A 70,496-nucleotide genomic window follows, 5' to 3' on the forward strand; every position below is an offset into this window, starting at 1 on the left:
GAGTTCAAAGTCATGATCATAAAGATGGTCAAAGAACTCAGGAGAAGAATGGATAAACAGAGTGAGAAGCTAGAAGTTTATAACAAAGAATTAGAAAATATAAAGAAGAACCAAATAGAAATGAAGAATATAATAGCTAAAATGAAAAATACACTAGTAGGAATCAACAGTAGATTAAATGATACAGAAGAATAGATCAGTTAGCTGGAAGACAGAGTGGTGGAAATCGCTGACGCTGAACAGAAAAAAGAATAAAAATAAATGAGGACAGTTTAAGAGACCTCTGGGACAACATAAAGCATGCTAACACTCTCATTACGGAGTCCCGAAAGAGAAGAGAGAGAGAAAGGCGCAGGGAACATATTTGAAGACATAATAGCTGGAAATTTCCCTAATGTAGGAAAGGAAACAGACGTCCAAGTCCAGGAAGCACAGCATCCCAAACAGGGCCAACCCAAAGAAGACCACAACAAGACACATTGTAATTAAAATGGCAAAAAAAATTTTAAAAAGAGAGAATATTAAAAGCAGCAAGGGAAAAGCAACAAGTTACATACAAGGGGCCTCCCATGAGGCTATCAGCTGACTTTTCAGCAGAAACTTTGAAGGCCAGAAGGGAGTGGCATTGATATATTTAAAGTGATGAAAAGGGAAAAACCTACAACCAAGAATACTCTACCCAGCACAGCTTTCATTCAGATATGAGGGAGAGATCAAAAGTTTTACCTACAAGCAAAAGCTAAAAGAGTTCAGCACCACCAAACCAGCTTTACAAGAAATGTTAAAGGGACTTCTCTAAGCAAAAAAGAAAAGGCCACAGCCAGAAACATGGAAATTATAAAAGGAAAAAGCTCAGTGGTAAAGGCAAATATACAGTAAAGGTAGTAAATCAACCATATGCACAAAGCTAGTAGGAAGGTTAAAAGACAAAAGCAGTAAAATCACCTTTATCCACAATAATCAGCTGAAGGAAACACAAGACAAAAGGATGGAAAATATGTCAAAAACAGTGATCATGAGGGGAGGGCAGTAAAGCTTCAGGGTTGTTAAAATGTGTTTGAAATTAAGAGATCAGCCACTTAAAATAATCATAGATAGATAGACAGATAGATAGACAGCCTGACCTCACAGTAACCACAAACCAAAAGTCTATAATAGATACATACACAAAAAAGAGAAAGGAATCCAAACATAACACTACAGGTAGGCGTCAAATCACAAGGAAAGAGAACAAAAGAAGAAAAAAGGAACAAAAAAGAACTATAAAAACAAGCCCAAAACAGTGAACAAAATGGCAATAAGAATATACTCATCAATAATTACTTTAAATGTATATGGGCTAAATGCTCTAATCAAAAGACACAGGTTGGGTGGACGGATACAAAAACAAGACCCATATATATGCTGCTTATAAGAGACTCACTTCAGATCTAAAGATACACACAGACAAAGTGAGAGAATGAAAAAAGGTATTCCGTGCAAATGTAAATCAAAAGAAAGCCAGGGTAGCAATATTTATATCAGACAAAATATACTTTAAAACAAAGACTGTAACAAGGGACAAAGAAGGACATTACATAATGATCCAAGGATCACTCCAAGAAGAAGATATAACAATTGTAAATATATATGCATCTAACATAGGAGCACATAAAAAAGAATAAAATAGCTAGGAATAAATATAACTAAAAAGGTAAAACACATGTACTCAGAAACTATAAGACACTGAGGAAAGAAATTGAAAACTACACAAACGGATGGAAGATATACCATATTCATGGATTGGAAGAATCAATATTGTTAAAATGACCATATTACCCAAGGCAATTTACAGATTCAATGCAATCTCTATCAAAATACCAATGGCCTTTTTCACAGAAGTAGAACAAATAATCCTAAAATTTATATATAAATAAATTTTATATATAGAACCACAAAAGACCCCAAATAGCCAAAACAATCTTGAGAAAGAAGAAGAGAGCTGGAAGTATCACACTCCCTGGCTTCAGACTATACTACAGTAATCAAAACAGTATGGTAGGACACAAGAAACAGACACATAGATTAATGGAGCAGAATAGAGAGCCCAGAAATAAACCCACGCACTTATGGTCAATTAATCTATGACAAAGGAGGCAAAAGTATACAACGGGGAAAAGAAATGAAATTCTGCCTTTTGCAACAGCATGGACAGACCTGGAGGATATTGTGTTTAGTAAAATAAGTCAGACAGAGAAAGAAAAATACTGTGTGTTATCATTTATTTGTGGAATCTTAAAATTTAAAAAAAAACAAATAAAAGAATATAACAAAACACAGGCTCACAGATAATTGAGAACAAACTAGTGGTTACTAGTGGGGAGAGGGAAGCGGGGAGGGGCAAGACAGGGGTAGGGGATTAATAGGTACAAACTACTATGTATAAAATAAATAAGATACAAGGATATATTGTACAGCACAGGTAATACAGCCAATTTTTATAACTGTAAATGGAGTATAACCTATGAAAAATTTGAATCACTATGTTGTACACCTGTAAATCAACTATACCTCAATAAACAAAAACTACCCCCTGCTTATGCATACATTCAATGGATGCCACATCGTGCTATATGCCCTCCACCCCCAACCTCGTCACAGTTGATTGGATCAAACGTGAACACCGAATGCAACTCAGCCGATTTTCTCTTGGGAATCTGGACTTAGGTCTGAAAGACAGTCAGGTCTGCTTTTGGTTAAAATGAGCTACTGTGAACGCACTCCTAAGCTGCAGGGTGGACTTTTTTGGAGTAATGGAGAGAGAGGGTCTGCAGGGTGAGAAAATTAGGAGACTGAACAGAGAGATGCAGAGACAAGAGGCAAAGTCCTGCCTGGGTTCCCATCTACTTCTCTGTTCCCCACTCCAGGACCTCAAAAAGCCCAGACTTAGGTTCTAGTAAATTTTCCTTTTTGCTTAAAATGGTTCAAGTTGACGCCCATTAGTTGCTACCCAAAAAAACCTAAACTAAGGTAGGTAAATATTATTATTCCCTTTCTACATATGAAGGAATTGACGCTCAGAGGAAGTGAAGTGACTTCCCTAAGGGCAAAATTCAGTGAGTGGTAGAGCAAACACACGAACCCAAGTCCACCTAACTCTGCAGCCTGAGCTGTTTCCTATTCCACATGCTGGGGTTTCTCAGTCCAGATCAATGGGGCCCCAGATCAATCTTTCACCCCTTTTGCAAGCTTTTTGAGGGCTGGAGCCATGTCTAACTCCCTGTAGCAGCTCCACCTGGGATAAACACTGTCAGGTGTCACTAGCAAGCCTGGTGGGATGGGGATTTCACGGGGCCAGGGGAAACATCACAGGGTGACTGATGGGAAGTTAATGGGTTTTGTGGATGCAAAGTGTAGACGCAGAAGAGTGGGGCATGGAACTGAGATCCTTCCCAGTTTGACAGACAAACCAGTGAGCAGTTCACAAAAGTCCACAGCAGTTCTAAAGCTGGAGATGGACCACAGCAAGACTGAAGACTTTGGTGAGGGGTACTGCATGCCACCCTGGAAAATGGAGAACCCCTAAATCTTCCTCGTACCACAACCCTCAGCCAGGCTGCCTTAACTTCAGCCTTGGCAGGGTAAGCGGAATGAGAACTGGGTTTGGGCCCAGGGTAAACCTGGGGGTTAGGCCAACCCCAGGGCCTAGATCAAGAGCACATCATTGGCAAAGTCCTCATTCTACAGAGACTGGACCACTTGATCCCCTCTGCACACACACAGCCAACCCCATCTTCCACAAGATAGCCAACCCCATCTTCCACAAGATAGCCAGAGAGACCTTTTTAAAACACATACCTGACCATATCACTCCCTCCTTAAAGCTCTTACGTGGCCCCCAAGGCCCTCAGCCTGTTATTCAAGGCATTAGTCTGTCAATTCAAGGCCTTTATGACCTGCTGCAATACAATTAGAAATATATTTTGTCTCTGTCCTAGGTTCCTCACACAGAGCAACTAAAACCCACATAATTTCCTAAGTGTGAAGAGTGATAGGGGCGTCTTTTGTCACAATATTTGGTTTTTGTATAGAGCTTCTAAGACTCTTGAAATTTCCTAAATGACAGGAGTGTCTTTTGTTAATCATACCAAGCCCTTTGATCACACCTGAGTTTATGCTAATGGCGTGGCTTAGGGTGGGGCCCACACACAGCCTCAGGATGGCAAGGGTCACCAGAAATACCCAGTGATTACAGGGTTGGAACTTTCAGCCCTACCCACTGACCTACAGAAAGGGGATGGAGCCGATGGGGGCTGGAGATGAAGCTGTCTAAGAACTCCTGAACAATGAGACTTGATGAGCTTCCTGGTGGGCAAACACATCGAGGTGCAGGGAGGGTGGTACCCCCAGAGAGGTCACAGAGGCTTCACACACCACTCCACACCCTCACACTTTGCCCTGTACATCTCTCCCCTCTGGCTGTTCCTGGGTTGTATTTTTTGTAAGAAACTGGTAAACATAAGTAAAGTGTTTCCCTGAGTTCTGCAAGCCATTCTAGCACACTGTTGAACCCAAGGAGGGGATCAAGGGAACTTTCTCCTTATAATCAAAGGGTAGTTCTGCAGCTGATCCCTAAAGTGGGGGGCAGTCGTGGTGCTGCGCCCTTAAGCTGTGGCATGTGTGCTAACTGGGGAGCTGCAGAATTGAATCGAGTTGTTGGACACCCACTTGATGTCTGGAGAGCTGGAGAATCAATTGCTGCTGTGGAAAACACTCCAGACCTTCATTCCAATCTTCTCTCATAACACACCACTCATTCACACTCAACTCCCAATATTCCAAATTACCTGGGTCCCTGGAATCACCTTGGTCTCTCGACAGCTACACAGCCATCGTACACACAAGCTATTCTCTCTCCTGGAACATCACCCAGTCCTGTCCATCTGGTGAAATTTTAATTAAACTTTAAGCTCAATTCAAGGAGCACAACCTCAAAGCAGGTTTTTCTAACCTCCTCAGATTGGGTTAAGTGTCCTTTCTCTGTGCACGTTTAGCAAAGAAAATAAATTGTTCTGTGACCATTGGTTTATACATCTGCCTTTCCTGACAGACTGTGGGCTCCTTAAGAGCAGAGACCTGGTTTTCTACATCATTTTTTTCACCAGTACACAGCAGAGTGCTGGGCCTGTAGTAGGTATCAGTAAGTATGTTTGGGATGTGTGAATGGATGCATGCAAATGGGGTAAATAGATAAGTAGATGGGTGAATAAATGGGAGTTTGTATGGATAAATGGATGGGTAAATGGATAGGAGGAAGAATAAGTGGATGTGTGGGAGGATATGGAGGTAGATGGATGAAAAGAAGGTTAGACAGATGGATGGATGGATGGATGGATGGATGGATGGATGGATGGATGGAGGAATGGCTAGATGGATGGATGGATGGATGTCAACGATTTTATTTAACTCATTAACTAATGAGGGAGCCAATAGAATGTTATACACAATCCAAAGTAGAAGCCAAAATGTAGCCACAAGTACAGCGTTTAGCCCATTCACCTCCAACAAGATATCAATCGACCTCATCTGATAAAATGCATTTGCATCTCAATGGATAAGAACAGTTTCCATCACAATCAGTTTTCCACAACTTCCAAAATAATAAAACAGCTTAGAGACCATGTAAGTTACAAACTCCTAAAGAAACAGACATCCATGTGCCAAGTAACACCTAATAGATAATCAGAAGGACACCTGATAATCTTTTCTGCCTGTTTTAAAGTGTCTCATCATCTTCCCTGGCATGGCTTAACCAGGTGTGCATCTCTGAAAGGCCACTTAAATTCAGAAGGCCTCAATCTCCTCACCTGCAAAGTGGGATGAGAGCACAAAACCCTTCAAGCTCTCAGCAGACAGCAGCTCCGGAAGGTGCTGCTTCAGGTTTTACAGATGCTTCCCCACCTGCTGAGCTTCTTCCCTCTACTTCAGCACCACCTCTGAGCTTGTTGGTCTTAGGAGGGCCCTGCCACTGTCCCCACACCCCACCAAGCATGAACGTCTTTCTTCATCCCCCCTTTAACACTACCGAGACATGTTCAAGGGGATGGATGGATGAATGGATGGATGGATGGACGGATGGCGGACTGGAAGACAGGAGTTGGGATAGGTGACTTAGTGGGAGGACAGATGGGTGAATGAGTGGATAAATAGACAGATGACAGGAGGATGGGAGAAAGGTATGTGAATTCATGGGAGGATGGATGAGTGGACAGATAGATGGATAAATGGATGGATCAGTCAATTCCGATGCCTGCATGTCTAAGCCTAGGGTTCAGTCCTTAGGTTGTCTTTGCAGCCTGGACTCCTCTCACAGTTCCGCTGCCTGCCAGTGACTCCCGAAATTTAACATGTATAAGATCACACTCACAATCTTCTTCCCCAAACTTGATTCCCTCCCAGTGTTCTGCTCCTCAGTGAACAGCAACACTGTCCATCCCGCTGCACCAACCAGAAATCTAGGCATCATCCCTGATTCCATCCACTCCTGCCACGCCCATACCCAAGACATCACCACGTCTTATTGATTTTACCTTCAACATCTACCTCTAACCTGTTCATCTCTCTCCAGCTCCAGGGCCACCATCACTTCCCTCCCGGGCTAGTGTGCTCACCACCTCTCAGCCTCCCTGCCTCCATTCTGTCTTGCCCCCAACTAACTCCCCACTACCAATAAAGCAATCTTCTCAAGACGCAGGTCTGGGGACTTCACTGGTGGTCCAGTGATTAGGATTCCGCGCTTCCAACGCAGGGGGCGCGGGTTCGATCTCCGGCGGGCAAACTAAGATCCCACATGTCACGCAGCCAAAAAAACCCAAAAAACAAACGTAGGTCTGATTATGCCACCACCACTCCTCCAATATTGTTTAAAACATTCTTATGCCTTCCACTGCTCTCAAGATCGAAAGCAGTCCTGTCCCCTGCCCACTTCTCCCGCCTCGTCCCACACCCTGACGAGGTCAGACCTCCCGAAACATTCACTCACATGCTTCCCAAACTTGCGGCACGTCTCATCATGGCAACTTGACATTTATCTCTGTCACTCCGTGGTTAACGTGTGTCACCCCTTCTAAGCAGTAAGCCCCACAAAGGAGAGACCGTGACTATGTTGGCTTTGTTTTGGGGTCAAGCAGGCTTGGGTGCAAATCTGGGTTCTGCCCCTAATTAGCCATGTGAACTTGAACAAGTTACTCGGCCTCCATAAACCTCCTTCCTGCACAATTAAAAAAAAAAATGGAGAAAATATCGTCCGCCTCCACAGGATACCGTAAGGACGGAATTGAATAATGCACGTAGAGTGGCTGACAGAGGGTATGGTCACTGGGAGGACGTGTCATGACTGGCTGGGAACAGCAGCAGAAAGGTGTGCGTGCAGACCCTGCTCACCCCGCAGCCAGCTGACCCTGAAATGAGCTCTACCCTGAGTACAAATCTTCAAGCAGGCCCAGAAATAGGCTCCCCGAGATGGGCCTCGGCGGATAAGAGAGGAGGGGCTGACTTTCACACTCATTACCCGGGGACCTTCTCTCAGGGCCCTGGAAGGGTGGCTTCCCTCCTAACAGGAGACAGCGAGGGGCAGCCTGCCCCAGCCCTCCACCCGGGAGAAAGGGTGTTCAGGGCCTATTCAGTGCCCAGAAGGGTTTAGGAACCCAGAGACCAGCCTTCTTAACAGGTCCAGTTCTTTAAGTCCCCTCCTCCCTCAAGAGCCTATGGGGGCTCCCCGCTGCCTACAGCATCAGGTACAGTCTCCTCTACCTGGAATCCCACCTCCATCCTCCGTCTGGCACCTGGCACCCCAGAGCCCACCCTTCATCCAGACAGGCCTCTTCACCAGCCTCCATACTCCTTCTCCACCCCAGGCCCCGCCCTCCAACCTGGAAAGCCTTCTGTCTTCAGGTGTCCCTCTCTAAATCCTTCCCCACCCCTCAAACCCCACCCTCTCCGTCTTCCAGAAAGCCCTCTAGGACTGACCCAGCCCGCACTCATTTCCATCTCTTCTGAGGGCCTTGGGCCTGATGCCTCCAATGAAAGGCTAAGGTCTTACGTAAAACAGACCCATGTGGATGCAGTCCCCAGCTTACTACTGTTAAAAGACACATTTTTTAAAGGATCATGAATGTTTAAATGTTTAAATGTTTAAATGTTTAAAATCATGAATGTTATACAAATATAAAATAAACAACACATGTCAAAGATTTCATTTAACGGATTAATTACTTAGGGAAAAACAAGACGTTATACACAATTTAAAGGAGAATCCGAAGCACAGCCACAGTATAGCTTTTAGCGCCCTCGCTACAAGATCTCAACTGACTTCACCTGATGAAGTGTATTTGCATCTTAATGGACAAGAACAACTTCCCATCGCAGTTTTCTACAACTTCCAAAATAATAAAACAGCTTAGAGACCACGAAAGCCACAAACTCCTGTAGAAACAGACAACCATGTGCCAGGTAACACCGAATCGTCAATTCGAAGGACACCTGGTAATCTTTTCTGCCTGTTTTAAAAGTGTTTCATCATCTCACCTGGAGTGGCTTAACCAGGTGTGAATCTTTGGAAAGTCACTTAAATTCGGTGGGTCTCAGTCTCCTCATCCGTAAAGTGGGATGAGAGCACAAAACCCTCCGTGCTCTCAGCAGAGGGCAACTCCAGAAGGGGCTGCCTCAAGTTCTACAGGTGCTTCCCTGCCCCCGGCTTCCTCTCGCTACTTCAGCACCACCTCAGGGCTTGTTGGCCTTGGGAGGGCTCTGGTCCCTGACCCCACCTGCCACCAAGCAAGAACCAAGCCCTCTTCTCCTCCTTCATCCCCCTTAACATGTTCAGGGGGACCATTAGCAAAAATCACAGGGGAAGAGGAAAAATCTTTTTAAAGCTGGTGGGTTAGGTTTTCCTCCCTCACCTCGTTCTCTTTTTAGAGCATGGTGTACTCCCCACCCCCAAAGCCAAGGCAATCTGGAGAGCCGGGCCCTCTGTAACGTAATTCAAGGCTGGGAAGATGCTTTTGACATAATTCTGTATAAGGGATATACTAGTACAAGGTAACCTTCCTGAAGGGTGTGATGGGATTGTCTGATTGCCGCGCGGCTTGCGGGATCTTAGTTCCCCAACCAGGGACTGAACCTGCACCCTTGGTAGTGAAAGCGCAGAGTCCTAATCACTGGACCGCCAGGGAATTCCCTGTGATGGGTTTTTTGGACAGATATCCCACCCAGAGGCCAGACCATGCTGACGGCCCTTCCTCCTTCCCTCCTCCACCCTTAGTATCAGAAGATTCCCCCCAACAATAGGCTTGATAAGTTGACCACACCTATGAGTGACAGGGGTATTACAGAGCACACTCTAGGGCAGGTCCCCACAGCCTGGCATCTCACTGTCCTCAGATGGCACTGCGTAACCTCTCCCAGGCTCCTCCCTCCAGCCTCCCTAACCCGCCCTTTGGTGTAGCAGACACTAAATATCACTGTGCTTCCCTGGAAATGTCCCTCCTGCAAGTCTGACCCCATACAGAAGAAAGCTTCAAAACTATATGGACGTACCCAGCGAAATCAAGAATAATCACAGGCATGCACAAACTTACCCACGAGGATGTTCACTGTGGTGCTGTCTAGAAGTGAGAAAAACTCAAAACTGAATGCCCAGCAGTAGAGAACTGGTTAAATAAAACACAGTACAGCCATCTCATGCAAGCCATGAGAAGTGTGACACAGAAGAGGAGAGAGTTAGCAAGCTCACTCCATTAGGGACACTCGTAGAGATGTGAGATTGAAAAGAAAGAAAAAGAAACCTCAACATTAACAGTGACCAGCTTTGCTGTTCTTTTTCCACCTTTTTATGTTTCTCCAGTGCCCTGTTTATGGAGGTACAGACAGGCAAATCAATATAAGCCAACTCCCCAAACCTAGACCCCAACACCACCATGCCCAGCGGAAACCAGTTCCCATTCCGGGCTCCAGTGTGAAGAACAAGCCAGATTTGCCAGCCCTGCGATGCTCAAACAGAGGGTAGAGGGGGATGAGCTCTTCATCAGCTAGAGCCTTCCACAGGCCGCACCACAAAATACACGTACACACAGTCTTGCCAAAGGGGACAGACTACAGGTAAAACCACTCAACAACCAGTATATCCATCCTGCACAGATCAGCAGGGGTCTGCTTAGGAAGGTCAAGGTCACTTTTAGGAGGGTTGCACAGCGGGGCACGGCCCTGGCCTGGGAGTCCTAGAGCCTCCGATCCTAGCTGCCTAGCCCTGGCCTGCCCCTGCTTTCTCCAGTCCTTTATTTTTTCATCCATAAAATAAATGCATGGGGTTGGACAAAGGGCCCCTCAGGTTCCATTTCTTAGGACTCAGAAATGTTTCCCTTTATTCTGGCCCCATGCCCCACATAGCACACACGCCTCCCGATGGCCCCAGATGGAGCTGGAATCCCTCAGCCTGGGTCCCTCCACCCCCCTCAGTCTGGGGGATGGGGTAGGCAGTGCAGGAGGCAGAGCCCAGAATGAACAGTTGCCAAAGGGGGCGGGGAAGTGTCCTTACCCACCAAGGCTCTAGACCATGCAGGTCTCTCTGCCTCCACCCAGGGAAGCCCAAGACATGGTGACTGTCAGAGGTGGGCTGGAGTGAGGTTTGTTTTCTCCACCAGAGCCTGCTCTGCTCCCACCCTCCCTGCAGTGCCACTGTCTGCCTGGCTTCTCTTCCACGCCATCCCTATGGCTCCTCCCCTTCCCCAAGTTTTATCGTCAGTATGTGCAGCTCCTTATCCTCATGTTTTATTTCTGACAACCACTTATTAGCTGCCATCGACAAAATGGGGGTTAGGAGAACTATCAACAAAGTATTTCATCAATTCATTCATCAAATTTAGAGTGCATGCTCTGTGCAGGCCCCCAAGGGTCTCCCTCCTGGGACTCCCAGTTAAGTAGGGGAGATTAAGTAAATGATTCCACAAATAACTGGAAAGGACCAGGACTAGCGAGAGCGCAATAAACCGGAGCTCTAGTGTAATAAAGAAAGGGAGGTCTGGCGGATGGGGCTGGGCTTGTCCAAGGCCCCAAAGTAGAGTGGGGACAGGGCAGGTCCGTAAGCCAGGAGCTCAGGTGCCTCCCTGAGCCAGGCACCCCTTGAGGCAGGCATGCATCTGCCAGGGTCAAGCTCTATGCCCAAGGTTTGGGGATAGGGGGATACAGAGGGCATAGGATCAGGCCAGGAGTAAAGGAAATAGGCAAGCTGGTCCCTCAGGAGAGGAAGGCTTCAGCCGGGCCTAGCTGACATCCCTGAACACCCTAGAACTCACCGCGCGGCAACTGGGAGCAGGAGGCTCTGCCAGGCTCGTCTGCCCCTCCCAGTGGCCGTGACAGGGGTCCCCTACCCGGATGCCCAGGCTTGCCTCTGAACAACCTGTCTGGCTGTCCCGCCCTGCACGTATCGTTTGTCTGCCCTTCTCCGCACATGTCTGAGTCTGCGCCTCTGCTCCCGCCTATCTGTATGTCACTCTCTACACACGCCTGTCCGTCTGTCCTCACACGTCTGGCTGGCACGCCGGCCTCCCTGCATCTCTCGGCCTCCTCGCCGCGCCGCCCCGCCTGCCACTGTGTGGGTGTCGGGCTGGCAGTGCGCAGAGGGGCGCGGCTCGGCCCTCCCCCTCCGCCGCGTCCCCCCAGCTCAGGAATGACCCGGGCGGCGGCCCAGCGCTGCTGAGGCCCCGGAGCCGCGGCGCAGGGCGGCGGGAGCGGGCGGCCGTGGCGTGGGCGGCGGTGCCGGGCCGGCGGGCGGCCGGGCGGGGCTGAGGCAGGGCCGGGAAGCCGGGAAGCCGGGAAGCCGGGAAGCCGGGAAGCCGGGAAGCCGGGAAGCCGCCGCCACCGCCTCGGCCGGGGATCTCGGGCCCCGGGTGGGCTCGGCAGGGCCCCGCCCCGCCACGCCCCTGCGCGCCGAGCAGGCCGAGGCGGAGCGGCGCGCCCCCCGCGACGCCGGAGCCCGAGCCCGAACGCAGCGGCATCCAAGCGGGAACCGGAGCGGGAGCGGAGCCAGAGCGGGAACCTGAGCTGGAGCCGAAGCTGGAGCCGGCAGTGCGGCGCACGGAGCGGAGCGAGGCAGTCAAGCCGAGTAAGGGGCGTGGGGCCGGGGGCGGCGCTGGGGAGGGGCGGGGAGGGGGTCCCGGCCCCCTCCCCCGCGCTCTGCTGCGGCCCCGGCGCAAGCACACACCCGGGGTCGCTCAGCGCGGTCCGCGGCGGATCCGCAGCGCGCTCCGAACAGGAACCCCGCTCTCCCGCGGACCCCGGCCCCGACCCCCGCGCCCCCGGGCGGGCCACCGGGACTCGCGCGGGCCGTGGCTGCCCCTGAGCATGCCATCGGGCCGCAGGGACGGAGAGGTCTCCCGGTTCTTGCCCGACTTGAGTCCCAAACAAACATCCACCCCACGGAGGGAGCATAAGACAGTCTTCACGACCCCGCGCCCTCGGTTTCGCGGACCCCTGAACAACCCACCCAAGAAGGGTAAACTAGGACGCACTTTTCGTCGGGGTAGGAGAGGAAAGGGGCTCTGGGCTTTGTGGAGTTTGAAGCTAGAACCCACCCCCGCCCCTCGTGCCGGGAAGTTTGACCCTCCGGCGGGCGGGCCACCAGGGCCATGCCCCCGCTTCGATGCCTACCACGCTGGCCTGTCTCAGCACCATCGGTGGGAGAGGTGGTGTCCCCGCCGCACCTTCTCCAGCTCCGGGGCCGACTTTCCCTGGCGCGGTAAGCGGGACTCGAGGCTGAGTCCGAGGCGGCTGCTCTGGCTGGCTGCGCAGCGCCAAGCGGTACAGCCGCCTCTCCCTAATCGCTCTCGGAAGTTGGGTAGTGCCCACCAGACCCACGGCAGACTCGCACGACCCTCCCCCTCTCCCCATCGGCCCGGCGGTCCTGAGGCTGGCGCGCGGAGGACCCAGGGCTGCCCTCCTGATCCCACGCGCCGTGCCAGAGGAGATGGCCAGGCCCAGGCTGGGAAGCGGAGGGCACCAGTGACAGGTGTGAGCGGCGGGGGCTCCAGGAGCTTGGTCCTTGGTCTTGATTCACACAGTCCATGGGCACCTGCCTTGCGCAAGCCCCCCCTGACTCTCCTCAAACATCCTGACTGCTCTACTGGAACAAGTGGCTTCACCTCCCTGTGCCTCAATTGCCTCTGCTGACAAGTAGGTAGGATTCTGTGGTGAACAGAGTGTTTAAGGGCTTTGGAACCAGAGGGTGGGCTTGGAAGACTTCGTAGCCGTGTGATGTTAGGCAAGATACTTAACCTCTCTGAGCCTCAGTTTCCCCATCTGAAACATGGGGAAGATGGGTTGGGAGGTGAGGCGATGCTTGTAGGGGGCCTAGCATGGTGCTTGGCACTCAGCCCTCACTCAATTCAGGTTGACCACAGGTGTCGTTCTGTGAAGCACGCAGCACCAGTGGGTGCTGAGACAGAGCGAGTTGCCCTGAGGTGGCGGCAACACGACCCCCTCCCAACCCCCCAAGCCTCCCTCCAAGGAGGCCTTTGAATCCCCCAAGGGCTTGTTGACATCTAACTGCGGTGCAAATCCCTCTCTTTAGGGCCTGCCCTTTCTCAGCTGTTCCCTCCTCCCCGGGCAATCTGCTTCCCAGCGGTGCTCGCCTCCCTACCTGTCATCTCCATCCAGGTTGGGAATGACCGTATCTGATCAGCTCTTTCTTCTGCCCTTGACTGATGTCCGCTGCTCACACTCTGTGCGAGGGAATTCACACCTCCCTCCGCTCCGGGGACCGGGGCCTGGGGAGGACTGCTTTCCCTGCGAAGCAATCAGACAGTAGACAGGTGGCTTGGGTGTTCCAGTGGTGACAGTTCAGACAGGCAGTGAAGAGCCGCAGGGGGAGCAGCCACCAGGGCAAGGAGACAGCGGGAAGTCGGAGGGGTCCCAACCCTGAACCTGCGCTGACCGTGGTGTGTTCATCCAGGCGACTGAGCCACGAGGCACCAGAAATGATAACCCTTGGAGAGGAAATGAAGCCCGTGGCTGACTGAGAGGTTAGAAGTTAGAGCTGGAAGGGCCCCAGGAAGAGATCTGCCCAGTCTGTGCAGCTGGGGCTTCAGACCCAGAGCAGAACCAATGAGGCCCAAGGCCTGGGAGAGGATGCTGGAATCCTTGGGGTGGCATGGAGGGTGTAGGTAACCAGAAGCATCGTTGGGAAGAAAACAAGTGTCCAGCTTGTGGACACCCGCGTTAGTCCTGCTCACCTGTGCCCCAGCTGTGAGAACGGGGGGATGTGGGGGGTCTGTCCACATGCTGCCTGGTGGGGACCTAGTGAGACAGGCAGAATGGGCTGCCTCCTGGGGGCTGTTTCTACACAACCCCCCCCCCCCCCCGTCGTCTTCTTCCTCTGTAGCCTACTCCCACCCCTCCCCCATTCACCCACCAGGGAGTCACATCCCAGCATCTTCCATAATCCTCACCTCTTCTTCCCAAAGGAGTTAATCAGAAACTAATTTAGGAGGTTTGTGTCACCTGGTTCACAGAGTGGAGTACAGCCAGGCAGCAACGTGATGGGGATACGGGCACCTCCTTCAGTCTTGGGGAATAATCAGTTAGACACACTCAGATGCCTGTTACCTGAAGCCTTTGCCCTGGAAGTGCTCACAGCACAGGGTAAGGGACGAGAAGGTGGCAGCCAGCTCTCAGCCTCCTGAAGAGAGAAACTGAAGCCAGGAGGGCTTCTGAGTCCCCCTGGCACAAAGTACAGTTGTGGCTGAGAGCACGGCTTCTTGGAGCTGGACTGCCTGGGTTTATGGCTTGTGATTCTGGGCAGGAGATTGACCTTTCAGAGCCTCAATTTCCTCTTGAAAAGGGGAACAAATAGTCTACATCTCCCAGTATAGTTGTGAGGACTGGAGAAACAATATACAGGAAACACGTGGCAGGGACGCATGGACCCCTGGCAATGGCCTTGCTATGTCTGCATTGTGAACATGCACTGAATGCATGCTCTTTCCCAAGCATAAGTATTTTCTCTCTGGAGTCTGAGGACAGCCCTCTGATCTAAGTACTATAATTGCCCCTATTTTATAGATGAGAACACTGAGGCTTAGAAAGGTTAAGGACTAACTTTGCTAAGTATAGAAAACTTAAAACATCACTATGACTCATCATAATTTTATGAGTTTGTAAAACTGATAATTAGCACATTGCATCTTAGACGATATGTAATTAGTTAATGGAATGCTTCCTCAATGGAGATCTTCAATCATTGTATCTTTATGTGTTAATTGCCCATGGGCTATAGAATTTTTAGAGACATCTTCATTTTTTTTCTATTCAAACAGTATCAAACTGATTTAAAAGAGCAGCTCCCCCCGCATTTATTCCCTATCTCTCTTCTCTCCATTTTTCTCCATAGCGCTTATCACCCCCAACATTTATTTATCTTACTCATTTGTTTATTGTCTGCCCTCATCAATATAATGTAAACTCCCCAAAGGCAGGGACTTTTAACCATTTTGCTCACTCTCATATCCCCAGGGACTAGAACAATAACCAGCACTTCGTATGCTTTGCAAATTATAAAGTGTTTTACAAACATAAGGTCTATTATTGTTATTATTATTGCCAAGTGTCTAGTTTGCCTGAAGATAAACCTTAAGGTTCACGGCAGAAACTGTTCTCTCAAAAATCTGGCAAATAGGACCTGCTCAAGCACCAGGGAAAATGTGATGAAGGTTAAAAGCAGTGGAGATTATTTTCCTAACATGTTAATAAAGCTCCTTATCAGTAAGTTCAAAGACAAGTTAACTTTTTTAAATTTTGGCAAAAAATGGCATGTTCAAAGGCAATTACATTAGCGCTTAAAACTTCCGATGAGTTAACTATCACTGATTTATTCAGTTAATTATTCTTTATTTTGTTAGCATAAAAGGTGTTTCTAAATCTTCATTTTAATGATTTTTCAGATTATAAAAGTAATACATGTTCATTGAAGAAAATTTGGAAAATCATTCTTAAAAAATAAAAGAACATAAAAAGCCTCCTCCATCCCACCACTGCCCAGAGAGTTCGTGACTGTGGGTATTTTAGTCTATTTCCTTTTAATCTTTTTCTATGTGTGAATATTTTCTCTAGTTTTTTTTTTTTTTTTTTTGCCCTTACAAAATAAGGATCATATTGTAGGCAGAGTTCTAGAACCTGCTTACCTGGTGGGGTTTTTCCCCCCTCTTAACAGTATACTGAAAGTCTTTTCTGTTATTAAAATTTCTTTAAAAACATGATTCCATGGCTATACAATATTCCATTATAAGCGTATGCCAAACTTTTCTCAGCCTCTCCTCTCTTATTGGACACTGGGGTCGCATCCCATGTTTCACCACTGTAATAATACTTTTCTATGCCCTCTTTGGTGTTTTCTGGGCCCTGAATCAGGCTTCTCTACACCCTTGGTCAGGACCTATTTGCTGATTTGCAGATGGACCGGTTTGTGTAGTTAGTCAGTATGTCAAGTCTTAGAAGTTGGGCCTTGGTGGCAGCGGGGAAGGCAGCTGATCCAGTAGAGGACTGCTCCAGGTAAATCAAGGCAACCTGAAGACCCAGTAACCTCCACGCATTTCCTGACCAACCCAGTGTAGCACACATGTGGCCAGATGTTGCATGGGGACAGAAGGCCTCCTTGCTGCAGAGGCTGTCACACACTTGGATCCCTTTTCTAACATCAGGACCAAGTTACTTGTTTGCAAACCTCTGTGTCCTCTGCCAGCCTCTCTGCCACCGTCCTCTCACTCTTTTTCATTTGCTTCTTCATTTAATCACATGACAAACGTTTACAGGCATACCTCGTTTTATTGCTCTTCATAGATATTGCTTGTTTTTACCAACTGAAGTTTTGGAGCAATCTTGCGTCAAGCAAGTCATATCCATGCCATTTTTCCAACTGCATTTGCCCACTTCATGTCCCTTATGTCACATTTTGGTGATTCTCACAACATTTCAAACTTTTTCATTGCTGTTGTATTTGCTGTGGTGATCTGTGACCAGTGATTTTTTTTTTTTTTTGCTGTACGCGGGCCTCTCACTGTTGTGGCCTCTCCCGTTGTGGAGCACAGGCTCTGGACGCGCAGGCTCAGCAGCCATGGCTCACGGGCCCAGCCGCTCTGCGGCATGTGGGACCTTCCCGGACCGGGGCACGAACCCGCTTCCCCTAGCATCGGCAGGCGGACTCTCAACCACTGCGCCACCAGGGAAGCCCTTTTTTTTTTTTTTTTTTTGGTGACCAGTGATTTTTGATGTTACTGTCACAAAAAGATTACCACTCACTGAAGGCTCAGATGATGGTTAGCGTTTTTTAGCAATAAAGGTTTTTTTTCTTTTTTTTTTTTTTTTTTGGCCACGCCATGCGGCATGGGGGATCTTAGTTCCCAGACCAGGGTTCGAACCCGAGCCCCCTGCATTGGGAACAGGGAGTCTTAACTGGGCCGGCAGGGAAGTCCCAATAAAGTATTTTTAAATGAAGGTATGTACATTGTTTTTTTGAAAAAATGTCTACTGCAAACCTAACAGACTACAGTATAGGGTGAACCTAACTTTGATATGCACCGGGACACCCAAAAAATCGTGTGACTCGCTGTATTGCGGTGGTCTGGAGCCTCGCGACCACCAAACCGCAATATCTCCGAGGTATGCCTGTAATGACATCTACCCGCACTTGCCAAGGAATGTTTTTCTCCATTAAGGAAACCATCAGCTGGGTCCCAGACTAAAGACCCGCCTCCCTCATTTCTGAGACTCCTTTCTGTGTCAACTGTAAGATGGGGATTTGTTTTGAGATCCAGTAGGCTGAGCAGGCGCTGCATAGACGTGGCCCATTCCGGAGGCCAGCCCCTGCTTGGCCCTGCCCCGTCTGCCGTGGACTCCGGTGAAGCTCAACCCTCCAGTCTGGGTGCCTCCGCCGCGCATGCGCTGACCGTCCTGTCCCCGCTGTTACCTGGCCGCCTCCGCCAGGGATACGGCGCCAGTCCACTAACCACAGGCTCATTGATCGAGATCAGAGTGTCGCAGTGGCTACAGAAAGGAGGTATTCCGGGAGCAGGGACGTGAAGCAAAGTGGGAGTGACGTGGACTCGCCGCCCACCATTCAGCCACTTCAGAACCTGGAATACCGCAGCCCGCCGGCCCGCCCTCCGGTTTCCAGCCAGACAATCCAGTCGGAGATGAGTCACAGGCAGGGACACGCCTCGCCTCAGATGCTGGGTGCTGAGTGAGGCGGGCGTGGGGGGGGAGACGTGACCTGGTGTCAGATCTCTGTGGGGTGGCCCTGCAGTAACCAAGGGGCACGGGGGGGGGGGTTGACAGATTCCGTCCCTGCATTGCTCTTCCTCCACCTCTTCTCTCTGGGTGACTTCGGGTGGGTTATTATGTCACGGAGCCTATGAGTTTTCTCATTTGCAAAATGAAACTGTTACCCACTTCGGGGCACCTGTTGCAGTAATTTCGGTGATCTTAACTGGCACACGCAGGTGTTTGGTGAACGTGAGCCACCCTGAAAGCCGGCGTGCCCAGAACATCTCCACATACGGAAATGTCTACCTGACCCATGGCCAAACCTGCCGGCCCCTTGCCAGCCTCCTGGCCACCTGGGAACCTAACACGCTGTCCACCAAACACCCAAACTGACCATGGAAAACGATACGTAACGCAAGGGTTTTTGGTGCCCCCTTCCCTGGGAGGTCATCTCTCACCTCCCCACACCCTACAAAACCCCAGCCTTCATCTCAGTGTCACAAGGCCCAGTGGGAGGAAAGAGGGGGTACAGGGGGCCTCTAGGAGAAGCAGGACCTTGGGGACAACTGCTTGAAGTGTTGGAGCTGGTCAGCACCCTCCATGGCATCAGGTGCCACCAGGATAGCCTTACAGTAAGTGTACATTCAGCGTGCATTTACTAAGCGCCCACACTATGCCAACTCACTAGAGAGGGAAACAGCCCTGGAACTGTGGAGGTTGGCGCAGAAGCCAGCACATTTTCCTGAGGGCACGGGAGGCTGTGGAAGACTTTTCATCAAGTGACATAATCCATTTTGCCTTTAAGAAAGACTTCTCTGGAAGAAGCACAAGAGATGACCTGTCAGCCCACTTACATCCTCCTCCAGACTCACACGCGGCCACAGGGCACACCAGCACACCCGCAGAAATGAACACAGACACACGTACACACATGTATTTTTAGAATGCACAGATCCCAGGCCCTGAGATGCTCTGTGAGTTTTCTGGTGTGAAATCACAGTTCCCCAAGCAGCCTGCCACGCCGGTTCTACCAGGCCTGGGGAGATCACATCCTACCTTCACTTCCCCCATCTGAACTCTTGACTGGGTTTCTATGGGGACTGGGAGTGGGTGTCAGGCCAGCCTGGGGTTCACACCAGGACAGGCTGAGCTGGAAGAAGCCACCTGAAGAGGGATTCCCAGGTCAGCAGCAGTCACGGCCCCCTCCCTCCCACCCCCCTCAGGCAGCAGAATGAACGTTTTGCAGCCACACACTCCTGCCATGGGCTTTCCGTACATAACCCCCGTCCTCACGGCAGGTTAAGTGTCCTTACCCTGCTTTCCCCAGGAAGACACTGCACCTCAGAGAGCTGAAGTGCTTTGTCCAAAGTCACACTGCCAGGAAGTGGCAGAGTTGATATTAGCACTCAGGAATCGGACTTCTGAGCTCAGGCTCTCCAAAGATAGGTGTTTGATTTGTTTGTTAAATAGAATAATCAGTTATTATTGTAGTTTGGCCAATTGGCCCCGTCAAAACAGAGGACCCATTTGGAGAAAAAAAAAATATGATAAAAGGGATCCCTGGAGGAGAAAAGGGTGGGACCTCTGGACCCGCCTCTTACAGAAAAGTTCTGTCCACAATGGTATCATCCCCAGGATCAGGGAAGCCGAATGTCCCCTGGGACCTAGAGGGGCCAGGCTCTTCTCCCATTGGCTTATGACTGACAGCTTCCCCTGCAAGTACCTGCTCGGCTCCACATCCATGCAAAGGTGCAGTTTGGTTTCTGCAAGTGAAGTGACCGCACTGCCTAGAAATAAGAACTGTAACTCCCTAATATTCCCATAGCCTCCTGTCACCTGGGGACATACCAGGAGAGACTGAATCAATCCAGATTTCCAGCAGCATGGGAAGATGGATTACTTGCTGAAAATGTCTCCTCCATTGCAAATGGGTGTTAGAGTGACCTGGCAGTCCTTTGCTGCACAGACATCCTGACACCTGGGTGTTCACTTGGGGGTACAGGGGGAATTGGGGAAGAGACAGTTTCATTCTCTAGGTTCTTATTTCTGAATTGGTAATTTAATATATTAGGTGCCTTTTAAGGGAGTGTGCTGGCTGACAGTGTGGGCTTTGGAGTCAAACAGACCTGGGTTCTAGTCCCAGCCTGTAATTAGAAGCTGTGTGACCCTGGAAAGCTTCATAACCTCTCTGAGCCTCAACTGCCTTATTTATAAAATGAGAATTAAAAGAGCAGAGCATGTTCCTCTTAAAACTGTTGTGATGATGATGATGATGATAAGGTTTGAACTAGGCATCTATGAATTCCCTTCCAAAGCCAGCTATGGGACCTTAAACTAGTCCCTCACCCTCTCCAGTTCTCAGTTTCCCCTTCTGTGAAATGAGGACATTGAACTGATCTTTAAGGGTCTTTCCAGCCCTGACAGTTACAAGATTCTCAAGGGTCCACCCAGGAGAGAGATTCCCCCCTTCCACTGACTACTAAGAACCTAGCACACATTTGTGCCACCCCTGCCCAGAACCCCCATATTCTGCAGCCCAGAGCCCTCCAGGCCCCCACTCAGACTAGGCCCATGCTCTCAAAGTCACCATCCTCTCCCCAGAGGTTGACAGCCGAGGGTACACGAGCGCCCTGCAGGGTCAGTAGGTGCTGTATGGACGCCCCCATCACCTGCCTGTTTGTGTCTCTGCAGGTGAGCGGAGGGTCCTTCCCTACGAGAAATCAGAGCTGTGCACGTGGGCAGGCTGGCTCCGCTGTTCTGCTCCAAGGATTACATGTCCTTCAAACGCCCCTGCCCCTGTAAGTCTCCTCCCCACATCTTCCCATGGACCAGGGCCAGGTGAGGGCAGAGTCAGGACTGCAGAAATTGTCTCTAGGATGTCTGGCCAGAGAGCTCCAGGGGTCTGATCAGGGTGTGATGTGGTATGACGGGTGGGGGGAGGGCAACACAGGAGACTCCTGACATCTCACTTTGCGAATCCCTCTGTATGAGCCCTTCCCAAAGTGTGGTTCAGGGTTCCTCCAAGGGATATTAATGGGGTTACTATTTTTTTAATTCCATGGTCAAGTGAGTGTGGGAAACGCTGAGTGAGACAAGTCAAGTAGATTTTGCTGGACTTTTCAGAGCCTTTAATATGGTGCTGTGTTGTGAGGCTCCACAGGAAAGAGAAAGCCCAGTGATCTTCCCAAATCTAGTTGACCACAAGGAATGTCTCACGGGATGGGTGCTCCACAGAACACACTCCTTGGAGTTCAGTGTCCTAGAAAACCCTTCCTGGAGTAGCCCCACCATGCAGCCCCTCATTTACTAATTCATTTCTATCTAATGAAGCCATAGATGATTTTGCCCGTAACATGCTTCTCATGGCTCCCTGATGCCCACGCGTCTAGACGATGGACACAACCGGGTGTACCCCGGGGCTCAAGGTCGCAGCCCCTAGGGCTCACTCCCCTAGTCGTCATCAGCCCCGCCTTCACCGACTCATGCTGCCACCCTTACCCCAGAGTCGCCTTCACCTCTCCCCCTGGCAGCCACCTGCTTCCTCCCATGATGTCCCCTGAACCCCCTCAAGCCACCATCATTTGCTGCAGTTTGGGAGGACGTGCGTAACCTCCCCATCCCTTCTCTGTGGTGAGGCGGGACTGTGAGTCTGTGTGAGTTCAGGGCCCCCACCTTAGCGTCCCTCTACTTGTCATCTCCCTTCGGCCCGCTCACCAGTGTCTGTTCAAATTTGCGCCATTGGTTACGTGTCCCAAATTGTGGGGTTGGGGGCCTCTCTTGCATATAGTCGAAATCCCAACTGTCAATTGTTTGAACATCAAAGGGCTGCTGTAGCCGGGGTGGGGAGAGCTGGCCCCCCGTCTGGGAGCGATCATCCCCAGGTGGGCCGGGGAGGGCAAGGTGGCAATGGGTTCACTGTGCAGAGTGGTGTTCAGGGGGCGGGGGAGCCCAGCCTGGCTGCTGGCTGCCGTGGGTACCGAGGAGGGCATAGGTCAGGAGTGATAAGCTTTCTGATAGGTAGGACAAGCTCAATGAATTATTGTTACTGTTGTCACCATGGCTGCTGCTGTGGCATAATTAGGTGGCAAAGCCACAGGGGGAGCAGGTCGGAGCCCAGGGTCACCTGCCCCACAGAGGGTCAGGGTGGCTGTGCCCTCACTCCTGGGAGCAGCCAGCAGTGGAGAAGGCTGGGGCTGCTGAGTGCGGAGGGCTTTCCAGAACCTTCTGGGCTCAAGCCAGGCCCTTCGGAGCCCTGCCCATCTGCACTAATAGGGGCCAACAGCCCAGGACAGGGCTTTGTGCATCCAGCTCCTGAGGACTCCAGGGCATGGTCATGGGTATGCTGGGCTGCTCAGAAGCAGTTCCTGCGCGTCTCTGATTCCCTCCCCCCTCACCGCCCCGCCCCACACCGACAGGCCCAGCGCCGAGCATGCAGTAGGCACTCAATGTTTGTTGAATAAATAAATGCACAGTCAGACACTGTGGATGAGGTGCTGGAGGGGGAGAAGCTGAAGCTCCTGACTCTGTCACCAGATTCTCTGTGGCTTTGGCCAGCCCATCCCCATCTCTAAAATGAAGGGGACTGAGGCCCGTGGGTTCCAGGAGCCCAGGGCAACTGTGAGGCTCCTTGGAGGGTGAGGGGAGCCCAGGCAGGCAGAACCCAGGAGCCCCACCACCCACTGCTTCAGCCAGAGCAGCTCTGCTAACATCTACAGGTTGGGGTCTATTCAGATTTCAATTGGAGAAGGGTGTCCCAGGCAACGGCAAGTTGGGTCCCATGAGGTTGTCCAGGCCCACCCCTTCCTCCATCATCTCTCCCCTTCTCTGCCGGATTCTTCTCCTCATGTTGTCCAATCAGACTCTTTACCTTTTCTCTGCACTTGTTTAAGAAGTGATCACAGCACCCCTTTCAGCACTCTTAGTCTGCTTCAATCTGGCTCCTCCAACCCCACACCAACACCACATCAGCATCTGTGTCACTAAGTCCATCCCAGAGTTTCCAGTTCTCAGCTGCATCTGACGCTGTTGGTCACATCAGTCTTCTAGGTAACTCCTCCACTGAGGAGTTCCTGACTCTGAGCCCTCAGGTCCTCCTCCAGCCCCTCTGGCTCCCTGGGCTCTGACCATCCATTCCTGGTCTCCTTTGGTGCTGGAGGTGGGTGGATTCTTCCCGCACCTGCCCTGGGATGCTGGGTCCCCCAAGACTCCAATCCTGCTGGCCTTCTCGCCCCAAACACTTCAGACCATTTCATCCTCACTCTGCTCTCAACTGCAGCGTCTAGGCCGGCACCTTCCCGGCTCTCTCCCAGCCCAGTTCTGCCTGAGCTTCTGATTCCTTCTGCCTTCTGCTGCCTGGCTCCCCTGGGCAGCCCCCGTCTCCACTGCTCAAATACAGCCTGTCCCAGACTGAACTCCTGTCTTCCCCTCCACGCTGGCTTGCTTGATTTTGCTGTCTTGGTTTAGGATACCACCATCACCACCACCATCACCACCACTCAGTTCTTCAGGCCAGAAATCTGGGAGTGACCGTCAATTCTCCTCCAACACACCCATCATTGCCAACTGCCCAAGGAGACCCCGGGGTTTCCAAACTGGGTCAACAGATCTCCCTTCTGACTCCCCCCCGCCATCCGGGCCCCTCCTCAGACCCCACCTGGAAGTTGCTGCCTCAGTAGATGTTTATGGAACAACCAGACAAATGAGCAAATCGAGGTGAAGCAGATGTCTTATGGGCGGCCTCCTGGGCTCGCAGACCAGAGGCCTTCACGCAGGTTCTGGAAGGGATGCAGGAAGGGATGCAGAACCACAAGGGCCCCAGACATCCACATACACCTGACCCAGAGCAATGAGGGATGAAGCCGGAAGTCCAAAGAGGGCCCTGCCGTGGACATACACCCTCTTCTTTTAGCACCTCCTTTCCTGCTCTGTGAATTTAGACACCTACCAGGGAATCCTTGAACCTTCTTAGCTCACAAAATCATCTTGCTCAATACATGCAAAGATGCCAAAGACCATTAAAACCTGGAAAACTTAGGATAGGAATCACAGCTTGTTCCTGTTTAGGTTTCCACACCCCTACACCCAGCCGACTGAGAAGGGCAAAAGGGAAAGTCCCCAGAAGGAAAAACAAGCCCTAGAGTTTCCCAAGCAAGACCCATCTCCTAGGAGTGAGAGTTCAGGAGGTCAGGGAGAGTCAGCAGGGAACGTGGATCCAGGGCAGGGAGGAGTAGGGCGATGGGCAGGCGTCTGCCCAGTACCCACAGATTCAGACACTGGGTGAAGTGGGACCATCCACTGGCCTCTCAGGAGCTGGGCAGCCATGAAGCAGACCAGGCTGGGCCCACTCCTCCCAGGTCCTACCACATCCCCGGCCCCATCTTACCTTCCGAGCATCTCAGCTCATCTCGGCCCCTCGCAGAGACAGCCCCAGCGGACCTCCATGCCCCTCTGCCCAGTCAAGCAGATGAAAAGACTAGGGCAGGGAGAGGCAGCAAGAACAGGGGAGGGGAAGCCCTGAGGGTTCTGGCCACAAGGCTGCAGGAGGGAAGTCTGGTCGTCTCCCTGCAAGTGCAGGCCTGTGAGCCATTTCCAGCCCTAAGCACTGAGTGAGGAGGACCAGCCTGGCTCCTCAGAGAGGCTGGAGGCGTGGGAGCCTCCTCCATCTGGCCCCAGCTGGGCAGGGCAGCCCAGGATTCCCCCAGGACCCAGGCTCCAAGAACAGATGCTTCACAACCTCTTCTTCGCCACCAGCACATGGCAGCTCCACAGAGCTCCCTGTGAGGTGGAGGTGGCCTCAACGGACAGATCTGGGGGAGGAGGGGCTTCGGGGCCGCAGGGGAGACTGAGCCTGTAGCCAAGCAGGATAGAGAGCCACAGAGAAATCAGGTGGGGCTTGTCTCTGCTAAGCTCACAGGCTGCCCACAGGGCTGGAAGGAATCGCAGCCTGCAAAAGTCTCTGGATGGGCTTGACTCTCCCTCAGCATTGGTGTGATGTGATAGACAGTGCCTGAGTTCGAGTGCAACATGGCACTGACACGAACAGCTGTGTGATCCGGAGCAAGCTACTTAATGTCTAGAAACCTCAATTTGCTCATCTGTAAAATGGAAATAGTCATAATAGCCTTTTGGTTTGATGCCCAGATGTGGTGTACCACAAGGAGCATCTAGCTCAGTGCCAGGCACTGAGAGATGCTCAAGAAACTTGAAAATCTTGTCTTTTGACCACCCTCTCTCTACACAGCTTAATATGACCCAAGTCTTTGGTAACAGAATGCAGGAAATGAGGAGAGATGGGGACTTTGGAGATGAATCCGGGGTTTGGACCGGACACTCCTGTTTTCTGGCTCTGCTCATTGTAACTGTTACCTCTGCAGAGACTTCGCTGTCAACAGAAGGAAGGACTTGAAAGCTAGGAGGGCAAATGATGGGGCACACTCTGCAATTTACCACTTCTCTGCCCAGAGCAGACATTGCTAATCAACTGCAGTGCTCTTTCCCACTGAGCCCGAATGCAACCTCAGACTCCCTCTGAACACATGCAGGCACTCCCCAATAATCATTAGCCTGTGAGATGAAACCTTTGTCCATTCCTTGCTGAGGTCTGATTTTGGAACGGGCAAGGGAATAGAAGGAGTGACTTCGGCTGGCCATGTCTCTCTGAGCCTCAGTTTCCTCATCTGTAAACTGGAAGTTGAAAGGACTGTCCACCTCAAGAGGGCTGCTCTGAGGATCAAATGAGGTACCACAGATAAAGGGCTTACAAGGCCTTACGATCATTTCTTTATGTGGCCTTCTTGCTTCCTAGAAGCGACTCTGCACAGGAGGGGTCAGTGTGGCCATTTCAGGCCTGAGGAAACTGAAGCTCAAGGACGTGAAGAAGCTAGTCTAGGTGACACAGCTGGAAAATGGTGGGGGTCAGGGATACACCCCAGGTGAGTCTTTCCAGGGCTCAATTTTGGATAATCTGCAGCTGGACAAAAAGGGTAGAGTCACGTCTGCTCCTTCACCCCCACCCCTCGAATGGAGAGTCCATTCTGCAACCCCATAAACACCCTGGCTGCCCCTCCTCAGAGTTCTCTGGTCGAGCTCAGCATCTGATAGCTAATCTCAGTTTTAAATGCACGATCATTTTATATGAGAGTCCTTGGCAAGAGGGCATCAACCTCAGCTTGAGTGCTTCATGTAGTACTAATAACAGTAGCAGTATCCCCAGCTTTTGCAGAGCACTCCTTGCTGGCAGAGTTTCTGCACTTCCCCGTCCCCTGGCAGTGGGCTCCCTGGGTGACCTCATCCACCTCATGGTACTGAGCAGCTTCCATACACTGACGGTCCCCAAATTTACATCTCCAGCTCCAGACTCTCCCTGAACTCCAGACTCAGATATACAACTGTCCACCCCATATCTCCACTCGGATGTCCACTCGGGTGTCTACAGCTTATCTCAGATAGAACATGTCAAAACCTTACATCTTGACTCAAAGACCCCACCCAAGCTGCCCGTCATCTTCCCCATCTCAGGAAATGGCAGCTCAGTCCTTCCATGTGCTCAAGCCCCAAACTTTCTCAGTTTTTACTGCTCTCCTTCTCATCTACCCCCAAACCAATTAATCTGAAAATCCTAACAGTTTCACTTTCAAATCTGACCCCATCTTGCCACTTCCACCTCTAAGCCCCAGGACCAAAGACACCATCGTCATCACCTGTACCACTGTCCTAGCCTCCTAACTGGCCTCTTTGCCCCCCTCTTGTCCCCCTCCGGCCTATTCTGCCACAACCCTGGGAGCATGGAAAAGGGAAGGATCTAGAGACTGAGTCTTGGGTTGGTTTCTGTATCTAGAAATCTTGCCAAGGAAAGCATGACCCCCAGAGTTGTCACCCACGGCACCCCAAAGTCAAGTACACTGGAGAGGACTGACCTGCAAACAGCGATGTGTAAGGACACTGCCATTTCTCTGCCAAGGGCTACCCTAGATTGGCTACCCATCCTGCACCTGGAACTGTGCCCAGGGTGATTAGGAAACGCTGGTCTTCCTCTGTGATGTCACCACAGAAGTGTGCAGGCCTGCACACTTCCCAGACAGGAGAGAGACGCCCCAAGAGAGAAGTCACATGCCCCATGGACCCAGGGGCTACCGACGGAGGAGACAGGTTTCAAAAGCAGGGCTTCCAGGCCCAAGCCCAGGGCACTGGCCACGCTACTCCCTCTGAGAGCTTGATACATTTTCACCTCCTAGAGTTCCTTCTATTTGCTTCTCTCTGCATTTAAGGACCGTATCCTCCATTAGCCCCCAAACCATCAGCTTCTAAGGGCTGCTCCCTCTTCCCACCTGATCCCACCTAGACTACGTGTCCATAGGTGACCTCCAGGCCTTGCTCGAGAGTCATTCCAGAGCTTTCCTCTGCCCATCCGCCAGGGCCTTCAGCCACTGGATGATGTCTGTCTCCCCTAGGAATGTGGCTAAGGCTGGGGATGTAGTCTAATACAGTAAAAACAGCAAGAGCTGAAAGACGCAGGTTCAAAAAACCATTGGAGCAAATGTATTTAAATCATCCAAGCCTCCGTTTATTCAGCTATGAAATGGGATTGTGAGACCCAGTTTCCAGGATGACTGAGAGTTTGGTGAGCACATAGATGCTCAGTAAGAGTTTGTTCTATCTTTCACCTCTGGCTCTTGCATTCCACAACGAGAGCTGCAGAACTCACTCGGTCTTCCCTGCAGGGTCCTCCCAAGACCGTTCCAAGGGGAGATCACGTGTTCCCTCTCCCTTCCCAGCCAGCCCCAGGCTGGTGTTGAAACACAGCATGGCATGCTCGGCCACCTTCATCTGACAGGCTCTAATCAGGGGCCAGCCAGATGCCAGCCGTTCACCAGATCCCATCACAGGCACACAACGGGACAATGCAAGAAAATGTGTTCTACCTTGTAGATTGGATGTAAGAGGTCCTTTGCTGACCCTGTAGGACTTACCCTGGGACTCTACCCCAACTGCCTCACACCAGAGGTGGAGAAACTGAGATGCAGATTGGGGACTGGACCAGGTCACCCAGCGTGTTTGTGGCTGAAACTTTGATGCTCCCAGCCTGACTCCACATAAAGTGCTCCTTCCACATGGAGCCTGCTCCCCTGTTCTCAGTGAAGATGCAGAAAAAGAGCAGCCCTCTTTTGAAAGCGAAACTGTGACAAAAGCCACGTCTTTTTGTTTTTTAACAATAAAGACATTTATTGTTTCCGCACAGGGAGGGAAGTCCTGAGACGGAACAGCGTTAGGGTTCTCAATTTCAGTGGTCAAGGATGGACATCATTAAGGACCCAGGTTCTTTCCATCTTCTTACACCAACATTTTCTGCATTGCAAGATGATCCCCGTCAGGGACTTCCCTGGTGGTCCAGTGGCTAAAACTCCGCGCTCCCAATGCAGGGAATCTGGGTTCAATCCCTGGTCAGGGAACTAGATCCCACATGCAGCAACTAAGAGTTCACATACCACAACTAAAGATACCGCATGCAGCAACAAAGATCCTGTCTGCCGCAACTAAGACCCAGCACAGCCAAATAAATAAATATTAAAAAAAAAAAGATGGCCCCATCAACCCAGGCAGTGACGCAACTTTTCCCAGAAGTCCCCCAGCACACCACCCCCATGTCTTATTGGCCAGAATTTAGTCACATGTCCACCCCTAAGCCAATCATACTGAGGGCATGGTAATACCAAGACTGGCTTACCAAGCCAGTCTTTAAAAGGACAAAGGTTGTTAGAACATAGTCCCCCCTCAGTCTAACATGGAGGCAGTGGACAGTCAGACTAGCAAACCCTTTCCCTCCTGCCTACTCAGTCCTTCCCCTCTGGTCCCCAAGACTCCAGGAGGACCTGTGAAAGTTAGGAGTGAGAACTGAACTGAGGAATTCCTTTTCTGGGGATTCTCTGGGGTTGCTTTTTTGTTTGTTTAGTAGAGATACCAGCTCACAAGAGTGAATACTTAAATATTCAGGAGATTCATGACCCGTTTAATCATTGGTAGCCAGCCTGAAATCCATCATGATGGGAGTTACACCATGGAAATTGGCAACCAGCACTACAAATCAGGGATTTTTCTTTTCTTTTTTTTTTCCTGGAAAGCTGGTTTGCCAGCGCACCACTGTATAAAACATACATGCAGGAAGGGGCACAAATCGTTAGTGTACAACTCAATGAATCTTCACAAACTAAGCACACTCAGATCAAGAAACACATCATAAGCTGCATCCCAGAACAGCTACCGTGTGCTCTTCCAGTCACTACCCCATGCCCAGGTCAACTACTGTCTTGACTTCTGTCGCCATAAATTAGTTTTGCCTGTTTTTGACCTTTGTACATTTGGAATCATACAGGATGTTCTCTTTTGTTTCTGGCTTCTTTTGATCAACATTCCACTGTGAGATTCAACCACAGTATTGTATATAATTGTAGATCACTTATTCTCATCACCGTATAGTATTTCATTGTGTCAATATACCACAAATAACTTATCCATTCTACTTTAATGGACATCTGAGTAGTCTTCAGTTTGGGGCTATGAATGAATAGTGAACATTCTAGTAGAGTGCTGTCCAACAGAGCTTTCTGCAATAATGAAAATGTTCTGTATCTTCACTGCCCAATATGATAGCCACGACCCATGTGCAGCTATTGAGCCCTTGAAATATAGCTAGTGCAAATGAGGAACTGAATTTTTTTAGTTTACGTATACTTGATTTACAATATTGTATTAGTTTCAGGTGTACAGCATAGTGATTCAGTATTTTTGCATTATAGGTTATTACCAGATAATAAGTATAATTCCCTGTGTCATACAGTATATCCTTGTTACTCATCTATATTATGTATAGTAGTTTGTATCTGTTAATCCCATATCTCTAATTTGTCCCTCTCCCCTTCCTTCTCCCCTTTGATAACCACGTTTGTTTTCTATATCTGTGAGTCTATTTTGCATATACATTCATTTATTTTTTAGATTATACATATAAGTGATATCATATAGTATTTGTCTTTCTCTGTCTTACTTATTTCACTAAGCATAATATTCTCTAGGTCCATCCACATTGTTACAAATGGCACTATTTCATTCTTTTTATGGCAGAGTAATATTCCACTGTATATATATACCACATCTTCTTAATCCAATTGTCTGTTGATGGGCACCTTGGGTTGCTTCCATGTCTTGGCTATTATAAATAGTGCTGCTACGAACACTGGGGTGCATAAATCTTTTTGAATTAGTGTTTTCATTTTTTCCAGATATATACTCAGGAGTGGAACTGCTGGATTATATGGTAGTTCTATTTTCAGTTTTTTAAGGAACATCATACTGTTTTCCATAGTGACTGCACCAACTTACATTCCCAGCAACAGTGTACATGGGTTCCCTTTTCTCCACATCCTCTCCAACATTTGTTATTTGTGGTCCTTTTGATGACAGCCATTCTGACAGGTGTGAGGTGATACCTCATTGTGGTTTTGATTTGCATTTCTGTAATAATTAGTGATGTTGGGCATCTTTTCTTGTGCCTGTTAGCCATCTCTATGTCTTCTTTGGAAAAAACGTCTATTCAAGTCTTCTGCCCATTTTTTGACTGGATTTTTTTTTAATATTGAGCAGTATGAGCTGTTAGTATATTTTAGACATTAATCCCTTGTTGGTATCATCATTTTCCAATATTTTCTCCCATCCTGTAGGTTGTCTTTTCATTTGTTGATGGTTTCTTTTGCTGTACAAAAGCTTTTAAGTTTAATTAGGTCCCATTTGTTTAATTTGTTTTTATGTCTTTTGCCTTAGGAAACTGATCCAAGGAAATATTGCTCCAAATTATGTCAAACAGTGTCCTGCCTATGTTCTCTCCTAGAGTTTTATGGTTTCATGTCTTACATTTAGGTCTTTAAACCCTTTTAGTTTATTTTTGTAGTATATAGTGTGAGGGAATGTTCTAATCTCATTGTTTTATATGTGGCTGTCCAGTTTTCCCAGCACCACTTGTTAAAGACGCTGTCTCTTCTCCATTGTGTATTCTTGCCCCTTTTGTCATAGATTGATTAACCACAGGTGTGTGGGTTTATTTCCAGGTTCTCTTTTCTGTTCCATTGATCTATGTGTCTGTTTTTGTGCCAATACCATGCTGTTTTTTATTACTGTAACTTTGTAGTATAGTCTGGAATTTGGCAGGGTTATACCTCCAGCTTTGTTTTTTGGTGGTTTTTTGTTTGTTTGTATTTAATTTTATTGGAGCATAGTTGATTTACAATGTTGTGTTAGTTTCAGGTGTACAGCAAAGTGATTCAATTATATATCTATACATATATTCATTCTTTTTTAGATTCTTTTCTCATATAGGTCACCTCAGAGCACTGAATAGAGTTCCCTGTGCTATACAGTAGGTCCTTGCTGGTTATCTATCTTAGATATAGTAGTGTGTGTATCTGCCAGTTTTGTTCTTTTTTCTCAGGACTGCTGTGGCAATTTGGGGTCTTTTATGGCTCCGCAGAAGTTTTAGGATTATTTGTTCTAGCTCTGTGAAAAATGTCCTGGGTATTTTGATGGGGATTGCATTAAATCTATAGATTTCTTTGGATAGTATGACATTTTAATAACATTAATTCTTCCAATCTAGGAGCATGGGATAGCTTTCTATTTCTTTGAATCACCTTCAATTTTGAGGAACTGAATTTTAATTTAATTTTCATTAATTTAAGTAGCTACATGTGGCTAGTGGCTACCACACTGGACAGCACTGTTCTAGTACGTGACTTTTGGTGAACATACTGATGCATTTCTGTTGGAGAATTCATTCTGCCCAGGAGTGGAATTTAGATAATAGATAGAGCTAAACAGTTTTCCAGAGTGGCTGTACCAATCCACACTCCTAACATCAATACATGATAGCTCTAGTTGCCCTACATCCTCACCAATGCTTGGTGTTGTCTGGATTTTTTCACTTTAGCCATTCGGCTAGACAGTAGAGATATTACCTTGTGGTTTCATTTGAATTTCTCTGGTGATTAAGTACAGTGTATTTAACACCTTGGATATCCTCTTTCGTGAAGTGATTGTTTAAGCCTTTTGCCCACTTTTTCATTGGGTCTTTTTATTACTGATTTCTAGGAGTTCTTTATATATTCTGACTACCAGTCCTGTGTTGGATATATTATTGCAAAAATCGTCTCCCTCTTTGTGGACTGCTTTTTGACTCTTATAATCATGTCTTTGGATTCACAGATGTTCTTAAACTTTTATATATAGACTATCTATTCTTGTATATAATTTGCTTTATGCATATTTAACTTCAAAATTTACAGAAAATAAAACGATATGGAGCACACAGTTAGGGGACACCCTCTTGTACTCCTTAGGAGCAGAGGATTCTATTGCTGCACTTCAAAGAATACATTTCTACAAATGTGAAAGCCAAGGTGGGCACCTTTTAAGTTGGACAGCAGCCTTGTTAAAGGGTTTTTGTCTATTACTGAAATTTCAGGTTTTAGGTTAAATGAAACTTAAAGGACTGCTCGTGAAACAATTTAAACTTTTTAAAAAATCTCTCATTTTTTTCAAGATAAAAAAGTACCTCCAACACTAAAATACTGACAGTGATCCCAATAGCTTAAGTACTGTTATACTACACGTGGCTACTACACATGCACAGTATGTCACCGACACTGTCTAAACAATAAGAATCATAGCACTGGGGCACAGTGGCTCTCCTCATCCTTGCGAGCGAACAGGATGATCAATTACACCTGAGTGACATTAGTGCACTGGCGTATCTACCAAGTGTAAAATCCAGTTATCTAAAACAACATGACTATCAGATTCTCAGAGAGTATGTTATTTCTGAGTTTGTATATTCAGAAACCTGTGGGTTGTTCCTTAAATTCTTTTAAAATAGGAATTACGTTGAGCATTAAAAACACTGAACTAAGTAATGTAACCACCATAGCGGGTGAAGTTCAGTGTCTGGTTTAACAACCGTTTACTATCATTTCAAAATCAATTTCTGCTCAATCCTAGCACAGCCAGCATTTCTCCTGCAGTGACATTTATTTTTAAATGCACAAGAATGAAAGGCCCAGCTATACACCACTGCCTTATTACAAGAGCCATGGGGAAGGCGAGCTGATGAAACACACACGAGAGAGAAACGCGCACAGCATCATCCCTTTGTTCAACACCGGCTTTGATTTAGAGTAGAACGCAAAAAACATATTATAAAAACAGAATGAGGACCTGTTTCTAAGTGTAGTAGGTAACCAAGAACTATACTTCCACTGCAAAAATCTTTATAGGATTCAAGCACTAAAGTGACACTAGTACTGAAACATAGGTAATCAGAAGTAGCAAACGCACTAGTAATATGAGTCATCATCAAAAGACAGCCCGGGTAAATATCACACATTTCCTGTCAGCTGCTGCTAAGACTTGCACTTTTCAAACTGAAAAGGAATACGGTGGGGCTTTTTACTTATTATTTGAAGAAAGGCTGTCTTAGGTCCCCTCATTGAACATGAGGCCTAGGTTCCCAAATCAGTTTTCCTATATCATCACAAGACGTATTATACTCAGTTGATACTGTTTGACATTGAATTGCTATAATCGAGTTAATTTTGGTGAGTTTATTTAAGTGGCAGAATCTATCTCAATAGTGGAATAAATCACTTTCATCTTATATTTATAGAATCATGAAAGGCCTGTGGGTGGTCACTTATATTTTTCCAGTTATATTTTAATGCAGTGGCTGAAAATCTTCCACTTGGCAATGGAGCACTCTCCTATTAACTCTGATGTGTAAAACAGAGGGAAGGAGAGCTACTGTGCATGACGTGAGAGCAGAGAACTCCATGGTGTACCAAGACTTTCCCTCTCAGCACTGGGGCACCTGTGTGGGAACTCTTGCTTTCCACGGTTTGAGAGGTTCATTTTAGTGGATTCATATACATGTTCCTAGTGCCTAGCATGTGTCCAGGCACAGAATAAGCACTTAGTGAGCATTGGTGAGTGGATGGATGGGTGGGTAGATGGACGGATGACTGAATATATGGATGGATGCATGGCTGATCGAGTGGGTCCTGAACAGACGCCTAGGTAGATAAATACATCAGGAGGGTGAGTGAATTTATGGAGGACTGATTAATAGGTGGATGACTTCACATTCCAATCCTCGTTTTCACTATAACCTGCCCCACCTGTAATGCCACAAATGGCCAAGTAAAACGTGTCAGGGCCTTGACATACCATTAGCTGACCTCTTCTAGAGCTACGTCCCATTGTAAGAAGAATACTGAACGCCAAGCAGCCTCTTCCTCATCCCCATATCCCAATGTTCAGGGGACATCCCACAGCCTCACCCCAGGAGCACCTCCTCCTTTCCTGAGCTCTGTTGGGACCTTACCCTCTGTACTCCTGCTCAGGCCCCTTCCTCCCTCCCCTGATCTTGCTCTGCTGGTTCATCCTTCGAGACCCAGCCCCTCTGTGTGGATATGTCCCTGACCTGTTCCCAGTACTCTCTCTCCATCACAGTCTCCTGGTAACGAGGTGATATCACCAAGTGGGCTAAGAGGCTGCCCAAAACAGAAGGGGAGGGGACTCAGAAGTGCCCAAGCAAGTGAGCCTGCCCTGCCACGTCCCCTGTCCCAATCCCTGCCGGGAGGCTGAGACCAGCCTTTGGTGAGCAGAGGGAAGACGGTGCCTGAATCCTGTTCCCCAGATTCCCTCCAATGACCTCAAGGCCTCACCCTAGTGGCTTCAGCAGTGGAGAAAGAGATGAACTACTGAGGCCAGACTTGCCAGGCAAGTGGACCTATGACAAATATCTTCAGAATTTTTGGTGACAGGAACCATCAGTCAGATCTCAGTCCTTGGCCCCCCCTTCTCCCTCTAGCCAGCGTCTCCGAAGGTGTGGGCAGGTCTGGAGGCCTAAAGATGCTGGCTCAGCACCTCCACTGTCGGTGCCCTTTCTTTGTCAATGCTCCCAGGTGGCTTCAGCCTGCAAAGAGCACTTGCCTGAACCCAGACAGAGTGACTGCGCAGCTGCCCACACACTACACTCAGCAAGGAGTCAGTAGTGATGGTCTGCTTCAGCTTCCCTGCCCTGCACGTTCCCCACGTTTCCCAGCCAGCCCTGACCCCATCCCCCGACGCAAGCCTGGATCTCATTGCCTCGCCCATTGTGTTCACCTGGCTCCCACCTCCTTCCCACCCTTTCAGACCCCTTCACCCACCCTGCAGTTAAAATGGCTCAAGAATAAGCGTCTTTAAGCGTCTTTCAGGCGGATAGCGACCAAGTCCAGAGGGGGCAGAGGACAAACCCACTCTACAGCGAGTAAGTGGTAGAACCAGGAACGGAGCCCCGTTCTCCTGCCTCCACCTCTACCGCACCCAACTCTCTTCCCCTGCTCTGGACCCTAGTGCATGGATTATCAGACACACCTGGGTTCAAATCCCAGCTCTGCCACAAAACTAGATGGGCAAACTTCAGCTCACCAAGACTCAGTGTCCTACAAATGCGGGTGACGACGGTTCCGCACACAGAGGGGGCAAGCGCCAGACCCGGCCCCACACCCAGGCCGCGGTCATGCAGGGCCTCTGACCCACCTGTGGCTCCCAGTCCCAGCCTGGAGGTCTGGAGGCGCGAGAGCTGGCTTCTGCCTGGCACAGCGGAGGCCCACGGATACAGGCACCATCCGAGCCCCGAAGGGGACCTTGGGACCCCATCTACAGAGTGGGGAGAGCACCAAAGTTGTCGCTGAGGCCTACTCAAAGGACGTCAGCTTGGCAAGGTGGAGGAACTCTCCTCAGGAGCAGCTGCCATCAAAGGCGTTCAGCTGAGCCCGGCTCCACGCTCCAAGTGCGGGCTTGCGGGCTTCCCCCACGCTCCACGCTCCGCCCTCCACCCTCCTCGCTCCACCCCCCACGCTCCACGTTCCACCCTCCACGCTCCACCCTCCACGCTCCCTGCTCCACCCTCCACGCTCCCTGCTCCACCCTCCACGCTCCACGTTCCACCCTTCACGCTCCACCCTCCACGCTCCCTGCTCCACCCTCCACGCTCCACCCTCCACGCTCCACGCTCCACCCTCCTCGCTCCACCCTCCACGCTCCCTGCTCCACCCTCCACGCTCCCTGCTCCACCCTCCACGCTCCACGTTCCACCCTTCACGCTCCACCCTCCACGCTCCCTGCTCCACCCTCCACGCTCCCTGCTCCACCCTCCACGCTCCACGTTCCACCCTCCACGCTCCACGCTCCACCCTCCATGCGCCACGCTCCCTGCTCCACCCTCCACGCTCCCTGCTCCACGTTCCTCGCTCCTCGCTCCACCCTCCACGCTCCACCCTCCACGTTCCTCGCTCCACCCTCCACGCGCCACGTTCCACCACGCTCCACCCTCCACGCTCCCTGCTCCACCCTCCACGCTCCACCCTTCACGCTCCTTGCTCCACCCTCCACGCTCCTCGCCCCACCCTCCACGCTCCTCGCTCCACCCTCCACGCTCCACCCTCCAGGCTCCACGCTCCACCCTCCACGCTCCTCGCTCCTCGCTCCACCCTCTACGCTCCACCCTCCACGCCCCTCGCCCCACCCTCCACGCTCCTCGCTCCACCCTCCACGCTCCACCCTCCAGGCTCCACGCTCCACCCTCCACGCTCCTCGCTCCTCGCTCCACCCTCTACGCTCCACCCTCCACGCCCCTCGCCCCACCCTCCACGCTCCTCGCTCCACCCTCCACGCTCCACCCTCCACGCTCCACGCTCCACCCTTCACGCTCCCTGCTCCACCCCCCACGCCCCTCGCCCCACCCTCCACGCTCCACCCTCCACGCTCCACGCTCCTCGCTCCACCCTCCACGCTCCACCCTCCACGTTCCTCGCTCCACCCTCCACGCCCCACGCTCCACCCTCCACGCTCCCTGCTCCACCCTCCACGTTCCACGCTCCACCCTCCACGCTCCTCGCTCCACCCTCCACGCGCCACGCTCCACCCTCCACGCTCCCTGCTCCACCCTCCACGCTCCCTGCTCCACCCTCCACGCTCCTCGCTCCACCCTCCACGCTCCACCCTCCACCCTCCACGCTCCTCGCTCCACGCTCCACCCTCCACGTTCCTCGCTCCACCCTCCACCAGCCACGCTCCACCCTCCACGCTCCACTTTCCACGCTCTCTGCTCCACCCTCCACGCTCCCTGCTCCACCCTCCACGCTCCACCCTCCACGCTTCCTACTCCACCCTCCACGCTTCCTACTCCACCCTCCACGCTCCCTGCTCCACTCCACGCTCCACCCTCTACGCCCCTCGCCCCACCCTCCACGCTCCTCGCTCCACCCTCCACGCTCCACCCTTCACGCTCCCTGCTCCACCCTCCACCCTCCTCGCTCCTCCACGCTCCTCGCTCCACCCTCCACGCTCCACGCTCCACCCTCCACGCTCCACCCTCCACGCCCCTCGCTCCACGCTCCACCCTCCACGCTTCCTACTCCACCCTCCACGCTCCCTGCTCCACCCTCCACGCTCCACCCTCTACCCTCCACGCTCCACCCTCCACGCTCTACCCTCCACGCTCCACGCTCCACCCTCCACGCTCCTCGCTCCACCCTCCACGCTCTACCCTCCACGCTCCACCCTCCACGCTCCTCGCTCCACCCTCCACGCTTCCTACTCCACCCTCCACGCTCCTCGCTCCACCCTCCACGCGCCACGCTCCACCCTCCACGCTCCCTGCTCCACCCTCCACGCTCCACCCTCCACGCTCCACGCTCCACCCTCCTCGCTCCACCCTCCACGCTCCCTGCTCCACCCTCCACGCTCCCTGCTCCACCCTCCACGCTCCACGTTCCACCCTTCACGCTCCACCCTCCACGCTCCCTGCTCCACCCTCCACGCTCCCTGCTCCACCCTCCACGCTCCACGTTCCACCCTCCACGCTCCACGCTCCACCCTCCATGCGCCACGCTCCCTGCTCCACCCTCCACGCTCCCTGCTCCACGTTCCTCGCTCCTCGCTCCACCCTCCACGCTCCACCCTCCACGTTCCTCGCTCCACCCTCCACGCGCCACGTTCCACCACGCTCCACCCTCCACGCTCCCTGCTCCACCCTCCACGCTCCACCCTTCACGCTCCTTGCTCCACCCTCCACGCTCCTCGCCCCACCCTCCACGCTCCTCGCTCCACCCTCCACGCTCCACCCTCCAGGCTCCACGCTCCACCCTCCACGCTCCTCGCTCCTCGCTCCACCCTCTACGCTCCACCCTCCACGCCCCTCGCCCCACCCTCCACGCTCCTCGCTCCACCCTCCACGCTCCACCCTCCAGGCTCCACGCTCCACCCTCCACGCTCCTCGCTCCTCGCTCCACCCTCTACGCTCCACCCTCCACGCCCCTCGCCCCACCCTCCACGCTCCTCGCTCCACCCTCCACGCTCCACCCTCCACGCTCCACGCTCCACCCTTCACGCTCCCTGCTCCACCCCCCACGCCCCTCGCCCCACCCTCCACGCTCCACCCTCCACGCTCCACGCTCCTCGCTCCACCCTCCACGCTCCACCCTCCACGTTCCTCGCTCCACCCTCCACGCCCCACGCTCCACCCTCCACGCTCCCTGCTCCACCCTCCACGTTCCACGCTCCACCCTCCACGCTCCTCGCTCCACCCTCCACGCGCCACGCTCCACCCTCCACGCTCCCTGCTCCACCCTCCACGCTCCCTGCTCCACCCTCCACGCTCCTCGCTCCACCCTCCACGCTCCACCCTCCACCCTCCACGCTCCTCGCTCCACGCTCCACCCTCCACGTTCCTCGCTCCACCCTCCACCAGCCACGCTCCACCCTCCACGCTCCACTTTCCACGCTCTCTGCTCCACCCTCCACGCTCCCTGCTCCACCCTCCACGCTCCACCCTCCACGCTTCCTACTCCACCCTCCACGCTTCCTACTCCACCCTCCACGCTCCCTGCTCCACTCCACGCTCCACCCTCTACGCCCCTCGCCCCACCCTCCACGCTCCTCGCTCCACCCTCCACGCTCCACCCTTCACGCTCCCTGCTCCACCCTCCACCCTCCTCGCTCCTCCACGCTCCTCGCTCCACCCTCCACGCTCCACGCTCCACCCTCCACGCTCCACCCTCCACGCCCCTCGCTCCACGCTCCACCCTCCACGCTTCCTACTCCACCCTCCACGCTCCCTGCTCCACCCTCCACGCTCCACCCTCTACCCTCCACGCTCCACCCTCCACGCTCTACCCTCCACGCTCCACGCTCCACCCTCCACGCTCCTCGCTCCACCCTCCACGCTCTACCCTCCACGCTCCACCCTCCACGCTCCTCGCTCCACCCTCCACGCTTCCTACTCCACCCTCCACGCTCCTCGCTCCACCCTCCACGCTCCACCCTCCACGCTCCTCGCTCCACCCTCCACGCTCCTCGCTCCACCCTCCACCCTCCTCGCCACGCTCCACCCTCCACGCTCCTCGCTCCACCCTCCACGCTCCAACCTCCACCCTCCACGCTCCCTGCTCCACCCTCCACGCTCCACCCTCCACGCTCCACGCTCACATGGATCCTCACAGCAGCCTACTCGATGGTGCCCTCCCACCCTGCGTCCAGTTCTGCAGCCAGGGGGCGCTCTTAAAACACTGTGACCGCGCCCCTTCGTGGCTCCTCTCTACCCTTGAGATAAAAGATAGTCTCTTGATTTGACCTTCATGGCGGGGCCCTGCCAGCCCTTCAAAACTCAGCAATGTTCTTTCAGCTGATGATGTACCTTCACCGTGAATAAGACGTAGGTCATGGCCTACTTTGACTACATGTTAAGGTGGCCGAGAAAAAGCAAAGCACCGTTTTAGGGAGAGAAAAATTTTACATCAGCAAGATCCCAGAAACATGAGCGCCAGTGCACAGTGCCTGGTAGCCACAGAGTAGCATCTTGGCTAACAGCATGGGACTTTGGCTGCCCACTGACCCGGGTCCCTCTGTGGGCTGAGTGACATTGGACAAATAACCTGTCTGAAGCCCAGTTTCTCCACCTGTTAACTGGAGATCCCATCATGGACCATCATAAGAATTAAATAACACAGTGCATGAAAAGTACCAAGCATGGTGAATGACACACAGTAGGTGTCCAGAAGATGATAGCTACTCATGCTGTATGTGGAGGGAGGGCCGCATCTCAGGGATGACCTAGTATCTTGAGGTACAATTTCCTCTTGATCATCAGCACCTTTGTAGAAGCTGCTTGGGAAGAAAGTCTAGGATAGGGGCAAAGCTTGCCTTACCCTCTGTCCTTTCCACAGCTGGTGCAGGGGGAGAGCGAGGCAGAGCGGTGGGAAAGGGGGCTAGCATCATGTTGTTTCTCTGCAGTCATTTTTATCTTGTTGATGAAGTGGACCCTGAATTTGGAAATTGGAAGTTTCCCTCATAATTTAAAGCAGCACCTACGTCCGCCGGTCGCAGGGACTGGAAGATTAACTTCCCCCTGGCCATGCAGGCGGACGCCTGCGCCAACTGGCTCCATCTGCAGGCATGGGCGTTGCCATCTCCACACCTGGCTGGTGATGAGCCTGGCACTGCCACGAGAGCGAGGTTCTCATTTGCTGCTGAGGCAGGGAGAGGGAGAGGCGTCTTCAGGGTGACCCCATGGGACTGGCACCTCCGCAGCAGTTTCTGCGTGCTGAGCAGGGCAGGCATGCACACACAAATCCAACCCTAGGTTCTCATTCTGGGCACCTCCAGCCTTGCCATGGCCAGCTTTCTGGTAGCACATCTGCCTTGGACCGTGGGGTGACCAGTACATCCCAAACCATCGCAGCAGCTGGAACAGACTAAACAGGACAGTTGAGAGCAGTGTGGACCCCATACACTCCTACCGTCCCCAAGGAGGGCTGCTGTCTCTGACATTCCCAAGCCCTGCCATTGGCTTCAAAGGTGAGAGGAAGAGGGTGACATTGGTTGGATGGCCAGCTGGCTTGTACTTTATCAGAGAGAATACGGTAGCAGAATGATCACTGGCTCAGCTCTAGTCCAAGCCAAAGCCCGGTCATTGGCTCAGGAGTGAAAGCACGGCGGACTAGATGAGTGGTGGCCAAAAGCTTGTCTCGTGACCAGGGTAATCACTGTGTGAAGTACTATGTTGAAAAGGATGCTGCGGCTGCCTCCTGGGCCAAACAGGAAGAGAATGATTATCAGTTAGCCATATACTGGCTATATATGATTGTGGTGGGTTACTTAATACCTTTGAGCCTCAGTATTCTCACCTATAAAATGGGGAGAACATAGCTTCAGGGATGAAGTCAGCTCTCAGCACAGAACCTACACATAGTGGGGGCTCTCAAAACAGGGGTCTGTGTTTGGCCCTCAAAGAATCCCAGAAATCTGCTTACCCTGGTATTTTCACGTTAGAGGGCCAGGGAGCACGCACACTCAGCCAAAGCCCAAGGGCAGCTCCCTCTCCCCAGGGAAGGCACCTGCAGGGGAGCAGCTGCCAATGAACTTCAGCGAGCAAAGGCTTGGCTCTCAGGCTAGGATGACGCTCTGGCCCAGGCAGTAGGGCCTCGAGGCGAGCCCCCCCCAATGAAGGTCAGTAGGCTGCAGGAGCCACCAGCACGGGCCGGAACTGCTGGCGGGCGTGTTCATAGCGCAGGCAAAGGCCCCAAGTTCATGCTTCACCTACCTGTCCCTGACATGGGCTGAGTGCGGGAGAGGCTTCTGGAGATGGCGCTGGGAAGGGATGGGAAGGTACAGGAGGCCACAGTTGAGTTTCTACCTTCTGATTTGCATAAGTCCATGCCCTCACCTGGGAACAAAGCCCTCCTACAACTACCCAGGGAGGGAACCATCCACACTCCGCTTGATTACCACTCAAGACAGAGACCTCATTCCCCGGAGGCAGCTCAGGGCCTCCCTGCCACTTCCCCATCTGGTCTCAAGGCTGCAGCCACTCACTCAGTACGTGGCTTGGGCACCTTTGGTGAGCCCAGGCCCAGTGCTGAGCTTGAGGACACAGAAAGCGATCAGACACAAGCCCTGGAAACCGTGCATAATCATATGCGACAAGTGCAGAACAGGGACTGGGACACAGGCTCTGGGAGGACAGACAGGGGGACCGCTTTCAGAACAGGGCCCAGGAAAGCTTGCCCTGTGGCTCGCTGAGTATCTGAAGCTGGCTCCCTACGGCTGTCCAGAGATGGGACCTGCACCCTCAGGAAGGGCTCACGCCTGGGGCAGGGAACAGTGGAGAGTGAGCTCGGGACTTTGAAGCTTGGGCCTGAGTTCTCACTTGGCTCAGCCACAGAGTGACTGAGTGACCGTGGGCTGGAGCCGAGCGTCAGTCCACACATCTATAAAAGGGGAAAACCACATCCCTGCCCAGCTGAGTGGGAGGGAATTAAGGGGCAGTCACGGACGCTCCCTAATGTGGTGCTGGCTCTCCCTGAGCGAGGCAGCGAGTGCCCATGGATGGTCCTGGCTGATTCCCACCCTTCCCTGGGACCCCAGCCCCCAGGGCTCCATCATCTTATCTTATGGGAGGACAAAGCCATCGTGGGCCCCAGAAGCTTCCTTTAGTAGGGTTCTCAGGGACCCACCATACCACACCCCTTCCTAGAAGCCCCTTCCCACCTCTCTGCACCTTTACCCTTGTTCTTCCCCTGCCTGGAATACCTCCTAGCTTCACCTCCTCTGGGAAGCCTTCCCTGATCTGATCCAACCCACTGTCATGTCTGGGTCAGTTAGTGCTCTTAACCCCAGGCCTGCCCGATTTTCCTGGAGTCCCCTCGGTAGGTTTCGCCCCTGAGGCAGGAGGCCAGTGTTGGAGGCCAGCACATCTGGTCCTCATACTCTGACCCCTGTGTATCCCCCATGCCTTCCCAAGTCTTTGGTAAAGTCATGCTGACCTTCCAACCTCATGTCTTGGTGGAATAGACTCCTTGTCTAGCACTGAGTCAGGTTCAGTGGGTTCAAGCCTCAGCTCTGCCACTAATTTGCTGTGTGACCTTGAGCAAGTCCACTGCCCTCTCTGAGCTTCCTTTTTCCTTTCTGTGAGTTGGTTGAGCTCCTAGGCCAGAGGCTTCAGAGGAGAGGCGAGAGGAGGTCAGCCCTCACTAGCAGAGGCTCCTGCGGGGAGGAGGGGAGCAGCGCCTGAATCTCCTCCATTTATTTAGGGATGAATAACTCACAGGGCAGCAGGGAGGGAGGAGGAAGGTGTGGGGCAGGGTCCGTGCCCCGGCTCAGCGTCCTCTCTCTCTCTGTCCGCAGTAGCTCGATACAACCGCACCAGCTACTTCTACCCAACGTTCTCAGAGAGCTCAGAGCACAGCCATCTGCTCGTGTCTCCTGTGCTGGTGGCAAGCGCAGTCATAGGCGTGGTCATCATCCTCTCCTGCATCACCATCATCGTGGGCAGCATCCGCAGGGACAGGCAAGCCCGGCTCCAGCGGCACCGCCACCGCCATCGCCGCCGCCACCACCACCACCATCGCCGCCGCCGCCGCCGCCACCGAGAGTACGAGCACGGCTACGGTGAGCTGCCGCCCACCCCGGGCCCTGGGGCCCCTATAGCCCAGGAGGCATCAGGGAGGTGGTGGCTCTGCCATGGGTGGCGCAGGGTGGTCAGAGGAGGCATCCTCGAGGTCATAAGTAATCAGGAAGAGCTCAGAGGCACTCACCATGTCTCAGGGGCATAAGAAGCCCAGTTGTCTGCCAAGCGTGAGGCTGAAGGTCAAAGGGAGGGTGTGGTGCTCCCTCCCCAGCCCTGGCCACTGTGAGACCAGGCCTGCCTGTTCCTACCCTTGTATCACCAGCCTGACCCCCGGAGAGTACAGGGCTCCTGCTCAGAGCAGGCCCACCCCCAACCAGGAGCCCAGGTACCGCCCTCGACCTCCCCCCACCGCAGGACGGCCAGCACGCCCACCTCACATAACTGGACCCGTGCTCTCCACTCCTGCCCCTCCCCAGGCACCTCTTCCATGCTGCTTTCTGCCTCTGCACCTTTGCATATGCTCTTCCCCGTGCCCAGAATGCCATTCCCCATACTTCCCCACCTGACAAAAGCCTACTTGTCCTGCCAGACCTGGCTCAAATACCACCTCCTTTTGCAAGTTTCTCTGGCCCCTCCTCAACCACCCCCCCAGGCAGGGTTGACCCCCATTCCCTGTACTTCCTTAGCATCGTACCCACACTGCCATCAGTACCCCGACACAGGATGGCTGTGTTGCATCGGTGAAAGCAGGAGCTGCATGTAGCTCTCCGAGAGTCGAGCTCACAGCCCAGAACAGGACCTGGCCCAGAAGAAGTACTCCGCAGGCAAGGGAAGGAACCACTTCATTTCATCCTCACAGGAAGAGCTGTGTTAGCCCATTTTAAAGACTGGGAAGCTGGAGGGACTTGTTGAATGGCCTGAGTGCCCCCGAGCCTGCGCCTCGTACTTAGAGCCTAGGAGAGATGCCCACAGGGGTTCCCTACATTAAGGTTGAGAGGTCAACCTTGGCCTTGAGGAGAGAGACGGACCTAGGGGCAGGCTACTCCATCCTGAGTCTGTGGTGGAGCCACAGGGCCTGTGCCACATGAGCAAGGCCCTGTCCCTGACATCAGAGCAGGTGGGGTGACAGCAGGCCACAGCCAGGCCAAGTCTGGGGTCAAGCCTTTGCTTACCCAGCCCCCGGTCCGACGACTCACAGCAGCCCTGCAGCCCTGTTACCGTGGAGACCCCTCTGTGGGACTCCCGCCTCTCTGCCCACTTCTATTCTCAGCTCTGGCTTTGGCACCTCCTTGGGGCCTCAGCAGGGAGCCTGGAGGTGCTGATGCCCCTACACCACCTTCTAGCCTTCAGGGGGTGCACAGGGGCTGCAAGGAGCCTTGGAAAGAAGCCAGGGAAGAGGGGACCTGAAAGCAGCAGAGCACCGACAAACACCACCCTACTGGCCCTGGGGACCCTCTGTCCTTCAGATGCCCTCCCCCCGCTCCAGTGACTCAGCCCCTCCCGGGCTCCCTCCCACCGCTCTGGCCGCTCCTTCTCAGACTTCCTGGTGGATTCCTATTCTCTGAGGAGAGGAATATTAAGGTCCCTCAGAGCCCAACCCTGGGCCCTGGGTCCTCTCTCTGTACCCACCCCATCTGTACCCATGCCCATCTCATCCACCTGACAGCTCCAGGCACCACCCACCACCCTCACCCAGACGTCCCCGAGACACCGCCCCCTGAAGTCTCAGAGGCACCTCAGACCCAGGGGGTCCAAAACAGCCTTAATCTTCCGCTTCTTACTGCACAACCTCAGGAAAGTTGCTTAACCTCTGTGAGTCATCTGTACAATGGGTACACGGGGACCCACCCCAAAAAGTTATTGTCAGGACTAAATTAGCACAGTACCTGGCTTATGAGCAAGTGCTCAGTAAATGTTAACTACTTTCATGATCTCTCCCTACCACCCCGAGAATACCTACTCCAGGGCCACTTCACTAATGCTGCAACCTCCACACCTGCCAGCCACCGGCCTGGCACCTCCAAGGCATTCTCCACAAGACAGCCAACAGGACTGAATTGTGACTCTACTCAACACTACTCAGTGGCTCCCCACTGCCCTCAGGACGAAGTCGGTCCTCCTCTGTCTGCCCACAGGGCCCTTCTGTAGGCTGGTCAGGTGCAGAGAGAGGAGCCAATGAATGTTTGAGAATGAATGAAGGAGTGAGTGAGTGAGACAGACAGAAAGACCGAGGAAGGAAGGAAGGAAGGGAGGGAGGGAGGGAGGGAGGGAGGGAGGAAGGGAGATAGGGAGGGAGGGAGGGAGGGAGGGAGGGAGGGAGGGAGGAAGGGAGGGAGGGAGGGAGGGAGGGAGGAAGGGAGGAAGGGAGATAGGGAGGGAGGGAGGGAGGAAGGGAGGAAGGGAGGAAGGGAGGAAGGGAGGAAGGGAGGGAGGGAGGAAGGGAGATAGGGAGGGAGGGAGGAAGGGAGGGAGGGAGGGAGGAAGGGAGGGAGGGAGGGAGGAAGGGAAATTCTCCTTCCATAAGATGGAAATACCTTGAGCTTTAGGAGACAGATCTGGTCCCCTTTCGCTTGCCTGAGCTTTAGAGCAAACGGCTTTATATCCGATTGCCATCTGAGGGAAGGGAGTAGCCACTTTCCCCCTCTCACAAATTGTTGAGGGTGAATGAGATCGTGGGGCTAGAGCACAGAGGTGCTCATGGATGCCAATTCCTCCTCCCCCCTCTCCCGGGCCTGTCAAAGTTGTTAACCTCGGATTTGGGCTGAATAATGAACCGAAGTATATCTTAACTTGGGTAAATAAGGGAAGAGGGAGATTTGGGCCTCCCTGGACCATTTGGGTCTGTGCTGATGTTGAAGACAGGAAAGGAAAGGGGATAAGAAAGGAATTTGGGGAGTTCAAACAGGGTGTGTGTGTGGGGAGGGGGTTCTTTCCAGCTGTTCCTCAGGACCTCCACCCAGCTGGATGTCTGAGATTGACCTGGGTCATCTCAGGATTGGGGTCTGGGCTAGGTGAGTGCCTCAGGGAAGCCTCAGTCTCCCTGAGACGCTCAGCCTCTGGGGGGCCCAAGAAAAGCAACCCAGGGAGAGAGGTGAACAGCAGAGTGGTTCGGCCTGGTCAGCTCTCAGACCTGCCCACCAGGAAATAGCCTTACCTTCCCGAGGTCTGGACAGCCATAGCGCCCCCCGCCACTGGCACTGCGAGTGGGACCCTCCCCGCAGCAACGCTGGCAGGGACGGGATCCCGGCACCAGAGCCCAGTGGCCTCGGTTCCACTTCTGTCCTCACGCACTTATTTCATGTCTTCCTCTCTCCTGAGTTTCCTCCCCAATTTCTTCCCAAAATTCTCCTCCTTCAGCTGGTGCCCTAAAAGGAAACAAATCTCATTTCAGCTCCTTCTTACAGCATATGTTATTGGGTTCCTTTTTCCTAGTAGAAAAGTAATATGTGTTCACTGTGGGAAACCTTTAAAATACAGAAAATATAAAGAAGAAAATAAGGGTTCTGATCCTGTCCTCCAGACAGAGCCGCTGTTACTATGTTTGGAATATTTTCTTCCGAGAGCTTTCTCGAGGTCCATAGATAACCCTGGGACTGCACCTGCAAATAGTGTTTCATATCCAGATTTTTTCCATTCATTGTTGTATCGACGTGAGAAAAAGAGATTTGGGGAGTAGAAAGAGCAGTCTTTGGGGTCTACAGACTATGCATGAATTCCAGCTCCACATTCTACCAGCAATGTGACCCTGAGCCTCTGGCTGTAGAATGGAAAGGGCAACTGCAACAGTGCTGCTGACCTCAAAGAAAGGTCATGAGCCCCACCCCAGACAGACAAGCCCCGCCCCTGATGTTACGCCCTGCCCTCTGAGCCACCTGGGAGCCCGTTGGAGGTGAGGAGACCTCGTGTCTCAACCAGTTATCTTTGCAGTTCCCACTGTCCGCCCCCCCCCCCCCGGCCCACCCCTCTACCAGATCTGTCAGAAACTGGGAGGCAGAGGAGCTGGGACATCCAGCCACCCTCGGCCCAACCAATAATTTGCTGTGTGGCCTCCAGCAAGACACTGAGCCTCTCTGAACCCCAGCTGTAGAATGAGAAGATTGTACTCCATCGGCATTTCCTAAGCAGTGTTACTAGGTCTCAGAAAATAAGATTCCGTGGCCAAATGCTGCACAAGCACAGTTAAATGTGTTTCTCAGCTGTGGGACATTTCAGAGCCTTTGATGTACTATGTGATAAAAACAAAAACAAGAACAAACAAAAAAAACCAGAAGAGAGTGTAGTATATGTAGTCATCAGAGAAACCCCTTTTCTCCCTGGGATACCTAAAGGGACGGAGGCCTGACCCCAGAGACCACTGCTGTCCTCATTCCCTGACACTTCCTCCCCATTTTTTGTGCCCCAGCCCTTCTCCACAGCTCAAAGCTTCCCGTTCACACTACAGTCTTCTTTCACAACTCCCCCTCTTGGCTCAAGCTGTTCTGTTCCCTCTGCCAGGCCTGCCCCTCTTCCCCTGGCTGATTTCTAGACAAGATTCAGCTCTGGGAGCCCTTCCCCCCAGGAAGCCTTCCCTGACCTCCAAGCTGGGTCAGGCCCGTCTCTGCTCCCACAGCCCCAGTACAACATCTATCAAAGCTTGTGACATGCTGCCCACTACCAGGCTGTCCGCAGGACAGGCTGCTCACTACCCTGGGAGCCCCACCAGGGCAGGGCCAGCTCTGCTCCCTGTGACCCCCATGCCCAGCAGGGCACTGGCGCTCACATTCTGGGGCTGTTGCTGACGGAATGAAAGCAGCCCTGGTTGGTAAGGGGCAGGATGGTGAGTCAGAGAGAACAGAATCTCAGTGGCCTCAGGCAGACATGTGAGGACCCTCCCTGGCACCAGCCTGAGGCCCAGGCTGAATGTCCGTTCCCTGCAGTGTCCGACAGGCACACGTATAGCCGCTCGAGCCACAGGACACGCTACACCTGCAGCCCCGCCGAGGACTGGCCTCCACCCTTGGACCTCAGCTCTGATGGGGACGTGGATGCCACGGTGCTCCGAGAGCTGTACCCAGATTCTCCACCGGGGTAAGGAGGCCTGAGAGGGCAGGGCTCTGGGCAAGAATCTCCAGCCCCCATGGGAAACAGCAACAGCCCAGATGGCATAAAGGCAGAAAACATCTCCTCACCCTCCTGACCAAGCTGGTCCCTGTAAGGTGGGGCGTGACTCAGCAGATGTCCCTGAGAGACACTCGAAAAGGAAAAAGGAAGAAACGTTCAGCTCCTTCAGGCTGGGTGAAGAGGTGAGGTGGAAGGTCCAGGCCCCAGCCCCTTAGTTTGCGCCCCCGAAGCCCAAATCACATCCACTGGGATAGGCATCATTGTGTCCAGACTGCACTCGTGGCCAGCAGTGGCCCTGTCCCACGGGGGGGATTCTTCCCTGGGGAGCCTTTGAGTCCTATCCTGTCCTGCCAGCCACCCTCAGGCATATCGCCACCAGTTTGTACATGAAAACAGGAGTCTGGGCCTCTATCACTTCCCCGCCAGGAGACCACCTGGGCCCCACAAACAGCCCCATCCTCTCCATCACCCTTTACCCTCTGCCCCCAGGGGCACTGGGAGGTATGAACTTTGCCTGCAGGTGGGTGCTTTTTCACCCTGCAACCATGGGCCCCAGGGACACCTTCCTAACCCTGGAAGGGCCACTTTGGGGTGAGTTGAGACCCAGAAGTGTCTGGCAGCCTGAGGCTGCTCCCACCAGCACCACCCACGCTCGGTGGCCAGCCTGCAGATGCTCCAGCAGCAGCGGCTACAGTTCTGAGCGATCTGAGACCCAGAATTTGGTGGCTCGCTCACTCACGTTCACACGGAACACTGGGGCTGAGTCAGGGCCAGAATCCAGGTCTCGGTGGTTCTGGGGTGCCCCTCCCCAGGGAGTAGAGGGGTTTCATCGGATTCAGTGTGACAAAGGCCTGACCTGGTCCATGCCGGGGCAGCTTGTCGCTGCGGCTAGGCCCCCGGCCCTCGGGGGCGACCCCGCCACCCACCACTGAGGCCGGCTTGCACAGGGCCCTGAGGGAGCCTCTTCTCTTGCAGTTACGAGGAGTGTGTGGGGCCGGGGGCCACTCAGCTGTACGTCCCCACAGACGCCCCACCCCCCTACTCGCTGACCGACTCCTGCCCTGCGCTGGACCGCGCCCAGGATGCGGGCAGTGGCCGCAGCCCTGGCCAACACCAGCAGGTACAGAGACCGCAGGGCCAGAGTGGCTTCCGCACCATTTCCGTGGACACCCTGCCGCCTTATGAGGCCGTGTGTGGGGCCAGTCCCCCCCCATCGGGCCTGCTGCCACTGCCGAGACCAGAACCAGGGCCGAGGAGCTCCCAGGACTCGCCCACCCCAACCCGGGCCCCAGCCTCAGGCCCAGAGAGGATTATGTGAGGGACCCAGCGGCCGGTCCTGCCAGCCCCTCAGAGCTGGGCCACACCTTTCAGGCACGCAGGGGCGCGCACGCACACACGCACACACACACAGAAGCGCACACAGATGTGCACACATGGCACTCCCACATGTACACACAACTTGGACACACGCACACACTGATGCACCCATGTGCACACACACATCCAGACGCCCCACACGTGTGCAGACGTGCACACACATAGGCCCCCCCCCCACACACACACACACACAATCCCATCTGCGAAGGTTTCATTATAAAGGAAGCTCTCCCGACCTCCCAGTCTCCTCCCCAGCCTGTCAGTGATGCCTCTGTAGCCAATGCAGGGAGAAGAGAGGTGGAGAAGGGACCAGGGCTCGTCCCGCCCTCTCCACCGGCCTGTCTGCCCTGCCCGCACCAGGCAGGCTGTGCCCAAACGCTGATTCTGCCTCCAAAAACTGCTCAACCGTCCCAGGTAGCTGCCTGCCCCGACCCCACCCCAGAGCAGCTGGCCCTCCCGGCTGGCAGGACAGGCCTCAGTGAGGCTCAGCTCCGCACTGTCCCCCTCTCCCAACCCCAGGGCAGAAGAGCCACAACGTCAACATCCTGCCACTTATAGGGTAAGGGACCCGGGTCTGGGGGCTCAGGCACAACCTGGAGACCCTCGCAGCCCGCCTTGCCCATCCCTCGCCCAGTGCCCTCAGTCTGGTGGTGCTAGCGGAATCATCTCCGAAGCCCCCACCCCAAGCCACGGGTGATGGGCAGGGCCCTTGGTGGGCATGCGGTGGTGGTAGTGGGTCACAGCTGTGCCCACGTCAGTCCAACCACTGCCCAAGACTGAGGGTCTTCAAAGAAGATGGAGGGCTGCCAGGTACGGTTCTGAGGAGAGGAGCAGCCCCTCGCTAAGTACATGCCCAGCCGACCACTACGGCCTAAGCTTGAGTGGGCTGGAGTCAGACCCCAGAAGCAGTGCTGTGCTCCTGGGCGGTGGCGCTTAGTGGGGAATTGTGAGCCAATGCATTCTGGTCCTGCCCTCCATGGTGTTTGAGGAGACGAAATGAAGGGGATGTGGGCCCCACTATGCCACTGCAAAAGCACCAGTGGCTACATTTTGGCCTTGCTGCCGGGGGTACCACGGAAGGGGATATGTGGGCCTGGTGGTAGAGACTCAGATCTTGGCCCCTGAATCCCAGCAATTTCCATCAGAGACCATGCAAGTAACAGAGCTAATTCCTGAAGACCCAGCCTGCCAGAGGGCGGCAGCCCAGCATCCGTGAAGAGTGTCCCTGCCGGCGTCACCAGCGGCAGAGAGTGCTCAAATCCACCCTGCCTCCCTCCTCACCCCCTCCTTAAACAACAGCACCTCCAACCATCCTCTCCCCCGCATTTCAATTCCTCCAACAAAGGGCTAAGACAATTTAGTAATCCCTTTCTGAAGAGAGGGGGCAAGGAAGGCAATCGTGAATTTTATTTTCTGTAGAAATAGAATTTCTTCTGGTGCAGAACTGAAAGGAATCCACCCAGAGGTTCTGTAGCATCCTGGAGCCCCCGACTCCGCCCCAGGGAGGGACCTTGTTTACAAGCAGTTCTGTCCACCTTTGTGGTGTACTGTTTTCTAGGCAAAAAATATCTGTCTATTGTACTGTATAGCCTTTAAAATGCACTCCAGGGATGAGACTCTTTTAAGAAACGCATCCTGCTTCTGCAACCCTAGAGAGTGCTGGCGGGGAGGGGGGTGGGCGCGGAAAAGATAAAAATCCCCACACGCTCATCAGTGTTTGAGGGATGGAGCTGAACAGCTTTTCTTGTTCCTGGATTAAGCGCTAAATAAGCAACAATGTATCTTTTCTGTGTTCAAAATAAATATATCAGTAACAAACGTTGCAAGAAGTAATACGATCAAGGAGCCCATGGTGCGGCTGGCACCATCTGAAACTTGGAAGGAAGGGAAATGGTAAATAGCGGCAAACGGAAAATGTGTTACTGATCTCAAAATCAGCAGCCATTGAAGCCTTTTCACTCTCCTAGTGACGCGGATATTTGCGAAGCTAGTGACTTACACGAGTTAATTTTTTTTAACCTCTCTAAAACATGGCATCATTTCTCCAAGACTTGGCCAGTGTAACTGCCACCAAGACAGGCCATAAACTTCAGGACTCCAGGAACACCAGGGACTGCACTTCGACAGCAGTTGGCTCTCCACACCCTGATGGCTTTGACTGCCAGGAAGGGGTGGGCGGGTAATTAGACTGAAATGAGTTGTTTTCTCCCCCTCTGCAGAAGTTCTCTTCCTGCCTCTGCTTTCCATAAGACCTTGGCTTTGGTCGTTGATTCCTTGGGTGACAGAGGCCGGTTCCCTTCTTCTGTCACTATTCCCTCCCACTCGAATTCAGGCAGAGTCCACTAGCATAGTCCTAAACCCCCAAGTGCCCTAAAAGTGGGGTGCGATCCTGAAGTAAGGTACAGCCCTGTCCCACCAGCCTCACTGCAAGCCCACACTGCCACCTGCTGGCTGCCTCCCGTCACTGTTCAAAGCAAATGAGCCCCTGAAACTCCCTTCTTCCACTTTCTAACCCACTGCCTGCGGACACTCATTATTGAAGACAGAACTTGTTTCGGTTCTGGGCTTGTCCTCCACCCTTGGGATGTTCCATGAGGTTTAAATCATTCAAGTACCCCATTTTCAGGAATCACTCCTGCCTCCACATCTCTCTGGCCACAGCCAGACACCTAAATGCCCCTTGCTGTGTGCAAAATAATCACCCCCCTGTCCTTCTAGACACCACCGTGTACGGCTCAGGTGCCACCTCTGTACTCTGAGACCCCTGCTCCTGGGAATGAATGTAGCAGCCTTCATGGTGACGGTGCCCAGGCCACGTGGTGCCCGTGGTGACCCCAATCAGAACCACGCCACGCTGACACCCAGTTCCAACAGCAAATACACTCAGGATCCCCCTGGCCCAAGGCACTATCGAGCTCGGTGTTTTCCACCTCCTCCATCCACAACGTGCCTTGTGTTCACATATGGTGCCACATCCAAGGTCCTTGTGCACACTCCTACAAGGAGACTGGCTGCCTCCCTCTGCCAGGGGCCTGAGGGGTCAGGCCAAGGAAAGCACCCTGGGCCCCAAGGAGATGGGAAGTGAAGTCAAATTCCCAGGATGGTGGGAACGGGAGGAGGGGCAGGACCAGGCCCTGGGACAGGATGTGGACGCAAGGGGCTGATGAGGAAGGTGACCCCGGGAGTACCACCACAGAGTGGGCAGTGAAACCAGGAAAAGAAGGAAGCCCATGCAGGGTGTCATCATGCTGGTCACCACTGTGGGCAACTGAGCTCCATCCCCTTGGCAACTCCGAGGAGCTCGCCTTAAAGTTAGTCAGCTGACAGAGAGGGAAATGGATTACTCACAGCGGCTCTCAGACTCTCGAGGGTCACTGTCTGAGGCTGCTCTTCAGTGAACGTTAACCCCTGCCCCTCATGCGCTGAGCAGGCACCTCTGGCCAAAGAAAGTCTTCAGACAGGGAAGCTGCAGCTCCTTGCTGATGAGGCCACCGCCATGGTCAGCACAAGATGCCGCCGGGCGGGTAAGCACGGCCTCCAGACAGGGCACCCACAGCACCTGCCACACATGAGCAGCAGAATCACCCGAGGGAGGGAGGAACGAGGGTTGATGCCAAGCACGGCCGTCCAGAGCCTCCTGTCAGAACACCCACTGGCTTGCACCAGCCAAGCCCACCCACGTAGACACACAGGGGTCTCTCAGACCAGCTTCCTAGAGAGACCCTCGGGCGCACACCCGTATGCAGCATCACGCAGCTCACACCACCTGAGGTCTGTATGCATTGGCTCAGATGGCTTCATTGCACACACACTGTGCCCCTCACACTCAGAGCTCACACACTCAGGGGTCCCACATGCACACCCCAAGGGCACCCATACTCACGCTCAGGCGTCATCATCGGTGTCCCCCAAAGACTGACTAGGCTGGGGGCATGAGCAATGGAAGCACAGGCAGCGTTATCATCTGAGAGAGCAAATCCTCTGTCCGGGCTCTGCTCTGCTCCACCTCACAGCGCCCCTCCCCAAGCCCAGGTGAACTCTCTCAAGTAGGACCAATTGCCTGGGGCAGGCCTGGTGCTTCTGAGCAGGGAGGGGGCGGGGCATGCCTTTGCCCCCAGGGTTGCAGCCCAGCTGTGCCCGCTCAGCATCTCTCCAAGGAATTCCAGGTCTGCAGGGCCTCAGGCCCTGTGGTCACAGCCTCAGCCAGACCACAGCTACGCATCCCCACCAGTCAGACTCCTGTGGCCTTGAGCCAGGCCCTTTCCTTCTCTGGGCCTCAGGACCCCATCCCCCATCAGCCTATCCTAAGTCAAAGCACCCGCCACAAATCTCCAGCATCCCCTCTCCTCCCTCTGCCCCCTGCGTTGTCCCCAAAGCAAGTCACCCCAGCAGGCAGAGAAAGCAGGTTCTCACTAAGGCACTCACTCCCCTGAGGGCCCAGATAGTGTGAATAATGCGATTAACACTAAATCCGACAGTTCAAGAGAAGCAGTGGTCCAATGGGGGGAGGAAGCTGGCATTGGAGAAGCAGGGCTGACCCACCTGCGAGAGGGCAGGGAGGGGAATGGATCCAGGCAAACTGCCAGCGCTCTCCCCCCATGATCTTGGACCACCCTGGAGAGACTGGGGTGGAAGGCAGTTCACAGACATGACAGGGTTCCCAAGAGCCGAGGATTAAGATGTCCAGAATGAGTGAAGTGTTTAAATCATAGGTAACCAAAAGCAATAGGAGAATCACATGGGGGGGGTTAAATTGTGTGTACCAGTTTGTTAAACTTTGGTTTAACATCTCCAGGCCCCTCCTCAGAGAGCAAATGAGGCCAAGGAGAGAGACAGAGAAAGAGAAAATTAAAACCCTTTTGTTTTAAACCTCCCCCGGACCCGATTCCATTGTCTGGTGACCAGCCCTTCAAGATAATTCAGTGGCCTGGGACCCATCCCCAAACCTGCCACTTCTATTCGGTGATCTTACAAATCTTTGGTATTATGGAAAAAGCATGGCCTTGGGTATCAGATAGACTTGGTGTAGTAAGCTGAATAATGGCCCCCCAAAGATGTCCAGGTCCTGTTCCCCAGAACCAGTGAATATGTTACCTTCCATGGCAAAGGGACGTTGCAGGTGTGATTAAGGACCTTGAGATGAGGCAATTATCCTGGATTGTCCAGGTGGGCCCAGTGTAATCACAAGGGTCCTTATGAGAGGGAGGCCACAGGGTCATAGAGAAGATGTGATAAACTGAAGCAGAATGAAGAGAGAAGTGAGAGATTTCAAGATGCTATACTGCTGACTTTGAAGATGGAGGAAGGGGCCACAGCCAGGGAATGCAGGTAGCCTCCAGAAACTGGAAAAAGCAAGGAAACGGATTCTCCCCTAGAACCTCCAAAAGGAAGCAGCCCAATGAGACTGATTTTGGGCTTCTCACCTCTAGAATTATAAGATAATAAATTTGTGTTGTTTTAAGCCATTAAATTTGCAGTAATTTGTTACAGCAGCAATAAGAAACTAATATACTTCGGTTTTAATCCCAGCTCTTACCCTCCCTGCCTCAGTCTCCTCATTCATAAAATGGGAGGAAAGGGGATTTGGCCTAGTGATGGCCAAGGGCCTCTCTGGCTCTTTTTGGCCCCAGGCTGTCAGGATGACAAACGACCACCAGCATGCTCCCACCCACCTTGGCCTGCACAGCCCTGACCTATGTCTCCTACCCAGAAGGGTGGTCACATGTGACCTGGACTAGCTACCTAAACTTGCTGAGGTTCAGGATCAGATGAACTAATGTGTGTGAAAGAGTAGCATCCCCACCACTGGACCTAAAAAATGACTAACCTAGACCAGCCTCCAGAGGGAGAGTTGCTACTCACTGGGAGACCCATTTCCAAGTAGCACTCCCATGAGGAAGTAAATTCCCAACCAGAGGGGTAGGAACTGCCCTGGCCACAGAGCTCGGAAAAGATTGCAGGGGGCAGGGGAGTCGGGGGCAGGAAGCAAACAGACCCCAGGTGTGGTGAGCCCAGGTCTGAGGCCGCTCCAAGGCCAAGCACCGGGCAGATGCCCTTCCTGATGATTGGAGGGGCAGGAGGCCAGCAGAGTCTCACAGAAAGCAAAGGATGGTCAAGAACCAAGTCTTCCTGGGCTGTGTTACTACAAGGTCACGGCCAGCTCCTGCACACACACACACACACACACACACACACACCCCAACTGGGCTCTCCAGACTGTGAGCCACCGAGGGCAGGTGCTTTGTCTCATTTGCCTCTGAAGTCCCCGGGCTGGTGTGGAACGGGCCAGGCCACCTGCTCAAGGACGACACTGCCGCAAGCACCATATGAGAACATTGAAAGGACCCAGGTCCAAGAAGTTGGGAAACAGAGCGCAGGTTGCCCCCTCCTAGAAACTCACACCCCCAGTGAGCTCCCACATGAGAGGTCCTAAAGCCAAGAAGCCTAGAGACCTTACTTAATCCAGTGGTTCCCAATGCATTTGGCCACAGGATATCTTCACTCACATAAGACTGATTAAAGCCCCAAACAAGTGCTCCTCGGTGGAGCACACTTTGAGAAATGCTGACCCACGTGGAACGAGTGAGTCACTGAGTGGCTGAATGAATGAGTGAATCATCACTGAATTAAGTAGTGGGTGAATGGAAGGAAGGGAGAATGGGAGAGAGGGAGAGAGGGAGGGGGCAGTGGAGGGAGGGAAGGCTTGACGGGAGAGTGCATAGGTGATTGCACCCACCTCAATTCCTCCAAAAGCTGTCCCTGACTCAAGATCTGGGTGTAAATGTTTATGTGGGAGGTGATCCCAGGAAGCACAGTGAAGGAGTCAGGAGTTAAGACGGGGAGGGAGAAGAGTCAACACAGATGCATCAGTGAGCAGGTTATTGCTGTGGGCAACCGGGGCGATCCACTGGGGACCCTCTAAAAGACAGAGTAGAACACACCTCAGAGCGTCCCACCAAGGACAGGAAGCTGGGGTTTCTACCACTGCCCCTCCTTGGTGGGCTGAGGGCTGCCTCTGGGTGTTAACTCCCTGGCACTTGCAGCCCGCACACCAGCCAAAGGTGGCTCTCAAGCAGGAGGCGTCAGGAGCCTTCGCAGGTGACATCAGGGTGGGCTGAGGGTGCCGGGCAGCAGGGCTGCGACCGCTGCAGAGGGGGTGTGGAAGGATGCAGGCGCTGCTGTGCTTTCCCACTTGCTCTTGGGTCAAGGCGAGAACCCAGACTGACCTCGGCTCTGCTCCACTGGGAGGAGATGAACACAGCCCCAGAGTGACAAGCTGTGGCAGGCCACACCGTGCACAGCTTTCTCTTTTGCTAACACAACTTCCTCTTCGGCTTCCTGATTGAGCTGTGGGGCGGGACAGAGGCAGGCCAGACTGGGCCTGGCCTGGGAGGCCCACCGGACTCTTGTCCACATCCAGTCTCTTGGAGCCGCCATGAGCCGGCCCCGACCCCCAGGCCCAGACGAGGATGCTCTGGAGACCCTCCTGGATGACCTCATCAGCTACTACCTGGACAGGGCAGGGGAGGGCCGGCTTGGGGTCTGCAGGCAAGCAGCTCTCACCTGCAGGGCCCAGCGGCTGCTGGTCACAGGGGTCCCTCCTCAGCTCTATCTGCCTGAGGATGTGGCCCCTGATCTGGGGACCACTCACTCCCAGGGGGCTCCCAGCTCTGCCCAGCACATCTGCCGCAAACTGGTGCGGGCACTGGAGTTCCTAGAGCTGACCTCCGTCAACCTACTCCTGTTTCCCTGGAGGAAGGAAATCAGGTCCCTGAAGGTAGGCACCGCCACGTCCCAGAGAGAGGGGGTCTCGGGGAGGGACAAGGGCTGTGCCTCTGGGTCTCAGGGAGGGACCAGGGCTGTGCCTCTGGGTCTCGGGGAGGGACCAGGGCTGTGCCTCTGAGAGGGGGAACAGTGTGTCGTCTGTCATGCCCACTGACTTTGGTCCCATTTTACAGATGTAGAAACTGAGGGCTAAAATAGGTTAATGCAATTTACCTGCGGTCACCAGATAATAAGCAACCCAGACAGGACTCGAACTCAGGCAGTGCAGCTCCTAACCACTAGGCTGTACTGCTTCTCTAAAGAGACAGCACCAAGGAGCTCACAAGAAACAAGGGAAAGATTTTGGCTGTGGAAAGCCACTGGAAAGGTTTAATCTCTTCCAGCTCCAGGCCAGGATTATTGGGCTGGAAGCCAGGATACCAGCTGGCTCAGTCATTCTCCTGCTGTGTGACTCGAGACAAAAGTCCTGCCTCTGGCCTCAGTGTGCCCTTCTATAAAATGGGACAGCGGTGACATGACTGTGGGCCAGGTTTCCATTTGGCCCCATGCCCTGGCCCACCTGCTTCTCAGGAGCCTCTGTGCCCTGGACATCAGCCCTTGGTCCTGCCTGGCCCCTCTCTGCCACTCTGCTGAGACGTGTCCCCCTCTAACAAACAACCCTGTTTGTTCCAGACATACACAGGGAACTTTGTCTACTGGGTGCGGCCTGTGCTTTCTGAACACACACTGCAGACCATTCTGGGCAGGCTGGGCTACATGGCCACCTCCGAGGCCGAGTTTTCACTGGTCCAGGCCAGCAGCGAGGAGGACACCAAGCAGATGGTGTTTGAGATCTTCCTGACGAGAGTCATGTGTGAGGCCGTTCTCGGAACCTCAGGCAGGCAGCTCCTCGGGCCGGGCAGAGAGAAAGCGGACGGGCCCCCCTGCAGGCCGAGCTCAGAGAGAGGGCTGCTGAAGACCCACAAGGGCCTGCAGGAGGCCCAGTCAAGCCGAGGCCCCTCAGCAGGGGCGAGGACTGCGAGGGCCCTGGCTGAAAGCCCTGATGGTCAGCGCTCGCTGCCTGTCGTCTTTAGCCTGCCTGAGATCTCAGCAGCCCCCGGCAGCCCCCTCACTGGCCCCCCGGTCTCCTTGGGGCCCCAGCGCCGCGCCAGCACACGCTCGGACAGTGAGGAGTTCCTGACCTGCTACAGCGACCTTGTGCTGCACCAGACACCCTTGTTCCCCAGGGACCATCCCCTGAGCAGCCTGAAGGGAAAGCAACTGCAGAGCCCAGGCCTGGGGCCCAGCCCACCTCCAGGGGAGGCAACTGCCCCCGCAGGGAGCAGCAGCGAGCAGCCCCTGGTCCCCAGCACAGCTCCTGAGAGCAAAGGGGTCACCATTCCCGGCCAGCTCTGCCTGGTGCCAGGCCCCCAGTTGTCAGAGAATTCCTTGGACCCAAAGCCAGAAGCACAGCTGGAGGTGGCCGCCCCTGGTCCAGAAGCTGCCCCTCCAAATGCTTCCTCTGAGATGGGTGAGCTCTGTGAGTACCTCGCCCATCTCCTCAGAGCCCCAACTCCAGCAGGCCACCCCGGGGGCTCCCCTGGCCCAGGGGTTGAGGAGAATGGACAATCAGAGCCTCTCATGAGGCCAGAGCCAGCTGGTGAGGGTGGCAGCCCAGACGGTACAATCACTCAGTTCTGGAGGTCTCCTCAGGCCCCCTCTCATGTACAAGAGCCCCCCAGTGCTCACTACATCCCCCCGGAGGGGCTGGAGGTGCCAGGTGCCACACGAGTAACAGCTGAGATTGTCACCCCTGGGTGGCACAGGGGCAGACACCTGACTAAGCCGATTGCTCTTCTGCCAGGAAGGTGACACTTGGAGAGATGGTGGATCTGGGACCACAGTGGGGACAGCAGCCAAACCCACAGCTTGTCAGCCACAGGGACAAACCTGCTACTCCCAGCTGGTCTCAGGTCCCAGCACTGCCACCTATAGACTGTGTGACTTTGGGCCACTCACTGCACCTCTCTGAGCCATGTTTCCTCGTCTCAAAGTGGGTGTGGTGTCAGATCTACCTCACAGGAGGCTAAGAAGAGTTAATGAGGGGAGGTGTGCATAGTGCTGACCTCAGGGGGGCTTCCTGTCCCCTTCACATACCAGCTCAGTGTGTGACCTTGGGAGAGTCACCCTGCATCTCTGAATAGCAGTTTCCCTCAGCATCCTTAAGGCACCTGTCACAGAGCAGATTAAAAGAGAGATGTGTAGACAACCAGACGTGTAATATACCCTTAATCTGTTTAGGGTCCTCTGTCAGCCTCCCTCTTCTCTCAGTCAGCTTCAGGTTGACAGAGAGCAAGGCCACAGTCGGGAGCCCAGGGTCAGCTCAGAAGCCTGCTCTGCATCCAGGGTTGGGGGCTCCATCATCTGGGTTGCCTGGAGTGGGGGCGCCCCCTCCACCAGCCTCTCCTGCCCCCACATATGCACACATGCATGCACACAAGTGGGTGTGTCCAGGAACGTACACACACACACACACACACACACACACACACACGGGCAATCCTCATAAGGGCCCCAAGAGAAAGCCAAGACCCTCTCTATGGGGTGGCAGGTGGCACCTGCCCAGGGCCTGTCCCTCGGCTTTGCATCTGTGAAGTGGGGAGGATGGCCCCTGCCTCTGAGGGTGGTGGTAAAGGCCCCTTCTGGGCATACAGCAGGTGCTTAATAAACGTTGGCGCCTGCTTTGCTGTCCCCAGAGCTGAGCATATGACCCCACCATTTTCAGTCCCTACATCAAGGGGGACCACAGGTGGGAAGGATTTAAGGGGCATTGGCCCCGCCTCCCTCCCAATCAGACTATTGGCCAGGCCCTACACAGGCTTTTCAAGACAAATCGGGAAGCACTCTGCACTGGGAAGAGAGAGGCACTGGCCAGTCATCCATCCGTCCATCCATCCTTCCTCCCACCCACCCATGCCAATTACTCAGCACAGCACACAGCAGTCGACACTCAGGCCGGTAAGCTGTCAGTGTCTGGAGCCAGTGAAGCGGGGCCGGGGGGCGGGGATGGTCGGAGCAGACCCTAGCCATAAGCCTCCATTCTGGGGAAGGAGAACGTCAGGAACAGGCTGGGCTGGAGACAGAGAGGGTCAGGAGCCTCGGGAGAAGGGATGAGGTGGGAGGGGGTACGGACCTGGGAATCATGGCACCCAGGGCACCTAGTCCTGGGTCTGACCTGCAGCCCCTGACCATTTTTTATTCGTTATTTTCTGATCATTAACATAATAAGCATGCTGAGTCCCAAACCACAACAGAACTTTTGTTCTCCCCGTGTTCCTGCCCCGCAGTGTTCCCCATCTACTTGAAAGCTGAGCCCGAGGTAGGAATCATTTTTGATTTCTCTTTCTCTCACATCCTTCATCCAACTATAGCTGTCACAACAAGGACCAAATCTGACCACGTCCCTCCTCCTTCCACAGAGGCCTGAGCCCCTCGACTGAGCTACCAAGGCCTGTCACTCAGATCCTGGGAGGACGCCAGCCCCCTTCCTGGTCTCCCAGCCTCTGCCCTCATCCTCCTGCAGTCAGCTCCATCCAGCTGCCAGAGGATCCCGTTAAAACCTAGGTTCCATCATGACTTCCACTCTGTGGTGTTGGATTAGAATCAGAGGTATCAATATGAACTCATGGTTTTTAAATTATAGTTAGATACAGAAATATAGCTATGTGTGTGTATGAGTGGGTTCGTACACATACATATGTTTCCTAACTCTGTCCCAAGAGTGGGCTTAGAAGCAGACACCCAGTAACAATGACTACACCTGGCACTTAGATCTTGGTCTCTAAACATCACTCACTCTCCAATACAAGGAAGCAGAGATCCTAGTAGTTTATTCCAGGGATGAGCAGGTAAATATCACCAGTAATAAGCTGCATGGACATCATACATCCTTTGATAAGATGCACTGAGGGAAGACACAGCATCTTTTTTTTTATGGTGGCATCATGCCAAAAATGTCTAACCTCACTCTAGCCATAAGAGAACACCAAACTCAAATTCTCTAATAGTGAGAAACCCAGCTCTCATAATCTACAGACTATTTACTTATTTGTTCAATTCTAATATATTGGTCGATTCTGGTATAGTTTCAGAATTGCTAAACATATCCCTGGAAGAAACACTTCTAATAACTATCTTTCAGCATTTATGTAAAATAATTTTTACCTTTACTCTTCTCGTATCCAATCAAGACACTGTTTTCCAAGGTTACTTCAGTGAGTTCTTTTCTTCCCAGCACCTTCAGTGTGGTTGTTACTTGTGATTCATCTGTTTGTATTCCATCTTCCGTTCCCCCTACATCCTACTCCACCTTAACTATTTATTTATTTGGGGGGTAAGTGAGACATTACTATGGTTAGAGTTATACAAAATGATATATTCACAGGAGTGTATTCCCCTCTCATCCCAGCAACCCTGATCCCATTTTTCCCTTCTCTCCAGCCTTTTCCCACCAATCTATTTAGTTTCTGGGTTGCCTTTCCTGTACTTCCTATAGCATACTATAGATACTCATTTGGACACTGCTTCCTTCCCTTAACAGTGTGTCCTGGAAATCATATCACATCCATTCACAGAGAGAGCCTCCTCGTTCTTCTTCACAGCTGTATACTATTACATTGTGTGGATGTACCATAGTTTATTTAACCACTCTCTTGTATATGGGTATTTAGGTTGTCTTCAATTATTTTGCAATTACAAACAATGCTGCCATAAATAACCTTGTACATATATACACCTTCATGTCCTAGAAGTGGGGTTGCTGGATTGCGATGTAAGTATGTATGTAGTGTGTCAGGTGGTATCCTATTTCCCTCCAGAAGGGGTAGACGAATTTGCATGCCCACCAGTAACGTGTAAGAGTGACTGTTTCCCCACAGCCTCAACAACAGGATGTTTCGATATATATGTTTTTGTGTTTGCCAGTCTGGTAAGTATCTCAGTGTTCTTTTATTTGCTGTCTTAGTCTGTTTGGGCTGCTGTTAACAAAATACCACAGACTGGGTGGCTTACAAACAAAAGAAATTTATATCTCACGGTTCTGGAGGCTGGAAGTCCAAGATCCTGGTGCCAGCATGGCTGGGTTCTGGTGAGGGCCCTCTTCCAGATTGCAGACTGCCAACTGCCCCCTGTGTCCTCACATGGTAGAAGGGGCTTGGGAGCTCTGTGAGGTCTCTTTTATCAGAGCACTAATCCCATTCATGAGGGGTCCACCCTCATGACCTAATCACCCCCCTGCAAAGGTCCCACCTCCTCATGCCATCACCTTGGACATTAGGTTTTCAACATATGAATTTGGGGGAGACACAAATATTTAGATCATAGCATCTGCATTTCTCTAATTGAGTGAATTTGAGTATTTTTCATATCTTTAAGGGCCATTTTTATTATCTTTTTTGTAAATTTTCTGTTTGGATATTTTTTTCATTCTTCTATTGGAGTTTTGGTTCTTTGTCCATTTTTAAGAATTCTTCACAAATATTAGCCCTTTGTGATATACACTGTGAATATTTTCTCCCACTTTGTCCACTGCCTTTTGACTTTGTTTCCAAATGAGTTTTGTCATACACATTTTTTAGTCAGATTTATCAATCTTTTATTGTTCCTAGATTTTGAATTAGAGTTACAAAGTTTTCCCTACATCAAGGTTTTAAAGAAGAATTCATTCTTCTAGTACTTGCATGGTTTCATTTTTTACATTTAGATCCCTAACCACTTGGAATTTATTTTTGGGTATGATGTGAGATATGGATCTATTTTTATCTTTTTCCAAATGGCTACTCAGTCATCTCAGCACCATTTAAAAATCCATCTTTATCCCCAATAATCATTGAGATGTCACCTTTATCATGTACTTGGATCTATTTCCGGGCTGTCTATCCTATTCCACTGGTCTACTTGTCTATTCATGCACCAGTATCATACTGTTTCAATTATAGAAGTTTTATAGTATGTTTCAACATCTGGATCCCCAAAGGTAATATTTATTTAAAACTTAGCAACTGGTCCTGCTCTGGGCCCCTTCCACACGCCAGGCTGGTTATCCTCACCACCCTAGGAAGTGAGCAATGCTCCCATTCAACAGGTAAGACAGCCAACACTCACGAGGGGTGACAACACTCAAAAACATGCCAAGTTTTCTTGGAACTCCTGGATGTCCACTTCTAGAAAACATCAAGCTAAGAGAAGTGGTCCCCAAACGGTGGTTCCTGGACCAGCAGACTCATCATCACCTAGAAAGTCATTAGAAAACAAATTCTCAGACCCATCCCAGATCTACTGAATTAGAAACTCTGGGGGTAGGCCCTGCAGTCTGTGTTTTAACATGCCCACCAGAGGACTCAGATGCTCTGAAGTTAGAGAACCATGAGCTAGAGCATCCCAAAGGACACAGAACCAGGAGTCATCAGCAGCTGCAGGGCCCCTAAAACAGTGCTTCCCAATGTGTGTTCCAAGGAACATTAGCACATCTGGAGATAGTTGATGTATACTCCCCAAATAGGAGGCCCTACTGTCAAGTGAGTTTGAGAGTCCCTGGCTAAAACAAAGTTTAGAAGGTGTTTTTATTGCAGGACTTCTTGACTTTATCTAGGCTAATGTACCTTGTGCATCTCAGAGAGAGTACCCAGGTGGTGTTTCCCAAATTTTCTGGACTACGGAACCCTCTTTTCTCAGAGCACCTATTCCTATCTCCCAGGACACCTGTGTTCCACAGACCCCAGTCTTGGAGAAGAAAAAGCCAAAAAATGCAGAAATTCAGGAAGAGAGCAGTAAATGCCAATACCCATTCTGATTCCACAAGCTTGGCTTTCTCCTAGCTTCTGTTTAATGACAGCTTTTGCCAAGTTCACCATCTTACAGAAACTAGAGGAACACAGAGCTCACCCCAGCCTTAGGGGAGCCACAAGGTTGGGGTTAATTAGGAAAAGAAAGCGTGTGCCAGTGACCCTGGGGCCTCTGGTAAATAAGTAATCCACTGCCAAAGCCCAGAGACATTGGGCACAATATTATTGTTATTAGATTCTCAACAGTGGAGGGCTGACGTCTCCAAGAGCTTGTCAATTATTTTAATAACTGTAACTTCAGGGTGAGGAGGCCAAGGGGGTGAGGTTACTCATTCCGCAGATGTGTGAGCATTTGAAGTGCGCTCCCCCATCTGGCCCCAGGCTCTGGGAAAATGAGGGTGATGCGGATTCCATAGCACCCAGGGGTAGACAGGTTTTGGAAATATCTCCTACCTGCTCTCACAGCAATAAATACCTCAATCCTTCCTTCCTCAGGTCAGATGGTGGGAGCCTGCGGGAGCCCCAGGAAGGGTCTCTGACTGATGCATTTCTCAGGCAGGGGGGCTTCTCAGCTAGGTGAGGGGCTCAGGTGGAAAGGAAGAAAAGAGGCAGGAAGAGAAAAAGAAAGGGAAAAACAAGCAGGGTGACAGCACTTCCCAGGGCCCACGTTTAGCAAGGGCCTGCCAAGCCATGCCACGCTCCTCACGGCCGTTCCTGGGAGTCCCTGGGGAGTGCCTCCCTCTGCTTGAGGAACTGGGCCCCGTGCCTACCACGTGCCATCTGCCCTTTCCCTGCCCTGGTTCTCAGCAGTGTTCATAACTGCTGTGATCCCTGCCACCACCAGCCCTGCCTGCCACATGGGGGAGAGCAACCCTTGGTGGGCTGGGCTCTAGCCATTTCCTGTGACATCTCTGGGCTGGGAGATTTTTGTGACAGGCCCCAGCCACTGTGGGTACATACAGCATCCTCTCCAAGGTGCCGGGGTGGGAGGACAGAGAGCTCTTATGGACCCGGACATCCCGTTAGGAACACAGTGTTTAAAAATTAAAACATTACCTTGCTGGTACAAGGATGCTGCAGGGGCCTAAAATCACTGGCGTAGGAAGCACTCCAAAATTATCACCAGGCTTTAAGTGAAGGATTTATTGGCTATCACAGAGCAAGATTTTGTTTTTTTTAAATCACATTTCCCCCAAAACAGATGCTCAAATTGAGGGGAAATTGGACTGTTTGCAAAGGCCCAAAGATGGTCCTGGCATGTCCAGATGCCTGGAAGCAGAGGCGCTGCCTCCCCCAGGTTTCTGGTCCATCACCAACATCTGGGCTGAGAGACACATCCCCACCGGACTGCCGCCCTCACCCTGTGCACACGGCCCAGGAGTCAGTCCAGCCAGAAAGGGCTGGAAGCCAGAGTGCTGCCCTCCTAGCGCTGCCTCTGGGCCCAGGCCACCCGGGGCACCTGTCACCTATGTAGTGTCAGAGAACTGCATGCACAGGTGCCACACTCACACAGAGGCTGGGATGAGGCCTTCCAACCTTCAGGTACACCAACCACCACTCGGGAGAGGCCAAGGCCTGTTTCCCCAAGTTCATAATCAATCCTTCCCCGTGTCTGCAACAGCCTTCTGGAAGCTCTCTCCACCCACCTCCAAAATTCAGGAGCTCCAGTGCTCCAAGAGCCTTTGCTTGCCAGCCCCAACTTTCCTGTCCAGACTGTCCCCAAAGAGAATGTTCCTCCTTTCTCTTGCTTCCTACTTGACTCAGGAGACAGCCATGCCTTCAGTGCATTGTTACAGCTGAGCGGAGCTTAGATATTCTCTGAACTAATAAAGATGGTTCATGCCCTAGGGCCCATGGTGTCCCTTTGGATGGAAAAACATTTCAAAAAGATGTAAGGCCACTGTGTCTCTCCCCTGGGCCACAAACTCCCAGGAATTCCAAGGGTGAAGCTCCTCACACAAGGCCACTATGGAGGAAGGAAGCCTCAGAAGCCAGGCTGGCAGCCCCTTGCCCAGAACAGCACTGGGCACACCAGCCTGGCACCATAGGCCATTGCCCTGCCGGGGAATCGGCAGCAGCTCAAGCAGGACCTCCGTCACCAAGGAGACCGAGCACCATTCAGGAGCCAAACCACGATTCTCCTAAGGACAGGGAAGTCCCGATGATGAGGTGGTAAGTACCACATCAGCCTCACGCTAGTGAACCACTGAACGATGGGCTCGAGCCAAATACCACACAATTTTGTGAAAGTCTATAAATGCTAACTGTCCTCAGGAGCTGCTCAAATAAGGAGAAAATGAAGATGCTGGCTGCACGCACCGCTGCCCCCGCTACCCACACACACACACACACACACACACACACACACACACACACACACTCCCACACACGTGTGGGGCTCTCCAGCAGGGAAGGCAAGGCTCTTGGGATGAGGCAGCCTGGGGCAAGAGATTGATCGTTTGGGAGTCACCAGAAGTCTGAATGGTGCTGACTCCACTGTCACTGGCTGTGTGACCCCGGGGAGTCCCTTAGCCAGTCTGAGCTTCAACTTCCTCCCCTGGGATGTAAGACCACTACCTCGCCCTCGAGGATGGTCTGAAGGGCTAGAGACCATGAGCCCAGGGTCAGTCAGGTGGCTCTTCCCTAATTTAGAGGGATTCAGAGGTGGGAAACCACCGGGAGAAGCACCGGGGGAATGCAAGGCTGCGACACCAAAGGGCCACGACAAACCCATTGGTCCCATCATGTCATTTACCCACGAGGGCCAGAATCCCAGGATAAAGACACTGGCAAAGGAGAGAAGACCATTAGGAAGACAAATGTGCCTAGATAGAAAGCCCTCTCGTGAGTGGATTGTTCCAAACTGCTCGTGAGAGCTAACTTGGCAGCAGCGGGCATTTCTCTGCATGATCTTCCCCGTCCTATGGACCAAGCTTCCGATCCTCTGGAATTAGTATTCGGTGCCGGTTTTGTTCAAAGAGTTCTAACATTTTCTCCATGTCGTGGTCAGCCTCAATCACCTGGAAATTAAACACACAGGTCACAGGGCTGCCCCTGACCTCAACATCATCCTCCCTTCACTGATGAAGAGAGAGAGACAGAGGCAGGCAGGATGAGGCAGGGAGAGGCAGGGAAGCCCAAGGTCACAGGCAGAGAAAAGGGAAGGTTAGGGCCAAACAGCTCCCGTTTCTAGGTCAATCCACATTCTCAACTATATTTTCACTTAAGAATCCACGATAGTTGTCCCTGCGGCAAGCTCATGAATGATTTTTTTATCATCATTTGATATCAACCATTTTTCTATAATGAGGGGAAAAAAATCAATTTTCTTTAAAAATCCAGTACAGTAATATCTCACTTTCCAGCAACCTCACTGCCTGCAAGAGCCATGAGTACAGTGTTTGAGCAGCTCAGACAGATGTCTCCAAGGCCATGCACACAAGTTTGTGCAAGGCCCTCCCTCAGATCCCACACTGTACACACGTTCCTAACAGTCCGAGGGACCCAACGGCCTGCCTAAAGAAAGTTGGCAGCAGCAAATCAGAAAACGAGGGGACAAGGAAGTGGGGAAACACTGATGGGGCAGAAGCATCAACACAGTTAGAAATGGTGAGTGCCAGCAGGAGAAAGGAGGGTAAAAAGCAAACAGGGGAATTCAAAGGCATTAGTAGTCTGGGGCAAACAGTCCTACACACCTCAGCACCTCCTAAGGGGGCATCATTGTGTGACAGACAGAACAGCAACTGACGTTCCTTCAGATGCCCTGGGTCACCAAGAAAAGGTGCAATGAGGCTTTGGGCCTGCCACCCGCTGGAGAAGGGACGGGCATGTCAGAAAGACCACCACCCCAAGCGGTTAAGGCCAAAACCCAGGTCCAGGGGCTCCAGCCATATGGAACTCTCCTTTGCTGACAATGCTGGATAACAGATGCTACTGTGCCACCGGCGTAATGACACTGGGACAGGTCACCTTCTCTCAGGTCTGTCCAGCTCACTAAGGCTCAGTCCAGAACGGGGACTGTGAGACAGAGTCCCTTCCACCCTCCCCGCTTCCTTCTTTCAAATTCTCCAGCTGCAGAGTGGCCGACATCCCCCGAGTCGCTCCTCCTTCTAGAAAAGTCTCCTGCCCTGTTAGGGGGGCTTACCAGAACAGGGGCCGCCACGGGGAAAAGGCTCCCTTTGATGAGCCACTCCTCGTACAGGTGGTGAATAGCATCCAGGTATTCCTGCCGGAGGGGGTAAAAATGCAAGGGCTGTCGGGAGCACACAGGGAAAAGACCTCTCCCCTCCAGGGGTCTCAGGGGCAGGTTAGGTGAATGTCAATGACCACAGGGCAGTGGCTTGGACTAAGGACCCGCAACAGCTAACCTGGCTCAGGTGGACAATGATAAACGTGGCCAAGCACTCTGTCAGCCAGCCCAGGTGTCGCAACAGGCAGAAGTATCCCTCTGGCCACCTGCCCATCCCTCCAGCGCACTCTGCTCCTCTGGCGCTTCGGACATATCCTCCCACCTGGCTGCTCTCGTTTCCTGCCACTTCTCCATCAGCAGGGCCTCTGTTTCTTCACAGGGGCCTGGGAAGCCTCTGAACCCTCCCTCCATCCTTCCCACCAAGAGGACTATGACCCTCACTGGCCCAGGAGCGCCACTTGGCTGCTCTCACCCCAACAGACAACTTGTAACCTATTGATCCTTGAAAGCTTAAGGGCAAACTTCAGAAGGAGGACAAGGTGAAACGCAAGGGAAAAGAGGCCCAGACGCACCCCTAGGGCATCCATGCCTGCGCAACCGGTAGGACTGGAAGGCACTCTCCCACAAGCAGGCCCTGGTGCTCTCAGCCACAGGCAAACACCTCCTCAAGCAGCAATTTACTCCCAGCCCTGAGGCTCTCGGGTAAACCACACTGCTGCCTCTTTATCCACCACCAAGTTCTCCCTTGGCAACAACAGACTTGCCCTGGAGGCCTTGTCAAAACCATTAAGACAATGTCCTCGACAATGACTTGCACAGACTCCAGATTTGTCACTTCTTCCAAACGTCTGGGTCACTGCACAGAGCTGCCATGCCCCATCCCAGCTTGGTCCAGCCCCGCCCCATTTCACCCTTCCTCTAATCACTCCTGTCTCCAGATTTCAAAGCAGCTGCGCAGAACGAGGCCTGGGCCTTCATGGCTGGAATCCACCTTGCTGGTGCCTGGGGCAAACAAGGCTGGGTGGGCCTCAGGAGCTGGACTGGCCTTCTAGGACCCCAGTCCAGCCCATCCTGGGCTCAGACCTCCATGATATCCCAGTAAATGCTTGCCCAGCCTCTGTCTGTGTACTTCCAGTGGCATTCACATGGGGCATTCCGATCAATATTAACTGAGCAACCCCTAGGTGCCAAGGCCTGGGACACATTCTAGGGACGCAGAGGGAATAAGATCTAATCTTAAAAAGTTCATGGTAGTTTTCTGAGGGATGGGGAGCAAACACATAAAGAAATAGTTTCAGAATATTTGTCCTAATGGCTGTGATCATAATAAGCACAGAGGCTGGGGGACCACAGTAGAGGGAAGGTCAGAGAAAGCTTCTTGGAGGAGGTGACACCTGAGGCAAAAGAAACCACTATGGCAAAGGTACATTTGTGTAACTCCCTGGTG

General features: G+C 52.6%; 3 protein-coding genes across 9 annotated transcripts in view; 2 read left to right on the plus strand and 1 right to left on the minus strand.

Annotated features, from left to right (window-relative positions):
• The first annotated feature begins 12,011 nt into the window (after window positions 1-12,011).
• On the plus strand, window positions 12,012-52,058 carry BEAN1 (brain expressed associated with NEDD4 1). The gene is made up of 5 exons (XM_060131668.1): window positions 12,012-12,139; window positions 20,980-21,086; window positions 43,555-43,818; window positions 48,694-48,844; window positions 49,853-52,058. Exons 2-5 carry the CDS (start codon window positions 21,062-21,064, stop codon window positions 50,193-50,195), a joined length of 783 nt encoding a protein of 260 aa, XP_059987651.1. The 5' UTR covers window positions 12,012-12,139; window positions 20,980-21,061; the 3' UTR covers window positions 50,196-52,058.
• Window positions 52,059-57,689: 5,631 nt separating this feature from the next.
• On the plus strand, window positions 57,690-60,131 carry LOC132510008 (spermatogenesis-associated protein 2-like protein). The gene is made up of 2 exons (XM_060131667.1): window positions 57,690-58,031; window positions 58,712-60,131. The coding sequence occupies exons 1-2, from the start codon at window positions 57,690-57,692 to the stop codon at window positions 59,888-59,890; spliced, it is 1,521 nt and encodes a 506-aa protein (XP_059987650.1). The 3' UTR covers window positions 59,891-60,131.
• Window positions 60,132-65,988: 5,857 nt separating this feature from the next.
• Window positions 65,989-70,496, minus strand: part of TK2 (thymidine kinase 2) — a 78,170-nt gene continuing 73,662 nt past the window's right edge. For 4 of the 7 annotated variants that reach the window (XM_060130430.1, XM_060130428.1, XM_060130427.1 and 1 more), the window contains 2 exons: window positions 69,005-69,085; window positions 65,989-67,880 (listed from right to left, as the gene is read on the minus strand). In XM_060130430.1, coding sequence (XP_059986413.1) covers window positions 67,782-67,880; window positions 69,005-69,085 — 180 coding nt within the window. In that variant the 3' untranslated portion in view covers window positions 65,989-67,781. Of the gene's footprint in view, window positions 67,881-68,555; window positions 68,624-69,004; window positions 69,086-70,496 lie in introns of all 7 variants that reach the window. The other 3 variants (XR_009536969.1, XR_009536970.1, XR_009536971.1) reach the window with 2 other exon arrangements.

Source organism: Lagenorhynchus albirostris, chromosome 19, assembly GCF_949774975.1.
Source record: "Lagenorhynchus albirostris chromosome 19, mLagAlb1.1, whole genome shotgun sequence".
Lineage (NCBI taxonomy): Eukaryota > Metazoa > Chordata > Mammalia > Artiodactyla > Delphinidae > Lagenorhynchus > Lagenorhynchus albirostris.

Bases quoted from the DNA above. Each gene is read 5' to 3' on its own strand.
- BEAN1 (XM_060131668.1), top strand. From the start codon at position 21,062: ATGTCCTTCAAACGCCCCTGCCCCT. The intron at 43,819-48,693 runs GTGAGCTGCCGC...CGTTCCCTGCAG, and splicing joins AGAGTACGAGCACGGCTACG to TGTCCGACAGGCACACGTAT. The intron at 48,845-49,852 runs GTAAGGAGGCCT...CTTCTCTTGCAG, and splicing joins TACCCAGATTCTCCACCGGG to TTACGAGGAGTGTGTGGGGC.
- LOC132510008 (XM_060131667.1), top strand. From the start codon at position 57,690: ATGAGCCGGCCCCGACCCCCAGGCCCAGACGAGGATGCTCTGGAGACC. The intron at 58,032-58,711 runs GTAGGCACCGCC...TGTTTGTTCCAG, and splicing joins AGGAAATCAGGTCCCTGAAG to ACATACACAGGGAACTTTGT.